Source organism: Gopherus evgoodei, chromosome 10 (genome assembly GCF_007399415.2).
Source record: "Gopherus evgoodei ecotype Sinaloan lineage chromosome 10, rGopEvg1_v1.p, whole genome shotgun sequence".
NCBI classification, from domain to species: domain Eukaryota; kingdom Metazoa; phylum Chordata; order Testudines; family Testudinidae; genus Gopherus; species Gopherus evgoodei.
Window position 1 is genome coordinate 16,131,033 of NC_044331.1, and position 72,089 is coordinate 16,203,121.

The 72,089-nt window shown below is 43.8% G+C and overlaps 1 protein-coding gene across 1 annotated transcript; it reads left to right on the top strand.

Moving 5' to 3' along the window:
- Nucleotides 1–19,187: 19,187 nt before the first annotated feature.
- MINAR1 (membrane integral NOTCH2 associated receptor 1) lies at nucleotides 19,188–39,745 on the top strand. The gene is made up of 4 exons (XM_030579022.1): nucleotides 19,188–20,144; nucleotides 27,450–29,798; nucleotides 31,385–31,639; nucleotides 36,964–39,745. Exons 2-4 carry the CDS (start codon nucleotides 27,501–27,503, stop codon nucleotides 37,159–37,161), a joined length of 2,751 nt encoding a protein of 916 aa, XP_030434882.1. The 5' UTR covers nucleotides 19,188–20,144; nucleotides 27,450–27,500; the 3' UTR covers nucleotides 37,162–39,745.
- The last annotated feature ends 32,344 nt before the right edge of the window (nucleotides 39,746–72,089 follow it).

The window sequence follows — 72,089 nt, forward strand, 5'->3', positions numbered from 1 at the left end:
TATCTTCTATTTCAATTCACATTTGACAAAAAAACCACTATAGCTCTCCTGGGACATTACTGTTAGTGTGGATTTGATCATTATGAATCCGCATCGTGCTGCTGGCCACTGGAGCCAAAACAAATAATATCCAGATGGACTGGCTGGGTGGGTGTCAGTGCCTTTTACCTCTTAGATACTGAGTAGGGTGACCAGATGTCCCATTTTTAAAGGGACAGTCCTGTTTTTGGGGGACTTTTTCTTATATAGGTGCCTATTACCTCTCACCCCCTGTTCCATTTTTTACTCAGTTGCTATCTGGTAACTCTAGTACTGAGTCCAATACGCCACTGTTCAGAAAAGCCTAGACTGAATGACATCTGGCCGGTGGTTTCATGCAAAAATAATGGTTGCATCTCAGCCCAGGTCCTTGTGGCTAGAGATCCTCCTTGCAAAAGCCTGTATCACAATCAGCACACAGTGGTATATGCCTAGAGCAAAGGGGTCCCCATGTTCATGCTACTCCTTGTGACCTCAAACTTTTCCCAGGACACCAGCAAACTGTAGCCAGCAAATTTATGGCACCTTTGGAAACTGGTGCCTTTCTGCCTCATGCCTTTAAAGCACTGCTCCAGCCTAGGCCCCTTTTTATGCACTCCCTGCTTCTGTGCTCCTTCCACTTCTCTCACTAGATCTCAGAGGTTCCTTTCCTCTGAGAACAGCTCAGAGAATATACCTTGGAGTTGGAGGTAATAATTAAACTATTATCTTCAACACAACCTGGTTTAGTCAGGTTAGAGGAGAGAAAATCAAAGTGAGCGGTATAAGCCCATATCCAGTCTAAGGCCTGGCTAAGAGCCTCACGCACAGGGTGGCATCTTGTAGTTATATTGATTTAAGCAAAAGTATAAGACTTACAATCTTACAGCATGAGTCTGTCTGTCTTTACCTGACAGTTTCTCTCCCTCTGTGGGAATCAATTACCTTCTTATTCTTAGAGGTGGTATCCAGAATCTGAGGCCTGCTGGTGGGTCACTGGAAGACAGGAAGTGCCAGAATGAACCATCTAGACCAGGGATGAGCAAACTTTTTGGGGCTGAGGGCCACATCTGGGCGGGGAAATTGTATGCAGGGCCAGGGCAGGAGATTGGGGTGCAGGACGAAGTGCGGGGTGTGGGAGGGGGTGCAGTGTGCAGGAAGGTGCTCAGGGCAATGGATTGGGGCAGAGGAGGGGTTCAGGGTCTATGAGGGGGCTCAGGGCAGGGGGTTGGGTGCAGGAGGGGTGCGGGGTGCAGCAGGGGCTCAGGGCAGGGGTGTAGGGTGCAGCAGGGAGCTCAGGGCAGGGGGTTGGGGTGTGGGAGATGTGCAAGGTGCAGGCAGGGGGCTTAGGGCAGGGAGTTGGGGGGGTAGGGTACAGGAGGGGCTCAGGCTCCAGCCCAGCACCACTTACCTCAAGTGGCTCCGGGGTGGCACTGGCCTGCACTGGGGCCAGGGCAGGCTCCCTGCATGCCTGCCCTGTCCCTGGCCCCGCGCCACTCCCGGAAGTGCTGAGGCCCCTGGGAGGGGGGCTTTGTGTGCAGTGCCCTTGCTGCGCCTCCAGGTATCTCCCCCGAAGCTCCCACTGGCCGCAGTTCCCCATTCCCAGCCAATGGGAGTTGTGGATGGCAGTGCCTGGAGGCAAGTGCAACACATGGAGCCCTCTGCCCCCTCGCCTGGGGGCTGCAGGGATGTGGTGGCAGCGGCTCCATGGGCTGGATCCAAAGCCTTGAGGGCCCGGATCCAGCTCGCAGGCCATAGTGTGCCCACCCCTGGTCTAACCTAGCATCCTGTCAGCAGCCTTGGCCAGTAGCGGATGTTTCAGAGGAAAGTACAAGAAACAATTATAGATGGAAAGTTCCACTTTAATTCCCTCAAAGTTAGAGGTTGGCTTAAGCCATGAAGCATTTGAAGGGTTTGGGAACCAGATTTACAAAGATATTTGGCACCTAAAGATGCAGATAGGCACCTAGTAGGATTGACAAAAGTGCCTATGTGAGTTAGGTGCACAACACCCATTGACTTTCACTATCAAACTCATGGCCTTGGCTATATATTGTGGCAATGAGTTCCACAGGCCAATTGTTCAATGGTGTGGGGAAGTCTGCACTGCAGATACCTGTGCTGTTGATAGAGAATTTAGATTTCCGAGATCAGGGCCGGCTTTAGGCCTATTCCACCAATTCCCCCGAATCGGGCCCCGTGCCTAAGAGGGCCCCGTGCCCAGTGAGAATCCCTTCCCTGGCTAGAGGCGCCTTTTTAATTTTTACTGACCTGGCGGCACTTTGGGTCTTCAGCGGCGGGTCCTTCACTCTCTCCAGGTCTTTGATGGCACTTCAGCGGCGGGTCCCTCGCTTCCTCTGAGTCTTGGGCGACACTTCAGCAGTGGGTCCTTCAGTGCTGCTGAAGACCTGGAGCGAGTGAAGGACCCATTGCCGAAGTGCCGCCAAAGACTCAGAGCACCGTCCGGTGAATACAAGCCTCACATGTTTTTTTATATGTGTTTTTTTCTTTAAGTCATCCCTGCCAGGGCCCCGTCAAAACTGTTTGAATTGGGACAGGACTTCCTAAAGTCAGCCCTGCCCTTAGGAACTCTAATGCTAGGGCGGGAAGCCCTACTCGTAGGAAGCCTAACCCTAGCTCCAAGTGCCCTACCCTTAGGAACCCTAACACTAGCTTCAAGTGCCCTACCCATAGGAACCCTAACCCTAGCTCCAAATGCTCTATCCCTAGGACCGGCATCCTAGGGTGGGAAGCCCTACCCTTAGGAACCCTAATGCTAGCTCCAAGTGCCCTACCCAAAAGAACCCTAAACCTAGGGCGAGAAGCACTATCAATAGGATCCCTAACCCCAGCTCCAAGTGACCTCCCCATAGAAACCCTAACCCTAGCTCCAAGGGCCCTACCCTTAGGAACTCTAACCCTATGGTGGGAAACCCTACTCATAGGAACCTTAACCCTAGCTCCATGTGCCCTACCCTTAGGAACCCAAACCCTAGGGCGGGAAGCCCTACCCATAGGAATCCTACACCTACCTCCAAGAGCCCTATCCTTAGCAACCCTAACCCTAGCTCCAAGTGCCCCACGCATCGGAACCCTAACCCTAGCTCTAAGTGCCCCACGCATCGGAACCCTAACCCTATATCCAAGTGCCGTACCCACAGGAACTCTAACCCTAGGGCGGGGTGCCCTACCCATACAAACACTAACCCAAGTTCCATGTGACCTACCCACAGGAACCCTAACCCTGGGGGGGGGGCGCATTACTCATAGGAACACTAACCCTAACTCCAAGTGCCCTACCCTTAGGAAACGTAACCACAGAGTGGGAAGCCCTACCCATCGGAACCCTAACTCTAGCTCCAAGTGCCCTACCCTTAGTCTCTCTGACTTCTTTCACAAGCTCTATATTCAGTTAAAACATTAAAAACAATCTCTCTCTAATACACCACTGCAATTTTAGGGGCAGACTGTGCCTGGCCCTTATTATGTGAAGGCAAGTAGGGAGCATTCCTCTCTAGTGCAGCCTGTACTGAGGTTAGGCAGAGTAGCAGCCCTTGTGCTCAAGGCAGCACAAGAAATGTTCTCTTCCTGCTCAGGCAGGCCCAAAAGGAAGGAAGGAGGTGGGACTGTAGTGCTGACTCTCCTAGCCAGCACCAGTGGAAGAGGATGGGGCTATGGCTCTTTCCCACACAGCCAGCCCCAGTGGAACAATAGCAATTTGAAGTGGTGACCATGGAGTATCACCTGTCAGGAGCAATAGTTTGTTCCATGTAGCTAATATAGCCATGATCCTGCAATCAGCTACATGCAAGTAGCCCCGTGCATATGCCCATATGGAAATCATTGCCCATATGGAGATCATTGCAGGATGGGGTGTAAATTTAGTCATACACTGGTGCATCTGATCCAACAGAAAGCAGTGGGATTTTGTCCTTGTTTGTACAGAATTTGATGACAGTGAGCTCATTAAGTATCATTTCTTTCCAGCCAAACGTGCCAGAACATTTTGTGTCAAAGGTGTCATCCAAAAGATGGTTCTACAAGGTCCCTATTGATAAAGCCATTATGGAAGAGCTATACACTTCAATGTGTTTTATCTTCAAAGGGCATATAAGTCTCCAGATATTAAAGGAAGAGTTGTAAGAACTTGAAATAACTCACCTGGGGAGCAAACCTCTCCAGTATAATTAAATTCAGCAGATGGAAGAAAGATCCATTGAAAACAGGGGTAGGTGGTGGAGGAAAGGGAAAGGAAAGCTTAGAGCCTTTCCAACAGTTAGTTTACTTATTATATGACATTGTACAATAATCTGTTTCTTACATACTACCCTGGTGATCTATATTTAGTAAACAAAACTTTATGATATAAAGCATATGGTTTCAGAACACTTATTATATTGTTTAATGCATCAGGCAGCAACTAGGTCAGGAGTATAACACAGCAGAAAAGAACATTAGAGAGAAAATGTAGGATGAAATTCTATAGCCTGTGTTATGCAGGAGGAAGTCAGACTAGATGATCATGATGATTGTCCCTTCTGGCCTTAAAGTCTTTGAGCGAAATCCTGACCCTAGTGAAGTCGGTGGGAGTTATGCCATTGACTTCAATGGAGCCAAGATCTCACTCTATGAATCTATGAAAATCCTTTTGAAATTGCTAACTCCTTCCAAACTCTGTGACATGGGATTTAGGATTTCCCATTCTGCATCAGATTTTTGGACAATCTGGTCTAGCATCCTGTCTTGGACAGTGGCCAGCACCAGATGCTCTGGTGTAAGCAGTTATGCAATAACTTGCCCAGTGGGTAGGTTCTTCCTAATTTCCATTATTTAGATATTGTCTTATGTCCTGAAGCATGAAGGTACATATCCTTTCAAAAAACCTTATTTGAAGTCAATGGAACTATGCCGATTACGTAAGCTGAGGATCTAGTCCTTGCCTTCCTCTCCCCCACTTTACTTTTGCAATGCAAGGGCAATCTACAAGGAGGAGGAGGAAAATTGGCCACAGGCAGATCCAGAGGTCACTTTTAAAGCACATTATTTGCATAGTGATAGTGCCTAGGAACCCCAGCCATGAACCATGACCCCATTGTGCTAGGTGCTGTACAAACAGAACAAAAAGATAGTCCATACCCCAAAGAGTCTACAGCATATGGGTCATGCCCCCAAGTCCTTTACACTACCCTAAATCACCTCTCAGTGGCTCACTATGCAGAAGGTTCTGCATAGGCAACATTCTGCTGAAGACCTGGATCAGGGCTTGGCATAACAGCCATGTGCCATATTTCATTTGACTCTCTTTTTTCTCTTGAAAGATATATGATGGAGCCATCTGGAATGTGGCTTTTAATCAAGGAAAGCCTGATATCTATTCTAGGGCATCTGGGTGATGATACATGAAGCTGATTCCCCTAGGGTTAGATGCAGGAAAGGATATAAAAATAAAATTGAGGAAGAAAAGAGACCTAAATGATGAAGATTGCGAACAGGGATGCTCCTGACAATCATTTATGAGAAGCCCAATTATATAGAGATGGGGGCAGGCTTTCTCCTGCAGCACTCTGCAAGTGAATGGTAGGGAGGGTGTCAGGAAACTGGTTATGGCTCCCCAATTCTGAGGGCCAGTTTGCATTGGTCCTAGTCTGACACAGAGCAGTCAAGGGGCTGCTCTGACTGATGACAACAACACATGGTCCCATGCCAGCTGAACAGCAGTGTGGTAAAGCAGATGTCTACCCTGTCTCTTCCTTCCCCCTATGCTGGGGGAGGGTAATTAGCACAGGCAGACACTACTTTGCAGGTTTTACAGCAGCTAAGTCACCTCATCCCCCAACTAGGGGAATGATCAACTAGTCAGTTATGGCCAGAACTGGACTCCTGTGCACTACCCAAGTAAGGGGGCAGACCGTAACTGAAAGTCTGGCCCAATACCTCTAGAAACAGTGTAACCTCCAAAGCACATCGCTGAAGGTATCTGGAGGGATGTGAACCAGTTTATATTTAAACAGGTTTTAAAGATAGTTCGGGGTGGCGGGGGGGAAAGGATCTGTTTCAAGGCAGAGTATCATTGTCCAGCCTGGGGTGTCAGTGGTGATCTTGTCCAGCCTGCAATATACAGAAAGATGATCAATAAGTGATACTGACACTTGTCCCTTCTATCATGCCTTTAAGCTGCAGATCTCAGGGGATATGACCAATTAGTTTTATTCACAAACACTGTCAATGAACTGAAGTGAGACGGAACGCTATTATATTGGAAGTATCATTGTTCACATCTTTAGCAATGGGGGAAACTGAGGCACAGAGGCCTGTGTCTGAGCGCTCACATAAGAGGCTTTTGACCAAGGTGGGACTAGAATCCAGCTCTCCTAACTCCTTGTGCTTTAGCAACAAGATGAGCCTTCCCGCCAATGACAGAGAGGGGAGGGGAGCCCACAGAGTCCAAAACAAGCAAGAAAGCAACCCTTGGAAAAAATCAAGTAAAGCTACAGGCAAATTTCAGTCATCTGCAAAATTCTTGCAGTGGTTGGAATTCATCCTCTCAGTCAAACTTCCTCCTCCAGGAAAGTATTTGCTTTTTCTGGGGCCTGGGAAATAAATATCTGCCCCTATATACCGCTGCCCATTTGCTCACATGGGGACTATCATATTCATCTGCTCCCTGTTCATTTGCAAAGGCATTTCCTCATCTTCTTAAAGGCAGGACTGAAACCATGTGGAAAGGAGGCTGGCCCTCACACCAGCAATTGCAGAATAGTCCCAAACTTTTCAATGCTGTCACGTGATGCTCTAATTTTGCAGACATAACTCTGAAAGAACACTGAGTAGTAGAGTCCATTAGCTGTCATAGGGTTCACTCACCAGTGGCACCTCTTGCTGGCTGTCATGGGGATTAGCTTGCTCAGCCAGCATGCCCCCTCCTGGTGGTGCCTCACTCATTCTTGTCACCATCTGCAGACCCACCTCAGGACAAGTACTGCAGCATCTTCTTCATGACACAGCCCTCTGACCATGTCATTGTCCATGTTTTTCCCCCTTCTGGGGTCCGTGGGGGGAAAGTATCTTCCAGTCCAACCATTTTCACAGTGGCAAGTGGGGCAGACCCAGGCCTACACACTACTCTGGGTCCCAGTCCAGGGACCCTATAGCTAGCACCTCCTGCTGCCTCTCCTTAACTTCTCCACTAGCGCTGCTAAAAGTTCCCTGGGCCACTTCCCAACAGCCCCAGCACATTCTTCACCCTTTTCTGAGGTCCCTGAGCTTGAAAGTCCCAGCAGCCAGCCTCATGCTTTCTCTAGCTCCCCTGGTCCCTGTTAGCAACTGCCCTGTCCAAGGTGCAACCTTCCTGCAGCCCACTAGGGACCCAGTCCTCTCCATTAGGCTCCTTGCTGTAACTGACTATATCTGGCCCTGCAGCTCCCTTTTATATGAGCCCACTGGGCCCTGATTGGCTGCTCCATGCATCCTCTCTACAATTGGCTGTTCCTGAGCAGCCTCCCTAGGCTGCTTTTAAATCCTTCCTTGCTGGTATGAGGTAAACATCCTATCACAGGGCCCATCAATGAAGTGGATATAGCAACTTGAATATTTGGGGCATTCTGTCGTAAATATATTTCATTTTTAACCATGAGGTTGCTTAACCAGTAGGACAAACTACCAAGGAACATAGTGGATCCACCAAGTCTTGATGTCTTCAGATCAAACCTGGATGCCTTTCTAGAATACATGCTTTAGTCACACACACATTATTGGTCTCAACAGTGGGGTAACTGGATGAAATTCTATGGCCTGAGTTATATATGGGATCAGATAGATTATCTAAAGGTCCCTTCTGGCCTTAAAATCTATGAATATTGATTAACATCTTAAGATAATTCTATAAAAAGTTCCTAATACATACTTAAAACAGAGCAGGAAAAGATCAAGATGTTTGTAAGGTTCTAGGAGACCACAGGGCCTTTTAAAACTATTTAGCTCCCTTACATGGTTGTAATGCAGCAACATGGGTTTGGGGGCATCAAGTGGCTCTCCCCCACTCTGCTGTAGCTGACAGAATGAGCCTCCGATTCCTTAGGAGTTAACAGGCTCTGAAGGGGCTGTAATCCAGTCCTCCTTAAATGGTTGATGACCATAAGGCCTGATCTTAGGTCCACTGACGTTAATGGAAAGACTTCTATAGATTTCAACAGACATTGGATCATACCCATAGGGCAGACAATTATGGGAGGGATGAAGGTGGTGGGGATGACGAACATTTTATCTGTGGCATGGAGGACTTTCCTGGAAGTAGTTGCTTCCTTCATATTTTAACTTTCAGTGGAGGGTTATTTTTATTTCTTTTAGAAGATCTTGATGTGTAGGATTTGGTGATGAGTCAGAAAGCCACTCGGAGACAGATTGAGACAAAAATTCACCTGAAATCAACTTCCACTTTACACAATTTAGAAATATTTTCTCTCTCCAGTCCCCGGTATGGAAGTAATACCCTCCAAGGAGCTAACAAGAAACAAATATGTCTGTGGCACTGATTCTCAAGATTTTATACAGCTTGTTGTTTAGCTGTGGTCAAATAAATCTTGCAAGTGGTTACCTGTCATTCTAGCCACTGATTTCACGCATCTATCTAAGAGGAACCAATGTCTAAACAGATAAATGCTCTGTCTGGGCAGCTTTTTAGGATTCAGCTGGACTCTCATTCCCTCACAAGGGCTGAATTGGAAAGACAGCCCCTAATTTGGTAGGTTCAATTTTTCACCTGTAATTAACTGCACCAGTATTTGTGTGCCCACCTGTTAACTGTGATATGATGCTGATGTAACCTGATTGCACCTGGCAATGAGGTGACTAAATCCAATCCTTCGTACTCACAGTTATCTGTGGGTGCAAAAATTATGCCCAGCGTGGGGCTCATTTATAAATGGACTGATCACCAATATTCAGAATTTGAGCTGTGATGTCAGACAGGTCATATTATAATGATTCTCTGCCCTGATTGGATCAGCGTGCAACCACTTTTGGTTCAAATCCTTGCATGTGTGAATTTTAATTTCTATTCCTACAAACACTCGCTCCAGCAGCATTGTGGTTTGTTTTCTGCAGACATTTGTGCCAATCAATCAGCTGTCCGTGGGAAGTAAATACAAAGGAGAGTCAACACGGCAGAAAGAAACTCATTCAATTTACACCGATGTTCTCAAAAATGTTTTTTGTTATTCACCTCACTCTAGAGTTATATCCTGCTTTGTTTAGAAATATATTGGAAAAAAATTTTACTCCTGACTAGAACTGGCACGAAGTATTGTACTTTCAAGAATCTGGCATATTCTTCAATCAGCACACCTGGCGGGGCGGATATCATTCAATATATTGATTTTTCAAGCAATGCTATGCCAATAAGCCTTTAGCTGAACAAGAACTTGTGCCCATTATCACTCACTCACTGATTGCTATTGCCAACTCTATTCTAAGATGCATCTTTCCAGGTGATGGTCTTATGCACGCTGGTCACAAAAGCCTAGTTAACAATATTGATACCCTACAGAGATTTCAGAGGAAGTGCAAATATGAAGTGCCTGATAAAAATAGCAAGCTGCAGGTGACATATTGCTAAGAGCTGCTTAACCATATAATCCCTTCAGCAAGTCTGAGTACTTGCCTTCAGAGATAGGCAAGGCTCCTGCCCTTACTAGGAAATGGAGGAATAGCAAAGAAAACCAGGGGAGCTGCCCAAGTATTGATGCTGAAGTGAAGCATTGTTTGGGGAGTGAAGGACCTCTGGTATAGTCAGACAATCCCCTTCTCTTGTTCAATAAAGTGTTAACTCACTGGACTTCTAGCACAGAGCCATGGTTTAGTTCCCAGCTTCCTGAATGTCCTACGAGTGTGCACAGAGACATTCCGAGGAGCCATTATGGCAAGCTGGCAAATGTCAAAACATCTTTTTACTTAGATTGTGATCTCTTTAGGGCAGGGATTGTCTCTTTGTTCTGCATCTGTACAGCGCCTAGCACACTGGGGTCCTGGCCCAGGCCTGGGGCACCTAAGTGCTACCACAACACAAACAATGAGCTGTGACACTCTGAGTAAGTTTCCCAGTCCTGAAGAAGAGCTCGGTGTAGCTCCAAAGCTTGTATCTCTCTCACCAATGGAAGTTGCTCCAATAAAAGATGTTACCTCACGCACCTTGTCTCTCTAATATCCTGGCACTGACAGGGCTACAACAACACTGTTTTAAGAACGATAGCATTTGAGACTCTTTCCTGGATGGTTCCTAGTTAGGATGATGTTTATGCAGATACAGTAGCTGAGTACAGTAATGCAAAACCTGTTCTCTTGTACAACATAGTAAAAGAGAATTCTCAAGAGGTGGCACAAGGTTTTACTGCTAATTTCATCAGGTCCTTGGGGGGCTCCTGGGAGAGCTCTGCAATTGGTTGGTTGGTCTTTTTAACTTGTGTAAATGTGCCTAGAGATTGCAAGAAATTGAAATAAATAAATAAAGGCTCTGCAAAGACTTACACAAGGCCTTATCTGTGACTCACCTCTTTGGAGTCAGTGGGACTGCTAGGCACTTCTGTAAGTCTTTGCAGGATTGGGGCCTAACTTACTGAGTGGTACCTGTGACACAAGGGTCCAGTGGTGGTTCACTGCTCTGTGTCAGCAACTCTCGTCAGGCCTGACAGAATCACTACACCTAACACACTGTTGTCACAATATATACTCAGAAGGTGGCATGTGATATATCACTGGAAAACTAGTAACACCTTGATCATTAATATTGCTGTGGGATGTATGTATGGGGTGTGGACAAAGAGTTATGGATGTGTGCTAGAATTACATTCTTAAAATGTGTTCGGCAAAGGATGCATAAGATGTCTGCCCTAGACAAAGGAACCTGAATTTGCTTGGTCTGACCTGCAGATGAAGACACATTGACATGCAAGGTAAACAAAGCCATCTGCAGAGCAAATGGAGAAAGATGGCCACTTAACAAATCTCGACGGGGGATGGAGACTGCACCTCCAGGAAGCCTTCTTGCCTCTTGAAGTAGGGTCAATGAACTCTGGGAAGATATAAGCAGAGGGAAAAAGCCATTTTGACAACCATCATTTGAGGGACTGAAGGGGTCAGAGCTCTGGAAATCACATAGCACTGGCTCCTTCGGCAAGGGGCTGTAGTCTCTGGGAACTGAGGATAAGTGAGAGGCCTGTTTAGGCAAAGATTGTAACTTGTTGAAATTAAGTTTGGGTCATAGAAGTGTATTTTTACTTTTGTTTCTTTGTAACCCTTTCTATCTTTATTCCTTACACTTGGCACCCCTTAGACCTCTGACCTTTTGTTTAATGAAGTTTTTACTTTTACTATAAACCAATCCAGCGCTTTGACTGAAATGAGTGTTTGTCAAATGCCAGTTAAACTAATGAGCTGCTGTTTACTATCTCTTCAAAGGAGCAGCGAACTTAGTAATTTCTGTGTGTCCCAGGAGAAGGCTGGGCAGTAAAGGACAGCCAATTTGGGGGAAGTTCGGGACTGGGGGATTGGTAGGCTCACCTTGCAAAGCGTAACCAAGGTGGGGCTATTGAGCTATGAGCATGCTACTGGTGTCAGGGCTCTGAACTCAGGCTGCAAAGCACAAAGACGCCCAGGTTTCCAGGGGAGGTGGTGATGCAACCCCTTACTGGTCTGGGTTGAACCCCCAAAGTGTCAGAGTACCACAGATTCATAAAGAGAGTATCTGACAATAGAACTGAAGCTGGCAGTATTAAGCCTTAGCTAACTGATGGTGTTAGAAACAGTGGGAAAGTTTTGCAAAATTGTATAGACAAAATGAGAAAAACAAGATTCCATAGGCTGAAAAAAGTGATCAGTAATGAGATGGAACCAGACCATGTAATGCAAAAAGCTAGAGAGGGGTTTTGTGGGTGGCTGCAAAGATGCTGAATAAGGCAGATTCTCGCTGGAATAGCCCATCCTCAACTGTCTTCACTATGGGCCCATTATGGCTCTCACTGAAGTTAATGGGCCTCATTTTTCCTGCTTAGTGGGAGTCACTTTCACCTGTGCCAAGTATGGGCACTACGATTGCAAAATGCCACCACTGAGGTGAGTGGGGGAAGCTCTGATCTATTCATGTTTTACCCACACTTTGCATATGCAGAAACAACTACACATACTACAACGCCGGGGAAAACCAGGCCTCATATGAGCAGGATCAGGTCCTTAACGTCTTTCCCATGAAAACCTTTGCACTTTCCTCTCCTGACCATGCCTGTCTGCGCATCAACTACAGCCCAGCATCGGGCCAAAATCTGGTAGAGATTTTTGTCCCATGAAAAGCAGCATGTACAAATTGAAAGGATATTTATGAAAAAATATGACTATTAATATTAACATAATGGCTCTTACACTTGAATAAGAAGTAACATTTAATTATATCAATGCCTTTATTACACTATCAGAATGTTCAAAGAAAATACAATTACCCCTTGGAAGTCTGCGTCTGTTTGTCTGTTAAGAATGGGAATCAGCTGTAAAGCAACATGCTGTCATTTAAAACTCATGAAATAAAGGGGTATGGATCCCAACCTCAAGGTGGACATCTCATCCATCGGGGGGGGAGGGGGGGGTTAGTTCAGTTGTTGCAAGCCGTTAAAGGAGAATAGCTATAAAAGAGGTGTCAGTAGCTGCTTATCTGAGCCTAGGGAGATGCTGAGGAAGATCGGAGAAAGGAGGGATTCCAGAAATGAGAGAGAGAAAAAAGAAAGTGTACAAAGTGATTGCAGGAAAGAGGCAAAGGGAAACTAGACCAAGGCAGAGATGCAAAACGAAGTGGAGAAAGGAAGGAGAAGATGATGAAAACAGAATTAGCTTTAAAACGCAAAACTCCCGTTGAACCCACCATTGGATATGGGCCTAGGGAAAGCACAGAAGCGGGAAGCAGGAGTTAGAGAGTTAAGGGAGGAAAGTAAGACTGATTATGAACCTTCAGACACACACAAAGTTATTGAAAGTGGTGTTTAGGGATGACACGTTAAATGCTATAGAACTTGGAATTGCAGCTGTGTCCCTCCCACCTTTCCCACTAACTCCTCCTCCTCCAGATCTCCGACACAGCAACAACAGTGCACTGTTTATTCCTGCCCTCTCTTGAACTTCCCTTTCCCCGTGTATCTGGGAGGACCATGCTGGCCTTGAGAACGTTACTCCTCCTCCCTGCCCCTCCGGCAGGAACTTTCATAATGATCATATTGCACTTATAAGTGCAAACCATTTTTAAAGTATTTAAAACCAATTTTTGCAGGTGCTGAGCTCTATGTACTTCTTGAAGGCCAGGATTAAGTGTGCCTTTTTGAGTACTACAGGCTAGAGACAAAGGGAAGGTGTTCAGAGTTTCCTCAAGCGTTAGCCTGTATTCAGAGTACAACCTCTGTCTCAGTTTCGTTCTCTCTGGGGAGAGCAAACTGACAGATGCTGGAGTGGTTGAGAGAAAAATATTGTCAGTTGCAAAGCATGTAATTTGGAAGGAAAAAGAACCATGTCAAAAAGCTGCAGCTCAGGGAACCTGCCAGGTGACATCCTAGGGCCAGAACTTCAGTTTCAGATAGTGATGATACAAAATACCACTTGACAAATTTAGAATTGCCTGCGTCTGCGACCACCATACACAACTGGATGCAAGATTACTGGATACAAGACATAACCTGAAACATCTCCCTCTACCCTATCCTGGGAAAGATACTGCAGATAAGGTTCTTTATATCCTTCCCATTAAAGCCTTGCACTCTCTAAATCTCTGCAAATTCAGGCAGAGATTTTACTGTTCGCTGTTTGATAACACAGCTAAAATTCTCAACAGAAAAGTAATGCAGGGTACTGAACAATCTGTAGCAAAAATAAACTCTCACAGGAGTCAAAGCAATGCTCTTAATGGGAACTGTAGGTCTTGCTAAGATGCTGTGATTAATCCTACCAGTATGTTCTCAGTGTCTTGCAAAAAAAGTTACAATCTATGCCACATGATAAATTGACAAGAGTCCTGTTAGGCTAAGGCTGAGAGTAGAAGTGATTAAAGCAAGCAGAAATTACAAACCAAAATGCATACTGCTGTATAACTGAAAGGCTTCTTTTGATTGGAGCCTTCTGCTGCCCCATGGACTAGCCCTGACATCTACCATTGTGATGTTGCCTCTGGTGCCATGTGGATCATGTACATGCTGCTGCATCTTGGCACTTTAGTCTAAAGGTGTTAAAACAATTTCAGATGCCACCTTTCCTCTTTTCAGCGATCTCATAGTTGGGTTTGTGAATTCTACAAGTGGTAGCCAAGAAAGCGAGATCGTTTAAATATATAACTATTTACTAACTCCCTCTTCCCCCACACACATTTATAAACATCTTCAGATGGATGAACTCTCGTTTTTCTAACTTGTTAAACAATTGTTTCAATACGTGAAATGTTTGCAAAAGACACTGGTTCTTCAACGTTCACCCCCTTCTATTTCCCGCAGCATGGAAATGCATAGCATTTGGTTCTACTGAGGTTCATTCAGTTCTCAGGCTTTCCCCATGAGCCAAAGGGATTGGCTTGGCTACATCCTTTATTAATCTCTTCCTTGATAATTTTCTACTGACAGGGCGCCTGTCTCAAATATCGCAATGGGTGAAGAGATTCTCATTCAAACTACCTCCCCCGGTCTCCTTGCACAATCAAGTGTAGGGCCAATTCTTCCAGGCTGCATGGCCAAATGTGTGTTCAGTTTTGCTCATGCCACACTTAGGTGTGCAACCCCTTTTCCTCCAACGCATGTTAGTCAGGGTAGTGCAAGCACATCGTGGTGGGGGTTGGGGTTTACACACCTACAGTAAATCTAGCCACGAACTCTTAGACTTCTACTTTTCTGAAAACGTGGGCCTTAATTTCCAGCACATGCCAACCTGGGGTACAGAGGTGAAAGCTTGAACACTAGGTATGTTTTACTGCATTCATTGATATTGCTGCAGAATGGGGGATCTTCCAACCATTAGAGCAGTGTTTCCTAAACTTGGGATGCTGCTTGTGTAGGGAAAGCCCCTGGCGGGCCGGGTCGGTTTGTTTACCTGCCGTGTCCGTAGGTCCAGCCGATTGTGGCTGCCACTGGCTGCGGTTCACTGCTCCAGGCCAATAGGAGTTGCGGGAAGCAGCACAGGCTGAGGGATGTACTGGCTGCCGCTTCCAGCAGCTCCCATTGGCCTGGAGCAGCGAACCGTGGCCAGTGGGAGCTGCAATTGGCCGGACCTGCAGACGCGGCAAGTAAACCGGCCTGGTCCACCAGGGGCTTTCCCTACACAAGCGGCTTCCCAAGTTTGGGAAACACTGCATTAGAGCTTTTCTGTGCACATTGCTCCTGGGCTAGGACAAACCTGACCATCTAGGCTGTCATAAACAGATAGCTAAGGGTTAATGTCTCTTTCACCTGGAAAGGAGTAACCTGAAACACCTGACCAGAGGACCAATCGGGAAACAGGACTTTTTCAAATCTGGGTGGAGGGAAGTTTGTGTGTGAGTCCTTTGTTCTAGTCTTGAATCTGTCCCTCTCGGCTATGGGAAGGATTTTTCTGTTTCCTGCTTTTCTAATCTTTTGTTTCCCAGTTGTAAGTACAAAAGATAAAATAGTGATTTATAGGGTTTTTATTTTGTATTTACATGTGTGTACTTGCTGGAATGTGTTAAATTGTATTCTTTTGAATAAGGCTATTTATTCATATTTCTTTTAAGCAATTGACCCTGTATTTGTTACCTTAATACAGAGAGACCATTTTTATGTATTTTTCTTTCTTTTTACATAAAGCTTTCTTTTTAAGACCTGTTGGAGTTTTTCTTTAGTGGGGAACTCCAGGGAATTGAGTCTGTGCTCACCAGGGAATTGGTGGGAGGAAGAAGTCAGGGGGAAATCTGTGTGTGTTAGATTTACTAGCCTGACTTTGCATTCCCTCTGGGTGAAGAGGGAAGTGCTTGTGTTTCCAGGACTGGAAATAGGAGAGGGTGAAGTCCCTCTGTTTAGATTCACGGAGGTTGCTTCTGTGTCTCTCTCCAGGAACCCAGGGAGGGAACACCTGGATGGGGGAAGGGAAATGGTTTATTCCCCTTTGTTGTGAGACTCAAGGAATTTGGGTCTTGGGGTACCCAGGAAAGGTTTTTGGGGGGACCAGAGTGCCCCAAAACACTCTAATTTTTTGGGTGGTGGCAGCTTTACCAGGTCCAAGCTAGTAACTAAGCTTGGAGGTTTTCATGCTAACCCCCATGATTTGGACGCTAAGGTCCAAATCTGGGAATAGGTTCTGACATAGGCCTTGAACTGGGAATAAAGGCATATTTTCTAGTCTCTCACTCAGTGCTTCCAAACACTCTCCTGTGTGAATGTAGTAACTGAAAGACCCTTAGAACCAGTGAATTGTTCACATTCTAATTACCTGGAGGCATGTCCTGTAGGTAGTGTAATAGGGCTAAAGTCACCTGACTGCAATTTACAAGCAAATGGTTGTTTATACACATAAAAGATGGCTTCATAAAATGGAGCCAAGGCTGCAGAAATTCCCTTTATAATGATTTTAATGGATGGTGATAACTAATATCTAATTAATACCCTTTTCTCTGACTGTGAAGACTTATTCTAGCTTTTATTTTCCCATAACACTGTTTGTTTCATTGTGCATAATCATCTTTGTAGATATTATATGTCCTATGTGCCTGATTCAAAGGCCAGAGGCAATGGAAAGACACCCCATTGACTTCAGCGGGCTTCGGATCAGAGCCCATAGCTTTCTTAGTATTTGGAAAGCTGAAAGATGAAAAAGATTAAATCGGAATATACTAAATTAGTAATTTTACACCAGATTGTCCAAAAACATCTGTAGAATCTCTCTCTCTCTCTCTCTCTCTCTCTGGACATCCCTTTTAATATACTGTGTGTGCATGTGTTGGGAGAGAGGAAGCTCAGGACTCAAGTTTCAAACTAAAAGGCAGTAAGGATGGAACACGTTTTAAAACATTGCCATAAAAAAAGGCTCATCCTTTAAATACTAGAATTTTACTCAACTCACATCCCTTCCAATAAAAACAGATGTGATTGTCTGGGTCCCATGACAAAGACGTAATGCTTTTCACTTCTGTAAAAAGTGTTTCATCCAAGGGTCTCATCAGTGCATTATGAACATGTGTAAGTATTGCCGTAGCTGTGACATCCATGAGCTCTTTGGGACAGGAGCAGTCCTTTTGTTCCGTGTTTGCACAGCATCTAGCACAATGGAGTCCTGGTTCATGACTGGGGCTCCTAAATGCTACTACAGTGCAAATAAATAATAATTGTGATGGGATCCTCCTGGGGTCAGCCTGGGATCATGGGACCACTGTGCCCCCTGAACTCTCTCCAGCCTGGGCTTTCTCTCACAATGCCTTGCTAGTGACTAGCCGCATCCCATTCAGGTGCTGTTATCAGTCAGCGCAACCACATGCGGAGACCTCACACCCAGCTAGATTGCATGAGTGCTCTCAGAGCCACTCATGAATCACACAGAGGAAGGCACCAAGCCAAATCCCCCCAGTTCCCAGCACTGTATCCCAGGAATATATCATCTTGCATTGATCAAGACGAGCAGTGGAAATTTATTAATTGATTCACCACTTCATCAATGGGAAGTGGAGCTACACCAGACTTTGTACCCTGAGCAGATTTGCCCCACACTTCATACAAACTCACTGGTAAAGATAAACAGTTAAACAAGTGTATTTACTATAAAAGATGGATTTTAAGTGATATTAAGTGATAGGCAAAAAGTCATAGAGTTAGTTACCAAAAGAAATAAAACATAACCACGTGTCTAAACTCTCAACCCTTTTAGACTGGGCAACAACTAGATTAAGCAGTTTCTCACCCCACTGGAGATTGCAGTCCTTAGGGCCAATCTCCTCTGTTGGAGTCTTGTCATCTTCTTAGTGTCTTAGCTGCTTGCAGGGTAGATGGGGGATGAAGATGGGCCAAACCTGGGCCCCCTGTGTTCAGTTTTATACCATCAATCCACTCCATGTGCTTGTAGAACACAAGTCCAGGCATGTCTGGGGGGCATTGCTGAGTCTCCAAGCAAAGTTGAGCAATCCCCCTAGTGTGGCCTCATTGAATTGTAGCTGCCTTGCTGGACAATGGTTGTTGATGGGTTGTTTCACACCCTACCTGGCTGTTGGCTGCTTTCCTTTGGGGAGCTAATATCTGGCTGATTCCCCAATTTACAGCATGTTTTGGCGACAACCATACAACACAATTCTCATAACTTCACATACATTAATGACATATATTTTTGGATAGAGAAATGACATTCAGCAGATCATAACCTTTCCCCGATACCTTACAAGGCATGCTTTAAAGGTAATATCACAATTATATATAGATGAGGAATGTGGGGAGTTACAGAGTGCTCCCTCAAGATACAGAATGTCACAATAATTATCCTTATTTTACAGATAGGGATACTATTTACAGAGGCTAAGTGATTTCTCCCAGATCACACAGTGGTGTCTCTGTTGGCTGTAGAACCCAGAGCTGCTGATTCCCAGAGCCATGCTCTAAGCACAATGTCTTTTGCACCATTATCATCACGGTTCTCTAGAGCAGAGTTTCCCAAATGGTGGGTCCCAAATCACTAGTGGGTCACAGGAAGGCTCTAGATGTGTCACCACATCCAGGGCCAGATTAACCCTTAAATAGGCACTGGCTAAGGTAAATGTACACTTCTCCGGGCCCAGTGCAGAGGGGAGGCCCCACATGTGGAAACTGGAGAGTGAGCTTGCCTCACACTCACCCCACAGGGGCAGTGCTAGGGTGCAGGGTGGGTCACAAAAAAGAAAAAAAAAAGACAAAATGCAACTGCAAACCAATTTGTGCAAAGTGGGAAAGACTGGGAAGGAATAGGAAAACAGATGTGCAAAAGACGCAGTTCTGTAGCATGTCACTGTTCTGTGGAGGGCTAGGGGTTTTTTTTTCGTTTGCACAGGTAAATGGAGTGCTGCTGGTGTCTGAGATTAAAATTAATGTCGGTTCTGGTGGTCAGTGGATTAAGAGACTCGTTATTATATGGTCCGTGGCACTTCTTCAAAGATCTTTGGATGCCAGCTGCAGAGATAGATCGCTCTGGGTGGTGCTGCACAGAGCACCGTGATTTACAGTGAGCTTCACTGGCCTAACATATTGGATCTGCCTTGGAAATCAATTCAGCCTGCCCTGCACATTGGTGGTGGAATCTTGTGGTCACGTGACAGACTCTCCATGCAACCCGGGTACCAATGAAGACTCTAGGGGCTGCCAGGAGGATTCAGAGGCAGTTTGCCTGGGGGATTCCAGGAAGGATGGGGGGGCTCTGGACGAGCTGACGATACACTCTGACATCCCTGCTGGCTGCAGATCCCTACGGGCTGGAAAGGGAGTTGGGTCTAGACAGACAAACAAGGATTTCTCCCCTCCCCTCCTTGCACCTTACACACACGATGTAAGTGACGAGGATCGTTCTGTGCGTGCGAGTCCGCGCTGCCCGCGGCCAAGCCCCCAAGGCAGGGGCTCATTCGGCGCTTTGGGGGCAGCAGCCTGGATGCTGCATCCCCTGTAGCTGCCCCTCCGCTTGGGCTTTGTTCCAACTCAGCCCGGCGCTTCCTTTGCAGCGGATTTCTGCCCCAGGACAGCCCCGCTTGCCCGGCTGAGCTCTGGGAGCTGGAGGAGGGAGCGGGCTGCGTCCTCCCTCTTTGCTCTGCCTGCGATGCTTCGGCTCCCGGGCCCTCCAAGCTGAGGAAGGTCCTGAGCCGCTGACGTCTTCCACACAAAGGCAGCGGCAGGAGCAGCAGCAGCGTCCGGAGCTGCCTGCAGTGGAGCGCTGTGCGGGGGGGGGGGGGGGAGGTGGTGCTTGGCCAGTGCAGCCGCCCCCCAGTGCCAACCTGCTGCCCCCTTTGCAATCTCAGCCTGGCACCATGGGACCCTGCGGTGGCTTCCAGCTGAAGCTGTTCCTCCTCCTCCCTGCTGGAAAGTCTCTGCTGCAGCAGACAAGCCTGACATGAAGCGGAAAACACACATACACACAAACAAAAGACAGGTGGCAACTTCAAGGTAAGCGATGCGCCGGCCGGCCGGGGCTGTTGCTTGGCAGAACAGGTACGAGTCTGGAGTCCTGGGCGCTGTGGGACGTGCTGCCAGGCGAGGGAAGAAGGTTTATTTGCAGGGGATTGAGTGGAGAGGGACTTAGCAGTAAAAAAAAAGGGGTCCAAAAGCTGAGCTCCCCCCCCCCCATGGCACCCCATTGCACAGCCAGGCTGATCCCTGCTATTTCCAGCTCATAGGAATGTAGCCAGCTCTCATTTCGTGGGGGCAGGGCCAGGGGAAGATGTTTTCAAGTGAGGGTGAGGGTTTCAGGGGGGGTAGTCCCCAGGGTCTACTTTGACCCCCTCCCCCTCCTGTTCCCCTGCTTGGGATCAATAGCACACGAAGCCCAAAGGCTAAGTAACAAGCCCTGCAGTCTCCCTGGAGCATTTCAGGCATCATTTCCCTTTGCAGCCTTGTAGGGGAAAGGGAGAGTTGGAATGTTGAAACTCAGCCCTTGACTTTGGGGACAGCGCCACTTCGACTCCCGCACAAATCAGTCTATTGAGAAATGGAGGGAATAACGTTCCACCACTTTGCCTTTTCCCAGGTGCCAGTGTACCTAGCCCCAGGGAGCTCAGCAGGATTGGAAATAATCGGGGCTTGGGGTGGGGGGAGATGAAGGGGGGACAACAACTAGTCCCCTGGCTAGAGAAGCAGAGATCACTGGATCTACAAACCAATTTGTGCAAAGTCGGCTCTGTTAGCTCTGTGCCTTGCAAAATGGAAAAGCAAAACCCAGGCTGGCCAGAGACAGGGTGAAATATTTTGGGGCTCATTTTTAACTCGATTCGCTATTTCGGTGTCTGTCACAGTTTGCAAGGATGCCTTGTTATGTGCAAATCACCAGGGGAAAAAAAAATTAACTTGGAGAAGTTCTAATATGTTATTGACAGGACAGAAATTCCATGTGTGTATGCTGCCAATGATTGCTGAATAATAACCACCAGGAGTGATGCAGTAATAAATCAAGTAATTCATTCCAGTTTTAGAATAATAACTTTTACTTTTCCATGTCACACTGAGGATCTGAATACAGGGTTACATAACTCAATCATGAGTTAATCATGAAAGTGTGAATCTGAGCATTATTGTGTAAGGAAAATCCTGTATCAAATGGCAAACATTGTTCAACTTGAGCTGTGACACAGCCATGAGAAAATGCTGGCTTTATTTGGAAGTTCAAATTTAATTTATGCACTGGTGGATTTCAGTAGGTGCTGAATTTTGTGGGAGTTGTTGACTCAGTGCCAAGTGTACAACATCCATAAAACAGCACATCCTGCTTTCTTTCAGCAGCCAGGTTTGTAAATGGAATAGTTTATAAGGCTTGTTTCATACACAAGAGCCAAGAAATGGCAACTTGTTTCCAAGCCCATCTAAAAAACCAAAACAATACCAACCCCAGCTTAGATTCGTAGAGAGGATACTCTGTGTATCACAGAGCACAAAGCATGCTTTATTTTATGCAGAATATGCAGAATTACAGAAAGTCCTTGACGAGAGCTAGTGAAAAATCCCCAGGCTCTATGGCCTTCACACTTAGATTCTTGAGGAGTGAATAAAAATCACTCTGCTGAGGCACGCTGCCAGCATAGAATTTCATACCTGCCCCGGAGGGTGGGAGTCACCACAGCCGCTGAAATCACAATGTGACAGTCTAAAGAGACCAATGTGTCAGAGGCTGCTTGTGAGCAGGACTTGGGCTTGTGAGGGGATGGAAAAAAGGAGCAACTACGAATAGCATGGACTGGGCTACAAAAGAGCCAAAGAGTGAGGCAATAAGGCATTGTTTCCAGAGTACCAGATCCTGAGAGCGGGTGGCGTAGGAGCCAAAAAAAGCAGCTTGAGATGCTTTGTGTGTGAGGTTTCTGAATGCTGTGACATGAAGATGGGTTTGTGAGCACAAGAGAGAAAAAAAAAAACTACAGTCCATTTCAACATTCTGTGTGAGGGGGATGTCAGTGTGGGTTATATCTGGCACCAGTCGGACAAACTGAAGATTTATGAGTTCAGATTAATAGTGAAACAGCATAGTGGGAGAGGGGTGGAGGGGCTGAATTAATGTTCTTCAGCACTGAAGTAACTAGCTCAATGTGTGTGAATGTATGTGAATATAGCTCTGTCTATCTCTCTTTCGATCTATCACCTCTGCAGTAGTATTATAGGGTGGCCCATTAGTCACTATAAAAAAGCAGAGAGGGCTGTTTTTCTATCAGCAAATCAAAGGCAGAGGGAAATGATGACTGTAGCAACTGAATCTGTGTATTAGCTGCACCTGCTGTGGATAGTGGGAAAGGGGCAGAGCGAATGTCAGAAACACAAATAAGAAGGAAGGAAAGAGCTGAAGAAGAATATGTGGATTGTCAGTCAGTGACCATAATTCAGGCTCAGCTAAGGATCCCTCCTATCTGATCATTATTCATGAAAGTACAGTGGTGGGACTCTGTGTCAAGTCACATGTGAGATTCATCTGCCACAGCAAAGCTCTCACGCAATGAACATGGGCTTTTACAGGCATAACAGAGGGCAGATTTGTTTACACATGTGGGTGCTGCTGAATGTAGTGGCAGAAGCAGCAGCGGTTCTGGTAAAACAATCTATTGGAGATTTTGAATTCCTAGTGTAGATAAGTCAGCAAAATCTGAGTCTGAGTACTTATTTGGGAGATGAGGAAGAAGAGAAATATATTCTGGTTCCTCCAAGGGGAAGGACAAAGAGCAATGTACACAGATTTCCCACAAGGGAGGAAGTCAGAGGAGAGATATCACGTGGAGGAGTTAAGTCCTACCACAACTAGAAAATAGGCAGAACATGCCCATTGCAGAACAGAAAGTAGTCTTGGGAATGAAAGATGGAAAGTTAATACTCCAGGACTGCTTCTTCAACAATGGGTTAATTTTTTCTCACATTAACATGGGAGAAATGTTCAGTGTTACTCCATGTAGGGTAAGAAAGGATTGATCTGTGGTAAGCTTGTAGCTCATTTGAACACATTGAGACTCAGCCCCCATCAACCAGTGGTGCCATATGATACTGTATGTATCTATGCGATGGTACAGTTGTGCTATTAGAGTTGAGAAAACCAACTCTTAGGAGAGAAAGCTCTCTAGGTCAAAGTGACCCTACCCATAATATAATCAAGTCATAAAAGATTAAATGTTAAGTAGCTCGTTTCGTCAGAGGCCATATGGCAAAAAACAAGCTACAAAAACCAGCTACCTCTCTGATCCACCATACACATAGATTCACCAGAGAGGCTTCAGCTGATCTATAAGCCTTGTGCACGAGTCTAAGATATCTTCTTATCCATATTTTGGATCCTTTACATTGTTGCATGTAAATGTACCTTATACAGTTATAGTATACACGCACACACATTATACAATTGTTTTCCACATCCTGCCTTGAGACAGAATGCATGAACAAACAACCAAGACAATGTGTGGACAAATGCTTGGTTACTTGGATTTGACATCTTACTGGGTGTCATTCCAGAAAACATCTGTCTCGGGGGCTATGGGCAGTTACTGGTGGGTTTTACTTTGACAGAGACCACACATTAGCTAACATGCTGTTAAAACGTGTGAACACCAAATAAAGATGTGGTTTATGCCCAGATTCTTTTGCCTGGTTTTATCTCAGACAATGTGAAAAATGGGCACAGAATATGCTATTTTACACAGGACTTGAAACACTATTTTCATTGTCAGAGTCTGCCAGCGCATGGTCTTTCTAGCGAGGATGACTGTACTGATAACATTCTTCTGGCACAAGCTCACAGATTCTGTACTCATTTTAATACCTCCGATGAAGTCTGTATATTATGAGGATCACTACACAAGATAAACAGTTTACCCAAATTAACACCAGATGTGCCATCGCAATGCAGCTCTGTTACACACACCAGAAGGCTATTCATATGACTGCATGGAGAACAGGCAAAAGAGAACGTATTCTAGCTCCTAGACAGTGCACATTTATGGAAAGCCTCAGTCAGATTTTGCAGCCTGTCTTTTACACCAGAATGTTATTACCTGAATGTCTAAAGCTAAGCTCCTTAATCTGTACCAACCCCCTAAAAAAACAGTATTCTGATTATCAGAGGTGTTGAACGGAGACCTCCCACTGAACTCAATGGAAGTATGAAAATCAGGCCAAACTTTGATTTTATTAATAATATAATACTTATAGCAGTTTTTGTCAGTAGATCCCAAAGCATTTTACAGATGAGGCCACCATCATTACTTCAGTTTTACAGATGTGGAAACTGAACCACAGAGGGGTAAAGTGACTTGCCCAACATCACCCAACAGCACAGCTGGAAATAGAACAGGTGTGTCCTGGGTCCCAGTCAGATATTCTATCCACTAGGACACACTGCCTCCGCTTATATGCAGAAGGATGGTTTGGGAGCCAAATTTTGGCTTTGGTCATCTGGACAGAGGAAACCAATACCTTGGTTCTATTCTAATAATAGTTAAGTGCCACTTTTGTGCTGTGTAGCCCACAACACAAAATATAGCCAATCGCTACACTGAATACCTTATTCCTCAAGACAGAGTACACAGAATGTATTCAGAACTAAAGGAGTGAATGGAATGAGACTGTCAAGCAACTTGCCATTGGTGACTCACTGTTTGAACGCATTGGGAAGCAAATGAGCCTGTAGCAGGGGCCTGTATGGAAAGAAGGCAGTGGCATAACAGGGGGGTATTCTGTGTATTTAAATGTGAAAATGTATTTCCACATGAGGGCTTGAGAGAAGCTGTGAAGACTTATTGAAGGCAAGTTTTTTCCTTTTCTGGCCTTTTGTATGTTGGTGGTGAAAATAGCACATTTCAAGTCTCTTGGCAGGACTGGCAAAGCAGTGTGGCCATATTTGACTATCCCCATGGCCTCTTAAAGAGGCAGCTTTCCACTAGGGATTACATTCCCTTCTCCCCCCCCAACTCCCCCCGAATTGTTACGTGTGAAGTAAACACTCCAAGTATGTTGTATTTTTGCTGGCAGTTAGAATTATTTGGGCCCAGCACTTCATGGAAATCTCATTTTCAAATGGTGACCCATCAGAGGACTACAAAGAAGTGTTGAGGAAGAGGTTGTGCCATGGCGCACACACTAATGAAGAGAAAAGGGATGTACCCATTCTCCTGTAGCCCAAAGGGTATGTCTACATCCCAAATGAATGTGTCTTTGTAGCTTTAATCTAGCTAGCATGGTAACAAAGTGCCAGTAGGGACCCGAGCATGGGCCAGCAACCCAAGTACATACTTAGTGTCCCTGGCAGGCTTGTGGGATAGATAGCTAGGCCATGGTGAAGCCCATACTGCCGCTTCCTCACTACCATTGTTACCCACATCTGCTAAATGAAAGCTAGTACAAGTATGCCTACACACACTTCATTTGTGGCGCAGAGCCGAAGTGTTACTTTCAGCGCTGCTCTCTTGCCACCTAGCTCTTAAAAGCAAAACATACAAACACTAGGAGCCCGGGAGAATCCCCAGGTCTATTGGTCTCAGAAAGTAGAGTTTGTGTTTGGTAGGACTGCTGGCATAAACTGCAGCTGCCCAATTTCTAGCATATGGGGCCAGCTGGAAGGTGCATCTTAAATCAGCAAGCAAGTCTGAATGTAGACTCGATTCATAAAGGCAGCCTACATTCTTCCTTTGGAAGATGTTGCTGTGGCATTTGCTACCAGTGCTGACATATGCTGGCTTCTGATGCTGACAGTGGATCACTCGTGTGTAATATCAGTTCGAGATGAAAGGCTGCAACGAACTGAAAAGGAATCCTATGTTCTAGAGCAGCACTCAAAAGTCAAGACATTTCTGACTGGGAAATGACTTTCTTATAGATGATTTAAAAGAAAAATACCACAAACCTGACTTCATAGCTTTACCATTTGGGTAGATACACAGCAGTTTATATGGCGGGGAGAATAGTTTTAAGGGCTAGTCTAGAGAGGAGAGAGAATGGGGAGATACTATAGTACTTTGGGGAAGGATTTTTGCCATTCCTGTAAAGAAGAAGAATACAAAGATTGTGACCAAACACAGAAATTGCCAGAGTGGATCAGACCCATCCATGGTCCACTAGTCCAGTATATCAGCACAAAATATTCAGATGAAGGTGAAAGAAACCAAAGAGTAGGCAGAGCTGTAATAATCTGCCCCCCATGAAGATCTCCTCCTAATCCCTAATAGTTAGAAATTGGCTTAAGACCTGAAAGCACAAGGCTTTATATCCCTTCCAGCATGCTTGTTAGTTTTATGTACTACAAGTCTGGTTATCCATATAAGTGTCCATTTCCACCATTCTCTTGCCATTTATGGATGGCAAATGGGGCTCCATTCCCCATGTTTCTCTGGTAGTATGTCATAGTAGAGGACATTCTCTGCCCTTGAAATAGCCCATTCTTCAAATCTAAGCTGATTGGCAATCAGCCATCTCTCATTTCCTGGATGGGTTTCAAGATCTAGTGGGAATATATTTTTAACCTATTTCTTCTCCTTTCTAACGTTATTTCACATTTTATTCCTGAAGCGAGCTTCTCCTAGGCTTACAAGTTATCTTAAGCTCATAGTCCTTGAGTCTCAAAGTTAGGAAAACCCATTTCTGCAAAGCACCAAAAGAGCTGATAAAAAAATACATAATTCAATGACAGGAATTATTTGCTCAAGTAAACTACTCAGCTAACTCCTCCCAACATAGCTTGTTTATCTGAGTCTTCCTGAGTGTCGCTGGCAATCAGACGTGGAAATATCAGTGCTTCACGTAATGTGAAGCTGCTTTTTGGTTTAAGAGTGAAGTACTGGAATTGTAGCCACATCTGGACCTTTCAAATCTTCTTACAGATTCATAAGCCATTTTGAGAAAGTCCATTAGCAAGTATGTTAGGATTTTATGTCAGCAGTTCTTTCATCTCTGTATAGCTTGTGTTGATATTTTAGGGATAGATTGTGCAACCCTTACTCATGTTGGTAACTGCTCACACATGAGCACACCCATTGATGTAAATGAGAGTCTTAGGGTGAAATCCTGGTGCCACTGACTTCAATGGCAAACCTCCCATTTACTTCTATGGGGCCAGGATTTCACCCTTTGTGTGTGCATGTGTGTGTAAGTGCTCACCAACATGAGGACAGGTTGCACAACCTAGCCCTAAATGTGTATGGCTGGTTAGTCAAATTCTGTGTGGGGTTGAAAGAATGTCCTGGATTCGATCTAAAGGTGATTTAAAATCTTTTTTGTTTGCTGTTGTGTGAACTGCAGAACTGGAGTACCGTTTTCAGGCTAAACAGGAAAACTTAGCACGCATCAAGCATGGAGACCAGCCAGGAATCCTCGCTCTTCCTGGTGAAGATTCTGGAAGAGTTGGATACCAAACAAAACACAGTTTCTTATCAGGATCTCTGCAAGTCACTGTGCGCAAGGTTTGATTTGTCCCAGCTGGCCAAGCTCAGAAGTGTGCTCTTTTATACGGCTTGCCTGGATCCTAATTTCCCAGCAACTTTGTTCAAAGACAAAATGAGATGCACTGTAAACAATCAGCAATCAAAGAAAATCATGGTTGCAGCAGATATAGTAACGATATTCAATCTCATACAAATGAACGGGGGAGTGGCCAAGGAAAAACTCCCTGTTGCACGACAAAAAATGAGGAAGAAAGAATCAGTTGAGTCCTGCAGATCTGACACAGAAATTTGCAACGTGGTGGACTGTGTGACTAATTGCGAGCTGAGAGACAGAGAGTTTAACAGGGGCTACTCAGTTCGAAGGTCTTCCAAATGCAGGAAGGTGGATTGTAAAGATTGTCAACAATTTGTACCTACTTCAGAACCTAACTTTTTGCTTGGCGTTAATAAGGAAATGAAAGGCCGAGCTGCCTCGCTTGATAGGCTGCAGGCACTAGCATCCTATTCCATTGTTAACTCTCCTCCCTGCGAAATGCAGAGCACATATTTCCCAATGAACATTGAGAACGAATCAATCTCTGACCCCGACTCATTGCCTATCAATGCAACTATAAAAGAGACGTTTATTTCGAATGATGAGCCGTTTGTGTTGCAGTCATGTGTACAGAAAAGGAACATATTCAAGGAAGATTTTCATAATCTTATCACAATATCTCCCAATTTAATGCCACCCAATAAAAAGCCAGAAGATGGACATAGAGAGCCTCAGAACAGGAAAGAAACCTCCAAACAGGGTTTCTTCAACCACAGTTTTGAAATGCCATACAGCAGCCAGTACTTGAACTCAGTTTATTCTCCTATACCAGACAAAAGACGAGTAAAACACGAAAGCTTAGATGATCTCCAAGCTTCTACGTACTTTGGCCCAACCACTGTACTTGGGTCCCAAGATACGAAAAGATGGGCAGGAAAACCGAGTAAACAAATTGCATGGCCAGCAAAAAGCTGGAGCCTAAACACAGAGGAGGTACCTGATTTTGAAAGATCCTTTTTCAGTAGGAAGCAAGCTGAAGAGAAGCAGCGATATCAGAGTCCAAACAGCCAGTCACCAAGTTTTCCTGCAGCAGACAGGCACCAAACCTATCTCAATTCCAAGGATCAAACACCGATTATGCAGGCTAACTATGCCATGAAACAAAATGGACACAAACCCAAGGAAATTCCCTCCATTGTAGACATGGAGAAACACGACCCAATCAAAAAGTTTAGGGATAAAAGCATTAACTGCACTTCTGTTCAGCTGCTAAGCATTGACAAAACCACCAGCGTTGGGACACAAACAGAGCAGCACGGGTTGGAACACAAAAAATGCAAGGAGTTGTGCGCTCCAAGTCAAACTAAGTATGGAGAGAGGCATTCTCTAAAGCAATCAGATGATGACTCTGAAATTGTGAGTGATGATATCAGTGACATTTTTCGGTTTCTGGATGATATGAGCATCTGTGGATCTACAGGAATTATGCAGTCCTCTTGTTACAACAGCACTGGGTCACTGTCTCAGGTACGTAAATCTGACTGTGAAAGCTCTCCTGAACACAATTTAACTAAAATAACCAATGGGAATTCTAGTAACAAGCTAGATAAAGTGGTCCAGTCAGATATCAACCATACAGATGATGAGCTAAAAACTAGTGTCTGCAAGTTAGTTCTCAGGATTGGTGAAATAGAAAAGAAACTAGAATCTCTGTCAGGTGTCAGAGAAGAAATCTCCCAAGTCCTGGGAAAACTAAATAAGTTGGATGAAAAAATTCAGCAGCCTGAGAAGGTCAATGTACAAATAGATCTTAATTCCCTGACGAGTGAGGTTCAATCAGATGAGAGTACCTCTCCCCGGGTATTTCAGTGTCATAATGCTTCTCATGGAGGCAAGTTGGAGAATAACCCGGACTGGTGCTGTTCTGATGCCAGTGGAAGTAACAGCGAAAGTCTTCGGGTAAAAGCCTTAAAAAAAAGTTTATTTACCAGGAGGTCTTCACGGTCACTGACTGAGGAAAACAGCGCCACTGAATCCAAAATAGCAAGTATTTCCAACTCTCCCCGAGACTGGAGAGCTATCACATATACCAACCAGGTTGGCATGACAGAAGAGGAGAAGAAAGACAGAAGTGGAGTTGAAAATAAGGACTGGCACAGGAAATCCAAAGAGGTAACTTCTATTTAAACTTATATAATAAGCTTTAAAAAAAAAACACTCTAGCTATGACTGTCTTTGGTGCTATCTGAAGCTTCAGGGCTTGGTAATATTCTGCCTGCTGTATTATGCTAGTCTTCATAGTTATCATAACTGAATTATTTCTTGCCTATACTTTCCAGGCAATAACACAGCATGAAATGGTCAAGCTGTTCCTGAAAGCAACCCGCTCTTTAGAAAGGGACAGATTTGAATGACAGTTTCAGGAGAGAATGTCATTCATATCATGATCACTGGCGGTATACGGACACGGAATAATTAAATAAGTGAAAAGAGCATAAGGAAAATTGTGACTGTCTGAAATACTCAATTTTTTTAAAGGGATATAGTAAAAAGTCCATTTTGGTATCTTCAATCAAAAATTATATAGTTAAAAGAACCAGAAAAAGATACAACTTGCTCTGACTCTCCTAAGAAAAAATCCTAGTTTGCGTACATTAAAATACAAACTCTTATTACGCTTCCTTTTTCTTCTGACTTTCACAGTCATTTACCTCTCTCATAACATGTATGTTAAATCTCCATTGTCTAGACTGCAACGTTGCTGTGGTTCTCTTTCAATTACCCAGGAGGACTTGGTTCCTCCCTCCCTACAACTAACCACTCCCACCTTTGGAAAGTCTGTCACTGCTGCAGCAGCCCCTCTGATTGCTGCTCAGTTTAAATATTGGCTCCTATACTGAGCAATTTGTATTTCACTGAGATTAGGGCCCAATAGACAGGGCTGCTAGGTATTGCAACATTCCTTCAGAAGTCGGGAACATATTGCAGGGTGTGCTGTGGCCTGTGAAGGAGGAGTTCTTGGAGAGAATGCGGGGTCAGAGACTTCCTGGAGAGAAGGGAGAACCAGGGGTTTAGTGGATGTGTGTGAAATGAGAGAGAAGAAGCCAAAGATTTATTGGAAGGTTATAGAAACACAGTGGGGAGGAACCCTCAGTAATTTGAAGCATCCAAACTTTCATAGGTTTATCAGAGCCAGTGTGACCCTCTGGATCTTTAGAAATTCCCTGATCACTAATTAGAATGTGATCAAATGAACATCTCTAACACTGGAGCAGCATTGTGGAAAGTCTTGTATAAAGCTAACTGTTTGTGTATAGAAAGTATGGTTCCCCTTCCATTCAGTGTCAGTGCAGGGAGCAGAGTTCCCTCGGTAAATGTGTGACTTCAAAACAGCCTTTAGTCCAAAGGCTTTCCAAACCAGCTTGTTTTCTCTATAGCAAAAGCATCCCAGAGAGATTTAGCTAACCTGTAACAGTACTAGGACCAAATTTTCAGCGGCTACCTCTAACTTTATGTCCACAATAGTGCAAATGCAGGTTTGTGCTTGTAAAAATCACAGTCTATTGGTGAGAGCAAGGATGTAGATTGGATTAAGGTCAGCTGAAAGCTTGGCTCTGGTTTGTGAGTTTATCATCATGGCTTAGGCAGTCTCAAACTGTAGATGTGAAAAGAATCTTTCCCCCCTCTCATATTTAAACTCCACCCCCACTCCCACAAGTCCTCTTTCTTCTCTGAAACTCTTTTGAACCTCGTTGCAGGCAGACAGGCAGTATGAAATCCCACAGCCACATAGACTCTCTAAACAACCAAAAGATGCTTTCTTGATTGAACAAGTCTTTAGTCCTCATCCCTACCCTGCATCACTCAAGTCACATATGAAAAGCAACCCGCTCTACACAGACATGAGGTTGACAGAATTGGCTGAAGTTAAACGTGCCCAGCCATCATGGACCATAGAAGAATATACCAGGAACTCAGGAGATAAAGGCAAGCTTGCAGCTTTGGATCTACAAGTGAGTCCCATTTGTTTCATTTTAGTGACATGATTGTGAAGGATGTTTACCAGAATGTTTATTTAATGGGGGATTTGGACAGCTCAGGAAGTTGAGCTTTCAACTTTTAGATTGCTGGCTCAAGATCCATCCCAGACCAGTGGTGAAGAACAGCTGTTAATGTTCTATCACTGTTCTATGACCTTTGAAATAGTTGATGGTCTCAGTCCATTTCCTAGCGGACAGTGGTCTATAAAATCACCACCACCACTGTTGGAACTTCGTTAGACGTCTCACAAGAGGGGTTAAGGAATGAATGGACATAGGGAATGAACTGAGCATTTATCCCCCAAATGGTGGTTATTCTAGTTCAGTTTTGATGTGCGTTAGTAAGGTTGGGTGAGGCAGAGAAGCTGGGGCTGCTGCTGCTTCTACTGTATGTGTTCAGTGCATATTACTCATTCTCTGTGTACATGTAGGGCTGTCAGCCTTGCCCTCTTCACAAGCATGAAAATCACTAAAAATAATTACAGAACACATTTTTAAACTCTTTTTAAATTGAACACTGTTGTTATGGCTTCTGGAGTGAATACGAAAACAATAGTCTCATGAAGAACTGCTTCCTAGCTCTTGCTAGAGAACTACCAGCATGAACTCTGGATGTGTGTACATGCAACAAACAGAGCAAGGTGAATTATTGAAGGCTATGGGTCCGAAACCCAAACATGGATCCAAACATTCTCAGATCCTGGGGTGTTTGAAATCCGAACCTGCATGGCACATGGTCCCTACCTTCATAGCAGACTGACTATAGAACTGAGTATTCCCAAACTTTGGGATAGTCTAAACCTGGATCCAAATTTTGATCCCACCTCCAGTGAAAAAGGACTGGAATGTAGTTAGCAAGAAAATGTTTGACCATTAATTTCACAGAGAAATGTATAAAATGCCATTCAAACCATGCTAAGGCAGTCACACAGACTAACATTCAGGGCCGCGCTTCCATTTAGGCGGCCTAGGCAATCACCTAGGGCGCCAGGATTATTGGTGCACGGTTTTTTGCCGGAGGGGCGGCAGACAGCGCGGTGGAGCTGCCGCAATCGTGCCTGCGGACGGTCGGCTGCTCCCCTGGCTCCGGTGGACTTCCCGCAGGCACCACTGTGGCAGCTCCACCGGAGCCGCAAACCAGTGGACCCTCCACAGGCACGACTGCGGCAGCTCCACCGGAGCCACAGGACCAGGGCGCAGGTGGCAAAATTGCCGTACGCCTAGGGCGCTAAAACCCCTAGTGCCGGTCCTGCTAACATTTGGTGACAAAACACAAGACAGACTGTTACATGAGAAATCAACTTGGATTTCATGAGTGTAGAATGTGGGATAAGCATGTTTTAGACCAAAATGTGGATTGTTTCCCCATATGAAGCACTGCAGGACTAAGAGGGCCATCAGCGTCACTTCATGTACCTTACACAATCTGATATCAAGAGTTAGACAGCTCCAATTCTCCGCTGTGTCTGAGTTGTGCTGTAGTGGAGAATGATGGCTATGGGGAGCTGGTTGTGTTTTCCTGATCCTTGGCTGCTTGGCCCTTGTGGAATTTAAAGCATCAGGGGGCCACTGAATTTCCACCACTGGCATAAAGGTGGCATACAGACTTTACACTAGTAGAGGATCAGGCACCACACTCCCACTCCAGAATATCCCTGACATGAACCCTCCTCCCACCGTTCTGGGGGAGGAAAGGACAGTGTCAGCTGCCACAGGACCTGACTCTGCCATCAGAGAGTTTCCCCTATGCAAAGAGGGTTCTCCATCAGCTGTCTCTGGCCATTTTAAGGCTACTTAAGTGATCTTAGCAGACCAGGGAAACCAGCCAGTATATTTTGACGGTCATGTGTACTTTGTATTTCCATGACGCAATAGCAACAACTTGCTCCTCCACCTCCAAAGAACTGTCAGATTACTACGTCTGCTCTGCAAAGCCCATGTCTAGACCCTATAATGAAGCTTACTGACAAACTTAACCTGGAAACAGACACACACTGATGTGTGTTTTCTTCCCAGCGACTGACTTTATTAGAACTGAATGTAAATACATTATACTTTAATGAACATTCTTATGGCTGGCAATGAAATGGGAAAAGAGCTGATTAACAGTAATGGGCTTTTTTTTTTTTTTTTTAAAAACACTAATGCTTCTTCCTCCTGAGGTCAGTACCAGGTCAATATCAAGGTTGGTAGGTCGAAAACTAGTTGCCTTGAAAGTATAGCTCAGTTTTGTTTTAATTTTACATGCCTTTCAGAGCTTTATAAACCCGTCAGTCCTCTTCCCTCTATAAAATGAAGGCTTCAGCATTCTCTAGGTGAATATTCTCAGCTAGGTGACCCACTCACAAGACTGTTTTCAAACTACAATGGGGAACATATGTACATCTCACATGACATATATGTTAGGTGTCCATGAGATCCCACTGCTCTGCAATTCTTATGAGGAACCAGGTTACAAGAATCCTACTTTCTGAAGCTTTCAAAGAACAAGTCACATTTATTTTTCAATATCCTCTATGTTCAGAAGAATGGAATAGACAAAGCAGAGAAACAGTACGTATGTGCAAACTCAAACTACGCCAATAGTCTGATTTGTGGCTGAGTGGCATTGGGAGCTAGATCTCCATTAAACAATGTTAACTGTTACTTGATTCTAATTGTCTAAGTGTTGCTATAATAGCTGTAAAATCACTTTTTCCACAGACCAAATAACTCAGTGCATAAAGTAAATGGGAGGAGCAAGTTTCCAGACACTAGCTACAATATCTGAATTAGCCAATGAAGGGCTTGATCCAAAGTCCATTGAAGACCATAGGAGTCTTTCAGTTAAGTTCAATGAGCTTTGTAGCAGAGCTATAATGGAGTACAAAACCTGATACAGCTATAACACGACGATCTCACTAGAAATTTGTAAAGCATTATTTATTTGTTTATTAATCAAGAAAAGAAGCCTTTTTCAAAACTTAAAACTTTTGCAAAAATCTTTCATTTTTTAAAAAATGTTCAATTTTTCAGCAAAATAGTTTTTAATTTCAAATATTGAAATTTGTTTTGTTTTCTATTTCCAGCCCTTTTTTCCTTTATTCCTTTTTGCGGTCGAGTGTTATAGAAGGAATGATGTCTAGGGCTTTGTCCACTTTTTCCTTTTGCCGCTTTGTAACTTTTCAAAACTTCCTCAACTTTGGAAAGAGTTACAGTGTGGCAAAAAGAAAAGTGACAAAGTAGGTGCCCCCCACTCACACCACCAAGAAACCTGGACATGACGCATTTTATTGCACTCATTAGCAAAAAGGAGAGGAAGGGGAAAAAAGAACATTCAGATTTGTTCATTTACATATATATGAAAAAATTATATATCTTAATAAACACCAAACATTGTTCCATGTTGAACCTTGCAAAATGGAAACCCCTCTGGAATTTTGCAATTTTTCATAAAATTGTTTTCTGTTTTTCAGCCAGCTCTAGCTCACATCTTTTCATTTAATCATATTGCATTTAGAAGAAACTGTGAGTATGTTTACACTGTAATTGAAAACCTGCAGCCCAAGCTTGGAAGTCTCCATTGCAACAAAACAGCCCTGAAGCCCAAGCCCCCCGAGCCCAAATCTGCTGGCATGGGCTCGCTACGGTTGTCTAACTGCAGTGTAGACATACCCTGAAAGGTTCAATAGCAAAGTCTATTAGTTTTTAAATGTACTATTAGAATAGTGTGAAGCATAATGGAAATCAAACCATTAAAACATGAGCAATCAACACTGTATATTACTGCCAGTGAAACATTCAGATTGTGCCCTAAGGATCAAATACTGGGGCACAAAAAGGCATCCATGCATGTTGATGGTGAAATTCTGACTATGAGGGTATGATACATGGAAGTAGAATGTATGCTTCATGGCCACTTTCCTTCCCTCACCACCAAACATGTGGAAACTCATAGTGAGCACCAGTATAGTTGTGTGTTTACATAATTTTGGAGGATGTAGCTGGGCAGAAAAGGTAGAAGCTGGGAAGTAGCCACTTTGCCCTGCATGATCACATGAAAAACCCATGGTACTTGTTTCAAATTTCTCCTGATAGTTGCAGTGTTATATATTCAGATCTTGCCAGGGGGAAGCAGTCTGCATCTGTGAACTAGAGGGCTAATGGCAGCATGGCCCCTAAGCCAAATGTACAGTCATGATTGGGGGATGCCTGAAAAATCGCATGAAAGAGGCTCACCTTTTGTGGAGATGCTCTGAGTTCTCCAAACGCAGAGTTTCTCAAATGGGTCGCCGCTTCTGTAGAGAAAGCCCCTGGCGGGCTGGGCTGGTGTGTTTACCTGCCCCGTCCACAGGTCTGTCTGATTGCTGCTCCCATTGGCGGAGCTCCAAGTCAATGGGAGCTGCTGGAAGCAGCGGCCAGTACATCTCTCAGCCCGCGCCACTTCCAGGAGCTCCCATTGGCCGGGAGCAGCGATCGGCAGCCAGTTGGAGCCGCGATCGGCCGGACCTGTGGATGGGACAGGTAAACACACCAGCTTGGCCCACCAGGGGCTTTCCCTACAGAAACGGAGACCCTGTTTGAGAAACCCTATCCTAGTGGTCTGACTGGGCTTGGCCATGGTTCCGAAGGTTCACATGATTGGTAGCCCAACACTAGACATTACTGTAAGCTGGGGTTTCTGTGGTAATTTTTGCTTTGTTTGGTACATCCTGTGGGTTTCTACCTGTAAATTGGATCATTGAGCTTTAAAGATGAAGAGAAAAATGTGAGATCTTAACATAAATCCGCACAAAAACTCCTACCTTACTTGCACCATTATGTACAATGCACTATTCATAGCTAGAGAATAGCCATGCAAGAAATTGTATGAGAAAGATGAGGAGACCTCTCTTGTCATGCAGGTCCTAGCAATGAGATTATGGTTATCTTTGTAAAACTGAATTTATAAGCCTGTTAAGAAAAGTTTTCCCATCAAATGGGTTTTAATAATCTCACAAATGATAATAGACTAACGACCACCTCCCTTATTCAATGGATTGAACAGATTTTACTTACACCCAACAAAGTTTCCTGGAACCCAGTAATACACAAGAGACTTTGGAGCCATGGGATGTTGTTCTGACTTGGCAATATGTTGTCATCTGTTTCAGTGAGTTCATGAAGTTGGCAGAAGGAAAGTTTGTGACATTGAGACAGCAGCATTAACCTGACTTTATCTCTACAGTAGACACATAACCAACTTTGGAAAGCTTCAGTCCTGCCTGAATTATTTTGACAGAGCCAAAGAATTAATTTTTTTTCCTTTTGACTTTTAGACTCAAGAATCTTTAAATCCAAACAACTTAGAATACTGGATGGAAGACATTTATACTCCAGGCTATGATTCCTTATTAAAACGCAAAGAAGCTGAGTTCAGAAGAGCAAAAGTCTGCAAGATAGCTGCTCTGATTGCGGCTGCAGCTTGTACAGTTATCCTAGTCATTGTAGTTCCCATTTGTACTATGAAATCATGAATCTGTGGACAGCTCCTTGAATTCCAACTGTGTATGTACATTCCAGATATCTCATTCTGTATTTTAAACACCTTGTGGCAAAATTGTAACAATTTGCTGGGGAAGAATGTGCTGAGATATCTGGTGAATAGTGTAAAAGACAAATATACGTTTTTGAAGAGTATTCTTTTAAATAACAAAACACCTGGCAGAGTTATAGTAACTCATTTCAAATTTTAATAGTGAGGTTTTTTCCCCCCCCTAAAGAATAAATATACCATTTTACAAGATTGGAAACTGATGAGGATCCGGGCAAAAGAGGAAAGTTGTCTCAGCCATGTGGCATTTAATGAAGATATGGATATTTGGCAGTTGCACTGTATAGAGGGGAATGTTCTATATGCATTTCATTAGGGAGCCAAGAGCAATATTAAAGCTCTCTACAATGTGAAAAACTATGAATGTATTTTATTTGTTTTTTAGTATTCATGTATTCCTTGATCATTTGCTTGAAAACAGATTGTGTGATCATGAAAGCAGCTCATTCCTTTGTTCAGATTCAGCGAGGGCTTTTTATTACCTGATCTTGCCCTGAGACCCGTTTTATTATCACTGAGTACTTAGGTGAAGTGCCATGTGCTGCAGACCAAAAAGATTATGTTTTAAAGCAATCAACAGGGGTTTCAGTGGCTTACATTGGAATAACATTTGTGAAGAGTTGGCAAATGCTCCCTGGCGAAAGGGTAGTTTTTACCTCCACAGACAATGCAAATATCTTGATTTCACTTCTTCCAGCCAACTGAACTGGCAAATCCAAGTGACACCTATTGCTCTGTTGCGGTTCTTGTGAATGTAATCTGAACAGTTCTAATTTTGTCACAAGTCTTTGTGCCTTTTAGAATGTAGATTAATAGAATTGTTTAATTTTGATATTTTTAATCCATAACATAAATCACAGCATAGTAGGTAACCAATGTGGATTATTTTCAACACGCCTTCTTTATAGTTTTGAGTGCTTACCAAATAGCAGACGACTGAGCACTTATATTAAGGGCACAGTTTTTCAGCACTAGTGGAAACTTGCTATTAATGCAATACACTCTACATAGGGGTTACTTAGCTTCAGTATTGATAATGAACTTAAAGAATAACATTGTCACTCTATTGTACAGCAAGTGGTCTACTTAGTCAGCATGTCATGCCAGAAACATTGATTTAATATTTTAGCCTGAATCTGGGCTACAGGTAAAGGGAAGACTCAAATTGTGATCTAAGTAGCCTATTTAACCCATGCCTAAAGAAAACAAATAGCTGTACAATATTTCTCTTGAGTCAGATAGGAATAAATAAGAAATTTTAAAAGCTCTTTTCAGGAAATAACATGATCTTGCCTTTCCTATTTTTAAAAAAAGAAACTTTTCTTAATGAACACCCATAAATAGGTTACTTCGATTTATTTAGAAGCAGTTCCCAACCTGGTTATGCAGATGTTGGAAACTCACGTTGCTCATGGCCAGTGGGTATTTCAGGTGTGCCACTCCCTCACTTTTCACCTTTGGTGGTTGAAAAAAAGTGAATGAAAAGGTGAGTGGCAAGGGAAGATACATGACCATTTTAAATTTGCATCAGTTCCTCCCCCTCATTGGAGAACTATTCATGCACTATGCTTTATTTATGGATAATAGACACCAGTTACCATAGATCTTTCAGCAAAAAAACCCAACTAACTTCTTAATATGATTGGATGTCACATCCATGTATATCTTATAAAGATCAGCCCCTAATCTTAATCTTGGATCTGCACAACCCTGAATTTTGCAGGAGTGCAGATCATGATCCAAATGTTCTGGTTTGGGCTCTTTTCCAATATCAAGCTTTCTCCTTGGACTAAGATGTTGCAGGGATGGAGACAGTGTGGTAACAGAAGGCTGCATTTTTCATTGGGTGGTATCTAAACTTTAGAGATTCACATTATAAAAAGTGATAATTTAGAAACCACAGCATTTGTAACAGTATTACCAGCACTGTTACAAATTTGGCTAAGAGCTATTGTCTTAAATAGTTAACATAATGCTGTGAGCCCTGACATGTTTTACCCAGCATCCGAGTCTGTAAGTACAGCAATTCATGGCAGCTGGATCCATACAGTCCTACACAGAGACTATACATTAGGTGAAACTTTGACCATACTGACCTGCAAGAATATTGTGGTCAATCTTGTGAACCAGTTACCACACTAGTATATACTGTATACTATATGATAGACTTTTGTATTAAAAATAATTAAAGATATAGGTACATTGTAATCCTTGGTGTAACTGAATAAAGTGTACTAGACAGTGTTACTCAATTAAAAGAACAATGAACATATTGAGCTGTTTTTCGTATTTATGCCTTATAAATAGAATTGTTATATACATTATGAAATGAAGCTGCAAATAATATAAAAAATTACATTCTGGGGGATAATCCTGCTCCTCTTACTCAGGCAAAAGAGTCCCATTGAAGTCAGCTGGATTACTCATGTGAGTAAGGAGAGCGAGCAGGATCTGTCCGCAATAAAGTTTATAGGGTTTTCTTTTTCAAAAATGGGGCATTTGCTTTATGTAACATGTAACAAATGATTTTCTTTTATAAAATTATTGTACAACGTTGCCTTTTGGTTCATTTAAATATAACACAAAATAAATGTGAACATTACAAGTGTCCTTCTAAGTCTTAATGAAATATAGAAATATTTGAGCATAATGTCTCTGGGGAAAAAAGGAAAAGTGACATCAAGATGCTCCCATGGTGTGAAAGTCTAAGCTCTGGATAACTAAACATTCCATATAATTTTTGGCAGGCTTTTTAATGGATTTCTCGCTTATGAAATAAGAAGATGGCAAAAGATGATGAAAAATTAATTTAAAATAATAGCTCCTTTGCATAGAATTCCCAGGGTTTATGGGAGATTATTAGCTCTCTGACTCTAATAATATTTCATTTGATATGACATAACTCAGTCATGAAATAACCTATCATCAATTATTTTAACAAGGTCATAATTAATATTTTGGTATCTACTCCTCAGGTACATTTTTGCAGATACTGCCTGTCGTAAGTATTAATGCATACCTGTAGCATATTAATACTCACATATCAGTAACTGAAGAAGAATTCTGTGTAAGCTAAAAAGCTTATTGCTCTCACCAACAGAAGTTGTTCCAATGAAAGATTTTACCTCACCCACCTTGTCCCGCTAATGTCCTGGGACCAACATAGCTAGGACGACACTGCATACACATATCAGCAGGCAGTTTGTTTAGGATCTCTATAGAGTTTTAAATGCTGCAGGGCTTTTTAATTAAACCTGGATGTTTAAGATTACCTGGTTTTAAAGAGATAAAAGACAGTGCTGCACCACATTGATCATTTTCTAGCATCAGAGACTGTTGAGCGGAACGTCAAAAGATACCTGACAAAGTTGAAATTAAAACATACCATAAGATCTTGGCCACCTCCTCTTTAAGGAAATACCTCCTTTGAAGGCTTATTTCCAAATTAGCTAAGCCTGGTAGCAGCAGAGTCTTCAGAAAAAACTCCTGAGAGATCCATTAAAAAACAGTCTTACGAATCTGGTGCAGGATGGAGGTTACTGGTGTGGTGGAATGTATTCAATTTCTTTCCCATCTTTGCATCTCATTCAGGGCCTAATCCTGCAGATGCTGAGGACCCTCAACTCCCAGGAAAGTCACAGTGTGGAGAGTGTACATTACAGTGAAAGTGGTGCTTAGCATCCTGGAGAATCAGGCCTGAAATCCATCACTTCAACACTAGAAGAAATAAATTGTATCATTTCACCTATTGTAATGGGACAAATCCTGCTCCTTCCTTCCCATGATTACACGCAGCCTGAAGGGCAGCAGAACTGGCATGGGGGGAGAGAATGGGAGAGCAGGATGTGACGAGTTCCATGTTGTCTCTGTGCAACCCCTGTAGGCCATGGAGCTGTAGAGCACAGGGCTGTATTCACTATTTCTAAAAAATGAGATTGATTTGAAAAATCATCATACTTTTATAAAATAACTTCAGAGTCATTTTATTGGTGTTTTTTTAGCCATTAAGGTGAACCCAGATTATGTTTCCAGGTTTTTCTCTGTAACCACAATGGCTAAAAACTTACTTTTTTTAAAAAAAATTAAGGTTGAGCTTCTTATACAATCACATGAATCCAGGGACTGGAGCTTTAAGAAAACCTCAAATATCACAAGCATCATGATAAAAACAATCACAAAAGTTGGCCACACTGCACATTTGTACACAGTGGAAGGATGTTTGAAGGGAGCTACCCTGATTTAAATCCCCATTCAAAGGACGTTATGCTATGGAGCCTACTGCAGCTATCAGATTTTAGTAGTGTGGGAGAAGATGTCACCTGCAATAGTGCATCTGTGCCAAAGACACAATCCTATGGATTTTGCACTTCTTTGAATGTATTGTTCATAGAAATCAATTGTTCTGCATGAACACACACTTCATTTCAGATATAAAGGGATATTCAGAAAAAGTATAACTCATAAAAGAGTCACAAGCAAAGTACTGGATCATAGGCCAGATCCTGCCCTTTCATGTGCTCCTGTGACTGCTTCCCATTGAATTCACACATCTGAGGACAAAATTTAGCCCCCAGCCTGCTGAATTGTCTACCACATGTTCCTGTACAAAGTAAAGGTCAGTTTCATCAATGTACACTTTAAAGAAAGACAAGCATCTCTGGGAGTTTTTCTGAAGGGGCACTTGCTTTCAGCTAATTTTCTCTTTGTTGTCTTTGCAGGATTGAATGTTAAATCTTACAGTATTGCTGGAGTGTTAACTGTAAAACCAGCATGATTGCTTTGATTCATTATCGGAAATCTGGACTCCTAGCTCACGGTAGGCTGTCATGTAAATATTCCATAGCCACACCTTTACTCTGCCTAGTACCTGGAGCCAAACACTCGAGAGAGAGAAGCGAACAGTCTCCATGCAAGTCCCAGTCATGCTCTTCCAACAGGTAAGTCCCCCGTTTAAAATCCCCCTCCCCGGAATCAGAGATCGCCATTTTTCAGCATAAGCCATGACTGTGAGAGCCAGAAGCATGGGCCAAATGATCCCAAAGCAATCTTGGCTTATGCTTTTTTACAGGTAGAGGTGGAATGTGGTCTAGTGGCTAGTGCGCTGCATGGTGACTCTGGAGATCTAGGTTCTATTCCCACCTCTACCTTCAGGCTGCTGAGTGACCTTGGGCAAATCACTTAAAATCTTTCTGTGCCTCATATTGATATTTCTAAAGCACTTTGAGATCTACTGATGAAAAGCTCTGTATAAGCAGGGGCGGCAGCTTATATGGGCTCGAGGTACTCAAGCACCAGGAATATTCAAGGCTGGGGGCTGTGCTCCACCAATAGTTGGAGCTGGGTTTCTCCCTTGCCCCCGCCTCGAAGCTTTCCTGCCTGAAAGAAAACAGCCAGTGACTCTCTCCCTTGTTTGTGCTGCTTCTGCCTAAAGCTATAGAGATCTGTGGCAGGCAGCCTCTTGGAGCATCGGGGGAGGGGAAGAGGGCGAGAGGAAGGGGAAGAAGGCACACACGTGCTTGGGAGCTCTCTCCCATGCCCCCCACCCCGGCACCCAGGGACAGCAGCAGGGGTGGGGAGGCCACACATGATGGCAACCCCCCGCCCCGGTACCCACTATAGGGGAGGTGAGTGGGCTTTCTGGACCTGAGAGAGTCCCTAGGAGCATGTGCAGTGACTGTGGTGGAGAGTGAGTGAGCTGGGGGGGGGGTGTCCCTCCCCTGGAGCTTGCTGCTGCCAGTAAGGAGCAGGGAGAGACCTCTCTGGCCCTAGCCCTGGGGCAGCCTGTCTGCATCCCAAGTTCCTTATCCCCAGCCCTGCCCCACCCCAGAGCCTGCGCCCCCAGCACCTCAACCCTGAGCACCCTGCTGTGCTGTGAACCCCTCATCCCCAGCCCCATCCCAGAGCCCTCACTTGAGGGGAAAAACGTGCAACTTAAATTTGGTGGTCAGTTTGGAGTATCGTGTTGAGCACAATTCTTGATTATTTTACACCCTTTAAAGTATACAGGTGTTACAAAGTGGGAATGTTCTTAATGTTTTCTCTGAATACTGTGTGGGTGCCTCAGTCTCCCCTATGCATTTCTCAAGGATCTAGATGGTGGGATAAGGATGTGTGATTGTTGTAGCGTCCTAGAGTGCCAGTGTGCTGCCGTCTGCAAAGAGAATGGCCGAAACCCTGTCTCCGGGCAACTGATGGCCTGGGTCGCTCTCCTGCAAGGTGCCAGCTGAAGGTGTTGGAGAACAAAGAGATCAGGTGGCCTCTTAATGCCTGAAAAAGAGACAATGGCCAGAGGACAGAGTGTCAGTGCCTGTGTGGACTTCCGGGAAGCGCATGGCGTGGAAGGGGATGCAGGGATGCTTTGGAACTACTCCATACAAAGCCAGTCAGGACTCTGGGGGAGCCTCCTCTCTCTGAGCATACTGTCTCCAGGGCAAGAAGCTTACACCTTCCTGGGTCTGACCTCGGAGCATTCAGCATGCCCTTCCACACTGTGCGCGTTCCGCAGCGAGTCTGCCCAGGCAGGTCCTGGGGCAACCAGAGGTCCCTGCACCCCAACTCTGCAGTCAGATGTGACTCTCAGCCAGGCGGTAAAAAAGAAGGTTTATTAGACGACGGGATCACAGTCTAAAACAAAGCTTGTAGGCACAGAAAACAGGACCCCTCAGTCAGGTCCATCTTGGAGGGTGGGGAGCCTAGACCCAAGTTCTGGGCCTCTCCCCATTTCCCCAGCCAGCTCCAAACTGACACTCCCTCCTCTAGTCTTTGTGTATCTTCTGGATTTCCTCTGATCTCTTTGTCCCCAGCACCTTCAGTTGGCACCTTACAGGGAAAACTGAGGCACCCATACAGTATTCAGAGAAAACATTAAGAACATTCCCACTTTGTCACAACAGGTGCAACAAAATATAATACCGTATATTGAAGCAGGCAAATGCTGCTTCTGACTTTCCACTTTTAATTGACCCTTGTAATCTTGTGTTGCTGATGCGTTGTAACTTCATTTTATATCGGCTTACAGGGTGAGAGCGGGGGGGGGGGGGGTGGACCGGGCACCACCATTTTGTGCACCACCAAAAATTATACAAACCTGCCACCTATGTGTATAAGAGCTAGCCATTATTTTTATTGACACTGCTTAATTACTGGAACAGGTATCCAAATCCCTTAGCTTTGAAAATTTCACCCTGCATGCAGCTTTTTGTTAGACCTTGTGTGGCTTTACTGCAGCTTCTATTAAATCGGTCCAGACCTGTTTGGAAAGTGAAAGTTGGTTGGTTCATTTGCCGCAGGCCTTCAGATTTTTGTAACAATCATGCCCCAAGATCCATGCACAAAGGGGACCCAGAGCTTCATAGATCTTCCCATGCTGTGGGTTAGGGAGCCATCTCTGCAACAACGGATGTCCTTTCCACTCAGATCCACTGAAGGACTCTTTATGGGTCCAGGTATCCAAGTAGCAGAGGCATAAGATGGGGTTAAATGCACATGGTTCCCCAATGGGTTCATAGAGGTTGCCCTACACACATGCTACTGCATTGGGCTGCGTTTCATTTCCATTCTCTCGCTTAACTGTGGGAAACCTCTTAAGTTAGAGGACAGAGGGCCGTGGGGACATCACCACTTCCTGGGAGTGGAGAGAGGCAGCTGGGGAGAAGTATGGAGGCAAAGGACTTTGTGCAGAAGGGCCTGGCCTCCAGTTGTACACCACAGGAGATGCAGGTTTGTGGGCAGGCCCCAGAGCCTGTTCTGGAGGCGTTGCTCTGGTCTGTAGATATTTGGTCAAGGGTGAAATCCTGCCAGTCCCCAAAATGAATACAGTTTTCCCAGAGTGAAAATGTGTCATATGGAAGGTGAAGGGAGAATTCTGTTTTGGGACAAGCTGTAAGGGTATGTCTACACAGTGAAGAAAAATCTGCATGGCACTGCCAGCTGATTCGGGCTTGTGGGGCTCAGGCTGCGTGGTTGTTTCATTGGTGTGTAGACTTCTAGGCTGGAGCCCAGACTCTAGGACCATGCCACCCCACATGGTCCTAGAGCCTAGGCTCCAGCCCAAGCCTGGCAGTCCACACAGCACTGAAACAGCCTTGCAGCCCAAGCATGAGTCGGCTGGCGCAGGCCAACCACAGGCATCTAATTATTGTATGTAGATATATCCTAAATGTTCAGCCCTTGGCCATGGGTCAAAATTCTGCACAGGCACAAAGCCTATATGTCAGTCATGCAATATCACCAATGCCAAGCATTCAAAAATCATGAGTCAGACCCCAGAAATCAAGAGACTGCCTGAGAAATCATGAGATTTATAAACAAATTGGGGTTTCTTTCTGTTTGCTGTCTAGTGTTGGAGTATTTAGGGCTCACATTTTCAGGCTTTTTGCTACAACTAGGAGGGCTAGAAAGTTACCTATTTAAAAAACAAAAGTTGAGATTCTCAGGTAATGTTGTGATTCCAACAGCTGGGCCTTTAACAGCAAACAGCACTAGATGTCTGATAAAACGGGGAGAGTTGGTAACAGTTCTCAAGCCTCAGATTTTGAGCAGGTAAGTGGTGCATAGGGCCCTCTTATGCCTCTCTGGACAGGGCAGGATCTTCTCCCACTTCATTATAAACAGCAGACATTAGCTTAGTCTTTTCCCTTTGTTTTACTGTGAGTGAAGAAATGGAAAAATGTCCATCATGAGACAGGCAAACTCACAAATAGTACCCAAGAAATGCCAAGGAACCTGCATAGATCTGCAAAAAATCAGGGGAGAAGGGGTTGCCAGTCTTTGCGGACAAGGTTTGCTGCAAACTCTGCTTTAGTGGCAACTAAATCTCTGCTTATGTTGCAAATCTTTTGATCTGGCTTTCTACAGTGCCGACACATTTACTGCAATAAAACAAATCTTTGTTCTGGTGAGTGTTTTTTAACCTACGCGAAGAGGGAGGAAAAGAACCAAGCAAGTAATCTGAGTTATAGCTCTTCTTTCATTGACCTCATAATGAATTATTGCTGTTGAACTTTAATCAGCCTTTCCTATAACTCATTTTTTGAGATTGCTACCTTTTAAGAGACTTGTAAAATTGCATCATTAAAAATTATTAGTACACTGAAAATGTGTCTGCATGCATTAATTCAGTTTGGGGCCACAGTCTTGCTATTGCAAAGTGAGGTTTATACTATGGCAAATGAGTGTTCAGGAAAACAGAGCCTGGTGTTCTCACCCCCTTTCTGTACATTTAATTCCTTGAAATGGCAATTCATTAAAGAACATAATAGATGCCTATTAAAAAAGAACCTATACTATAGATATATATACACGGAGAGAAAGATAGCTATATCTCCTCTAAAATACTGATACTATGAGCTGGTTCATAGAGGGATTTCAGTTTCTTTGTACGTTATTTCACCTACAATTTCAAAGGCAGATGGTCCTTCTGTACGCAATAGGTTAAAACTGCAGTTCTTGAACTGTGGCCCATGGAGCAATTATTGGTGGACAATAGAGTGCTGGCATAGGCACAGATATTACCACGTGAGTTACACAGGATGTGACATGAAGTTTTGAAGCTGCTGAATATGAAGAATTTTATCAGTGCTCAAATGAGTTGAAATTACCTGCAGTTAGCTCTATAGTTTAGTTTGTGCTCAGCAAAAAAATTAAGCTAGCTCATTTTATAGGTTTAATTAATATTTGTAATCATTTTTAGAAATCAGAAAGGCCCACAGATTTGGCATTTCAAGTAATGAATGGGTCTAGGGTTGGAAACTCATAATACGTTAAGCACGTTTGCTTTTCTGCAGTTTGAAGAGATCAGAAGCTTCTGGGGAATATTTTTCCAAGAGCAGAGATGGGAATTCTGGAGACATCTTGTGATGTTTTCCGTCTTCTGAAAGGCTTTGTTTGATAGCCAGAAGTAACTCAGTGGTCGCATTTTCTTGTACAATATTCCAAGGGGTTTATAAGATATCTGATCACTTGAGACTCAAAGAAAGGGGATGAAGTGTCAAACAACTGAAATGTATCCGCTGCCTGACAGGTGAGTGTGCACCTGTTAAACTATATTAGGCTACACACTAACTGTACAGTACAGTCAAATAGGCTCAACACCATAATCACCACCTTGCTCGCTCGATACCACAACTCAACAACACAATAAGTCACGGCAGTCTCCATAGAAGCTCATACGTGGAAAAAGAGTAGTTTAAAGAGAAACCCTATACACTAAAACATCTACCTCATGTGTCTTCCCAGGAGCAGGAACCATGTCAGTGACAATGACATTTTTTTCTGCCTTTACTGGAAAGCACTAGTGGATAAAAATAAGTCACCCATAGATGGGAAAAGTAGAAGTGAAGGAGAGATAATATTGTGTTAAGGTACTAAAAGCTCTACCATAGACTAAGGGTCTGGACAAATCACAATCTCTATGGGCCTCGGTTCCCTGCCAGTTATTCCACCATTTGTCTGTTTAGACTATAAACTCTTTAGGGCAATGACTGCCTTGTCCTAAGTGTTTGTACAGGGCCTAACACACTAGAGCCCAGATCTCCACTGGGGCCTCTTGATACTACCATAAGACAAACAATGATTAATTACAACAACAGTGGGCCTAATTCATCTCTGGCATAACTCCATTGGTGCTGGTAACGTTACAGAGCCAAATTCATCCCAGGTATATGTCAAAAGTGTTTCAATAGCACTAAGCATAATGAAGGGGACAGACAATATTTTAGCAGAGGATAAAAGAAAAGAAAGCACTGCATTTCGTCCTCAGTATCTTAGCTGCTTAGATCCCAGGATGATGAATGTGGTATAAATACCAAGATAGACAATTAGTGAACATCTGCTATGGGCCACAGGAGCAGAGAATAGCAGGAACAAGAAATTCTTGGATCAGTTGTCAAGGAACTGGAAAACCCAAGATACTGTACTCTTGGATTGGGGGGGGGGCGGGGGAGGTTTACTACCCAGACAGCTGTTGAGTAACAAATACCAGGGCCACCTTGTGGGGGTGGGGGAATTCAAGTGGGGCAATTTGCAGGGGCCCCCACAAGAATATAGTATTCTATAATATTGCAACTTTTTTTTATGGAAGGGCCCCCCGAAATTGCTTTGCCCCAGGCCCCCTGAATCTTCTGGGCAGCCCTGACAAATATGGCTAATCATGGCAATAATGTACAGTCCTAATTCATTACGAAGTCACTCCCATATGTTTAGACTTGTACTTACAGTAGGAAGTGAGAGTGATACATCCTTATGTGTGAAGCAATGGAGTGGAGTACCTAGCTGCTCATCAACAAATAGCTGGCACAGAGTCAGCCATGTCTTCTGTAAAAAGATAATCTTTACTAGATTATAGATTTTACCTGAGTACTTCAGAATACATGGCAACTTTTCGGGTAACCTTAGTGAAAAATGTTTCAGCAATTGCCATGTTTAAAAAAAAAAACAGTCAAGAGATGCTGATTCAGACCATGATTTATGTCCATAACTTTTGCTGATCTTGAAAAAGAAATTTACAAATATAAACTCAATCTGTTGTACTGAATACACTTAATGTGGCTCCCTCCTGCTGATCTAGAGGTGGAAAGAGGTTTTTAAAAAAACAGCAATAGTTGCTTAATGCAGTCTGGTAATGAAAGAAAGGGTGATGATGTTTTCATTGATATAGCTATATGGCATTTTCCTCAATCACAAGCAATAATTTTCTAATTGTTTTTAGAAATCAGAAAGGCCCACAGATCTGGCATTTCAAGTAATGAATGGGTCTAGGATTGGAAGCTCATAATAGCTCCAGAAAAGTACTGAGAGCTCAAAATGGAGCTAATGTTGTTCTGGAAAGGAATTGTCCCAGCTACTCACTGTTTAGGGATGCTGCATAGATAGCTACTGATAATTTCAATGTAGTTTTCTCCCATTTATGTGATTCTCTGCTCCCGGAGTATGGTTATGTGCGCTGCCTAATCATTCTTTGGTCATTTGTCAGTAACTATGCCATATGCAGATTTCTGTCATATGAGGGTCACACAATCGTTCTTAACCAATCAGAGTGCAGGGATTTGCATAATTACAGTACTATTATTCCTCAATTACATTCCTCTGAATATGCAAATCTCTCCGCACTGGCTATTATAATCCCTCTGCTCTGATTTGCTCTGATGCGAAGAATTTTTCAAGCTATTTGCTAGCAACAGAGAGAGATTCTTGACACAGCATCTTATTCCCTGGTGTGGTGGCAGAACAACTTAAAAAGTTATGTGAGCTAGAAGAACAACAAAAAGCAAGGGGAAAAAGAGCCATGAAACTTATGAAAGGGAAAGTTTTGTTTAGACACAAATGCCTCTTGCCTCATAATTCCTTCTTTAGAAATAGGTTTGATATCACTGAAGTCAATGAGAGCCGGACAGCACTCAGAGCATCACTTCTGCCCATCCTTCCCCCCTTGCAGAACAGTGGGATTTAGCTGTACAGTACAGATCATATTTCTGTCTCCGTTATTGTTTCCCCTGGGAAATCACAGCTTTGAAACATGATATAAAACAAAAAATAATAGGCCCAATCTTCAGTTGGCATAAACGGTAAAGTTTCATTGATTTCAGTGGAGCAGATTTAGATCTGGCCCCTTGTAGTTATCCAAGGGAGAAGCCTATATAGAGGAATAGAGACCATAACCATATGTGTAGTTAACACCACCTCAGCCCTCAGTCTCTGGGTTTATTCAACCCAGGCTACAGTGAATGACTGTGACTTAAGTTGGTCTCTGTATTGTAGAACATGTGTTTGTGTGTATATCTAAGGCATGAGATGTTACCGTAACCCCAAAACCTATAATTAACCTTGTTTCATTCAATTAGCAACGTTTTTCTACACTGAAAAATATCACTAAAATAGTAACATTAGAGCCTGTTTAACTTCCTCTGCCTAATTTGCAAAGCATAGGTAAAATTCTCGTCTGACTGAAGATAGTGGGAAAAACTTCCATTGACTGCAGTGCGGCCAGGATTTCTCCCAGCGTTTCCTGCTTGGCAGAGAAGAACAATGGTATGGAGGTATTATTAGCGATTATCTTTGAAAAGACATGGAAGATGGGAGAGATTCCAGAAGACTGGAAAAGGGCAAATATAGTGACCATCTATAAAAAGGGAAATAAGGACAACCCGGGGAATTACAGACCAGTCAGCTTAAGTTCTGTACCCAGAAAGATAATGGAGAAAATAATTAAGCAATCAGTTTGCAAACATCTAGAAGATAATAAGGTGATAAGTAACAATCAGCATGGATTTGTCAAGAACAAATTGTGTCAGACCAATCTGATAGCTTTCTTTGACAGGGTAACAAGCCTTGTGGATGTAGGGGGGGAAGTGGTAGATGTGGTATATCTTGACTTTAGTAAAGCTTTTGATATTGTCTCGCATGACCTTTTCATAAACAACCTAGAGAAATGCAACCTAGATGGAGCTAGTATAAGGTGGGTGAAAAACTGGTTGGAAAACCATTCCCAGAGAGTAGTTATCAGTGGTTCACAGTGATGCTGGAAAGGCATAACAAGTGGCATCCCACAGGGATCAGTTCTGGGTCTGGTTCTGTTAAATATCTTCATCAATGACTTAAATAATGGCATAGAGAGTACACTTATAAAGTCTGTGGACAATACCAAGATGGGAGGGATTGAAAGTGCCTTGGAGGATAGGATTATAATTCAAAATGATCTGAACAAACTGGAGAAATGGTTTGAAATTAAAGGAAGAAATTCAATAAGGACAAACGCAAAGTACTCCACTTAGGAAGGAACAATCAGTTGCACTCACATAAAATGGGAAATGACTGCCTAGGAAGGAGTACTGCAGAAAGGGATCTAGGGATTATAGTGGATCACAAGCTAAATATGAGTCAACAATGTAACACTGTTGCAAAAAAATAAAAAAGTGATCATCATTTTGGGATGTTTTAGCAGGAGTGTTGTAAGCAAGACATGAGAAGTAATTATTCTGCTCTACTCCATGCTGATTAGGGCTCAGCTGGAATATTGTGTCCAGTTCTGGGTGCCACATCTCAGGAAAGATGTGAACAAATTGGAGAAAGTGCAGAGAAGAGCAGCAAAAATAATTAAAGCTCTAGAAAACATGACCTATGAGGGAAGATGAAAAATTTTGGGTTTAGTCTGGAAAAGAGAAGACTGAAAAGGACATGATAACAGTTTTCAAGCACATGAAAAAGTTGTTACAAGGAGGAGGGAGAAGAATTGTTCTTCTTAACCTTTGAGGATAGGACAAGGAGCAATGGGTGTAAATTGCAGCAAGGGAGGTTTAGATTGGACGTTAGGAAAAACTTTGTAACTGTCAGGGTGGTTAAACACTGGAATAAATTGCCTAGATAGGTTGTGGAATCTCCATCATTGGAGATTTTGAAGAGCAGGTTAGACAAACACCTGTCAGGGATGGTCTAGATCAGTGTTTCCCAAACTTGGGACGCCACTTGTGTAGGGAAAGTCCCTGGCAGGTTTGGCTGATCGCGGCTCCCACTGGCTGTGGTTTGCAGCTCCAGGCCAATGGGGCTGCTGGAAGTGGCACAGGCCGAGAGATGTACTGGCCACCGCTTCCAGCAGCTCCCATTGGCCTGGAGCAGCGAACCGCAGCTAGTGGGAGCCACGATCAGCCGGACTTGCCTACCCGGCAGGTAAACAAACTGGCCCGGCCCACCAGAGGGTTTCCCTACCAGGGCCGATGCAACCATTCAGGCAAACTAGGTGGGCGCCTAAAAGTCCCCTCAAGCGAGGAGGTGGAGTGGAGGTGAGCTGTGTGGGGGGCCATGCGGAGGGCTGCCCGCAGTAATGGGGGGGTGCACAAGGGAACAGCTCCCCGCCGCAGCTCACCTCCACTCTGCCTCCTCCGCTGAGCACACAGCCCAGCTCTAAGTCTCCTCCAATCAGCACCACACGCCCGAGCGGGGAGGAGAATAGAGCGGCACCGGCATGCTCAGAGCAGGAGGCAGAGCCGAGGTGAGATGGATGGGGAAAAACCCAGGCAGGGTTAGCTTCCATGGGGGGAGTCTCCCCAGGCAGGGTTAGCTGCCGTGGCGGGGTCAGTCTTCCCAGGCCGGGTTAGCTGCCACGGGAGGATGAGGGAGAGTCTCCTGGGTGGGGTTAGCTGCTGTGGGGGGACATGGGGAGTCTCCCCGGGAGGGATTAGTTGCTGTGGGGGGACGGGGTGGAGAAGGGTTAGCTGTTGTGGTGGGGGGGGTAGCTGCTGTGGGGCTGAGTTAGCTGCCGTGGGGGGGGGGTAGGGTTAGCTGGGTGGGGAATGCAAGGTGGAAGTTTCGCCTAGGGCGCAAAACTTCCTTGCACCGGCTCTGTTCCCTACACAAGCAGCGTGCAAGGTTTGGGAAACATTGGTCTAGAGAATAGTCTGCCATGAGTGTAGGTGACTGGACTAGATGACCTCTGGAGGTCCCTTCCAGTCCTATGGTTCTTTACATGTGTGGCATAGAATCATAGAGACTGGCACCAGACCCACACTCTTAGAAGACAATGGAATGATTGCTATTGACTTCAGTGGCAGTTGGAGAAGACCCTCAGACAGTAGCTTTCTCTTAGTGATTTTTTTGGCCAAATTCTACCCACACTTAACTCTCAGTGTAAAAACAGTGCTGCTCAAAGGTGATATTACAAACAGGTTTGGAGACTTCCCTGTTCAACGGTGATATCACAAGCGTTTTCCCCAAAATTCTTAGTTTCATCAGTGAATTAATGTATCAATTGGATTTTTCACTAGTATAATTGAGAGCAGAAGTTGGCCCTGTACAGCTCTCTCTTTTATTATGTGAAATGTAGGGAACTTATTAATAACAATTAAGTTAAAATAGAGTGTGAACATATCAACTATGTCATTTGAAAACCGATGAAGTTATCCTATTCTTGTTTCCTCGTGACAGCAATCATTTTCACTAAATACAAATTTTATTGCACTACACAATTGCTCTATCCTTGTTTCCTCATAGATTTACAAATATATGTCATCTCAGGAACTGATTGTTGATAGAGGGAAGCAGTTACTGTGAATTTGATTATGACACTGGAAAAAGGTCAATGCACTAAGTCAAAATGCCTATGGAGTAGGAAGTCTTGGGAGACCCTGAAAAGAATGATTATAGCTTCAGTTGGAAACGTGTTTTGACACTCTTTATGAGATGTTATGTATGCGATGGATAAATATCAGCCTGTGTATAAAGACTACAAGGAAACGCAGATATACAGTAGCCATGATTTATAAGTAACATACAAGTACTTGAAATGTAAATATAGAATAAGGGTAAGATTGCTGCGGCTGATCCTAGGTTCCCCCAAATAATAAAGCAATTTTATTTGAGACCATCCATCTCTCTCTCTTGTTCAAACATCCATTGTCTATTTAAAGTTTTTCATTTGCCTGTAGGCCTTTCCTTTGAGTGATTTTCTTCGTTCAGCAAAATCACTTGACTGTCTTTTGAAAACAGACTTCATTTTGGTATGTTTTTGTATGTTCTGGTACAACACCAGTTTCTCCAATTTTCTGTGTTAATAGAAAATGTCTCTCAAAGCTTCAGATCAGCTGTTTCCATTACTAGATAAACCTACTGGCCATTCAAGAGGGAAAAATACAAATAAAGATACATTTGTGTCAGGTCAGACTAAGGAAAACTTCCCTAGTGTGGGATATTTCTGAGATTTGTTTTTCTTTTTTAAAATGATTCCTGTCAGGCTCCTTTTCTAGAGGATAAATATGGACTGATATGTAAAATCATTCACTGGGGTATCCTCCTCTGTCATAAACAGATTGTTAAGGGTTAATGTCTCTTGTACCTGTAAAGGGTTACAAGTAGGGAACTGGACACCTGACCAGAAGACCAATCAGAAGACAAGATACTTTTAAATTTGGGTGGAGGGAAGTTTTTGTGTGTGTTCTTTGTCCATTGTGTGTTCTTCTCTTGGAGGGTCTGAGAGAGACCAGACATTACTACAGGCTCTCTAAGTTTCTTTTCCAAATAGTAAGTAAAAACAGGCGGTTTAGGCTTTTTGATTGTTTTACTCTATTTGCAATTGTGGATCTGTCTGGTTAACTTTTAGATGTGTAGTTGCTGGGAATATTTTGATTTGTATTGGTACTGGGGGGAAAGTCTCTTTCTGGTGTCTGTAAGCTATAGAACCCTGTAATATTTACATCTTGAAGTTACAGAGATAATTTTTTACTTTTTCCTTTCTTTTATTAAAAGATTTCTTTTTTTAGAGAACCTGATTGATTTTTTTCCCTTGTTTCCCTTGTGTTATTCCAGGAGATTGGGATAACTCACCAGGATGGGTGGTGGGGGGAGATGGGAGGGGGAGAGATAGAATCTCTCTTTGTTTTCCTTGAATCTGTTTGCCTCTTTGTGGAAGGGAAGGGAGATGCTTCTCTGTGTGGTGATTTAAGAGGTTGGATCAGTATCTCTCAGGATAGCCCAGGGAGGGAAATTCTGGGAGGGGGAAAGGTGGGGGAATGGTTTATTTCTCCTTGTTTTAAGAACCCAAGGGATCTGGGTTCTTGGGGTCCCCAGGGAAGGCTGGGGAGGTCAGAGTGCCCCAAAACACTATATTTTTGGGTGGTGGCAGCACTATCAGATATAAGCTGGTAATTAAGCTTAGAGGATTCAGGTGCTAGTATCTCATTTTCTGAACTCTACGGTTCAGATCTGAGAAGGAATGCTATGACATCCTCCCATGTCTTTGACTCTCTGACATGACTAATACTCACTTTAATAGTCTATCATTAGCAATGCAGGTGTTCCTGCTGTAAAGCAAGAATAGTTTACGGACTATCAAATAACTAGAGAAAGCAAAGAAGCAAGTGGAGAAGAATCATTTTGCTTTATGCAAGCAGGATCCATGTTTGGCATTTTAGAACACGGAGTAAAAGGAGAGAAATGCAACACATAATTTTACCGTAAATATTGTCCTTTAGGAGAATCCTACTAAAGGAAGTGAAATTTGCTGCTCGAGAGGTGCCCAAATGACCATACTGGAAACTGAAGTGCTATGTTTAGTCACAAAGCAGGTAAAGTCCAGACAGCAGCAATGCAAACTTCTTTATACTAACCTACCCCCCTAATACAGAAGAACTCACCCACAAAGCTTTAGGGTTAAGAGGGTTAGTCCAGCCTTCCTCAGTACTTGACCTCCCTGAATGACCAATCACTCATTCTGGTTTACACTGTACAGAACTTCAAGCCATTGCACAAATAAAAATGAAAGAACAGCTGTAGGGACAAAACCTTTTTCAAAACCACATAATGGACGTATTCTGGTCAAAAAAAGGAAAATAGGCTAGTCAAGCAAACATGCCTTTTGCCTCTTTCCATGACTATTGCTCTTTCTCATGGCCCAGGCCCTAACGGAGCAAAGCACTTAAACATGTGCTTACCTGTAAGCACAAGCAGTCCTGTTGATGTCAAAGAGATTGCTCCTATGCTTAAAGTTAAGTATGTGGTTATTCATTTTGCTGGACCGAGATCCACATGAACACAGTAACAAGAGTTAGCAGCACGTATGCAAGTAGACAGCAGAGCTGGAGTATCCCAACCGTGCATGATAGGACTTCGCTACCCTGAAAGAATGTGTAAAAGCAAATAAAATGGCTGCATGATTGCCGTTTCCATTCTGTTAATTCAGCTGAACTGATGCTTCATTAATACTGCAATACGGATTTCATTTTAAACAAAACCCTACTGGGCATATGATGTCATTTTACTTGTAAAACGAATCCTTACCAAAAGCAATGCAATTCATTTCATGAGACATGCCACGAAATACATTGTGTTAACAGCATACCAAAAGAGGCAGATTTGCACTGCCCTCACTTTTCTTAATGATCAGGAAAAGGCATTTTAATAAACAGGTTCTTATGTTGGGATCTCATGTTGACCTGATGCTTAGTTGCATTGTTTAATTATATAGCAAAATCCCAAGTACCCTCTTGAACACCACATATTAAACTGTGGTGCTTTCCTTCTTGCATCAATGACACTTTCAAAATACAGTTGAGCATTAAAGTCTTTGTTTCTTAATATCATGGGGAGGGAGCAGTGCAGGAGGAGTGGATTTTGCACATTAGCAATGCCATGTCCCTGCAGCAGGAATGCAGCAGAAGCAATAGCACAACCCACATTCCACAGTACCTGGTTGCAGCAATCATAAAGCAGTCACTGACTGAACAGCATAGGGAAAGCTTGGCAAAGGAGAAGGGAACGAGCAGCATTGCTTACGACCCGTGAGGAAAGATTACATTCCCCTACTGTAACATGCACAGCGTATGTTACTTGTAGTAATATCACAGTAGATGCTGAATTGGCAGTAACTGCTGTTTTGCTAGAAGTACATTAGGATTTTAAGATAGAAAAGGAGCTATCACAGTTCAGGGCAACTGCACGTGGATTGACCCTCAGTAGATCAGTAAGGGCTCCCACACTCTGGCTTCCAACTCTCGCCTTTCTTGGGTGGAGATGTATGGCTCTCTCCCTTCTGACCGAGGCATTCCCAGGATGGACAGTTCCCTGCCTATGCCGTCATTCCTTGCACAGACGGTTGTCCTAGGACAGTGGTTCTTAACCAGGGGTATGTGTACCCCTGGGGATACCAGAGATCTTTCAGGAAGTACATCAACTCATCTAAATATTTGCCTAGTTTTACAACAGGCTACATAGAAAGCATTAGGGAAGTCAGTACAAACTAAAATTTCATACAGACGGTGACTTTTTTATAGTGCTATATATACACTAAAGTGTTAGTACAATATTCATATTCCAATTGATTTATTTTATAATTATATGGTAAAATGAGGAAGTAAGCAATTTTTCAGCAGTAGTGTGTGGGGACACTTTTGTATTTTTCCGTCTGAATTTGTAAGCAAGTAGTTTTTAAGTGAAGTGAAACTTAAGGGTGCACAAGACAAATTCAGACTCCTGAAAGTCTGGAAAGGTTGACAGCCACTGTCCAAGGACGCCTGCTTACTTTCCTTTTCAGAGACAGAACAGTAATTGCTACAGATAAAAGTTCCCACGTGGTTCTTTCTCAGCAAGTTTACTTTATTCTTACGGTACAAAGCATCACAGAGAAAACACGTTAAAAACAATAAAACCTGCATGACTCTCATAAGCTTACCAGAGTTCATCCCAGCTCTCACATGGGCTCCGGCAAGTGCACTCTTTTAATACCCAACCCTATGGCTTCCTTGTGGGTACAAGTTCTTCAGAGGTTCAGTTCCCTTTTTATACAGTTCAGGGGTCTTTGAACTGGAGTTTCCAGATGTAGGTAATTAGTATACAAAGGGTCTCTCTCCTCAGGGCATATCTTCAAAGGGGAAGAATTTACATTCCCCTCACTTCAAGGTATTTCTGAAGGAAATCCACTTCGCACGTATTCACACTGCCTCCTTGCTGTTGGATGCAGTATTGCAGTCTTTTTCCCCACTCCTGGCATACTCTATAAGCCATCTCCCTGTCTCTAACAGTCTTCTATATCTTGTCCCTCTGGTAAAGCTTAAGTTACTCTTGTCCCCTTCTTGGGGTTTATGCCACTTTGCTGATGACCGGAGGGGAAACCTAGGTCTGTCTACTACTCTGGGTTCCAACCCAGGGACCCTATAAACAGCAACCACGTACTGCTCAATTCAATTAATTGCTGCTGCTTTCTTGGGCCTCCTTCAGCCTACTCCTTTATCTTCACTCTTAGCTCAGGGCCAAAGTTCTCAGGTCCCTCTCTCCCTGCAAACCCAGCTATGCAAGTGTAGCCAACGAGAAGGCCTGGCTAATCCTCTGGCTCGTGTGGCCAGAGGGGAGCAGCCTTCCCTGCTCCTCTGGTCCCAGCCAGGGTCTGCCCTGCTACGGACTTGAAGCTCCTTTTATCGGAGCCTGCTGGGTTCTGACTGGCTGTTGTTAGCGCTTCAGGGGCCAGGTCTCTGTATTTTCCAAGATGGCTGCTCTGGACAGGCCTCTTTAGGCAGGTCTGGAGGATCTAGCTTCAGGGTTCCATTCCTCCTGCATTGCTGGAGGGGCTTAGTAGAATCACGGGGCCTGCCATAAGGAGCTTCATAGGCCAGGTGCACCTTGTCAGAAGTACTTAGCACAGAAACTGTCTTATCTTGTTGCTTTGAAACTAAGGGTGTCATAAAAAGTACTTTTCTAAAGAAAAGCACTTACCAATGTACATATATCAGAAGTAGAGGTCCCAGAGGCTGGCTTGATTGCACAGGAATGCACTGAAAGTTAAGTCAGCAGTCCAGAGTTTCATGAGGCAACTTCTTCAGGGAGCAAATTTTTCTGGTGTGACTCCTAATTTTTGTGAGTGATATCTCTAGTGTGTTCTTCGGAACAGCGCTTGAAAGAGGCTTCTGAAATGAAGCCTACTGCCTATAACCACATTGCTGAACCTGTTAAGCATTGCATTCTGCACAAGCACCTACACACCGATTTTCATTATGGAGTCAAACACTTCTGAGGTACCCACACCTACATATAAAAGATCTACAGAAAGATCCTAGAATGTACTTTTGAATGACTTAATCTAATAAATCCACCAAAAAAATCCCAAAGGTTGGGATGGAGCCACAATTCCACTTTTGGAAACCCTCTTCCAAACTTTTGGTGGTACTCCATTTGGAGCCCCTGGATCCAACCCACCCTTGTTTTTTGTTTCTAGGGTCCTTATTTCCAGCTCCAGTTAGTGCATGAGCCAAAATCTCTTGAGATTAATTTCTCATGGTATTTAGATGACTATGGTTGGACCTGATAAGCCTTCAAATATGTAAAGTGCTGTTTAGTTACTCCCCTAGACTCTGTAACTGTTCTCTATGTCCGCTGAGAAGTAATCAGATTAATCTGCAGCAAGGGAGATTTCAGTTAGATATAGGAAACATTTTCTAACTTGGAGGATAGGTAAGTACCAGAATAGGCTTCCAAGGAAGGCTGTAGAATCCCCACCATTGAAGGGGTGAACACTTGTTAGGGATAGTCTAGGTCAGGGGTCGGCAACTTTTGGCACATGGCTCGCCAGGGTAAGCACCTTGGCAGACTGGGCTGGTTTGTTTACCTGCCACCTCTGCAGGTTTGGCAAATCATGGCTCCCACTGGCTGCAGTTCACTGCTCCAGGCCAATGGGGGCTGCAGGAAGCGGTGCAAGCCGAGGGATGTGCTGGCCGTTGCTTCCCACAGCCCCCATTGGCCTGGAGCGGCAAACCACGGCCAGTGGGAGCCGTGATTGGCTGAACCTGCGGACATGGCAGGTAAACAAACTGGCCTGGCCTCCTAGGGTGCTTACTCTGGTGAGCCGTGTGCCAGAGGTTGGCAATCCCTGGTCTAGGTATACATAGTCCTGCATCAATGTGTGTGTGCAGGGAATGGACTAGATGACCTCTTGAGGTCCCTTTCAGCCCTATCTTTCTATGATATCAGCCCACAGATGGTAGAGATATTGAGACCCTAAACACACACACACACACACACACACACACACACACACACACACACACACACACACACACACCCTATCAATAAATTGTGGTGTTTAATAAGTTTTGGAGTTATTTTCCCCACCGAGATAGTTTTGGTAAGAGGTGGTCACAAATGAAAATCTAGATACACACTATTGCCCTTCCTCCCAAGCAGACAACAGAGCACATGCTGACGGTATAAGATGACAATGTTGTCCAAAATGTTCAGGAGAAAGGATTGTGACAGCAGCTGTAGAGAGCTGACACTAGCTAAGATAAGCTTCTGATGCTCCCTCCACTGACACCCAGACCTGACATGTCCCACCATGGCAAGAGCTATCCAATGCTCTCAAGAGAATCCATTTATTGCTGAAGTGCCTGATTACAGGAGATGTTGCTAGGATTTTCCCTGCCCTCTCCCCTGGACTCTGTATCTGGGCTAGTATGAGTGTTTCGGAAAAGGCCCCAGAGCTTGCTAACACTCTCTTAGCCCACTTCTCTCTTGTAATGGGGAGAAGGTGTAGAACTTCTTCAGACCTATCTTCAAAAGCTACTACTGCAGCATCCCCCTAAAAGTATCCTCCTAAAATCTGCACCTTCATCCCAAACTTAAGCTGCTAGTGGTGGGAGAAATCTCAAACTGACAGTAAAACAAAGAACATCCCATTTCTGGGTACAATCACAGGTTTTAAAAAATAAATTGCCCTTGGGTACAAATAGTTAATTTGATTGTGAAATTTTGCTCAGAGCCAATCTGCTACAGTCTCAGGAAACACTTCCATCACCACCAGGCGATACTTAGCCACTATTGCCCTCAGAACCAGCCTTATTTTTATATTGCTCATAATTAGAGCAAAGTAATAAATAGCTTATTGGAAGCTATGTTCTTCCAGTGAACTTGCAAACCGTATGAAAATGCAGAGGATGAGATCAGCCATGCACTTTGTAAGGCTTTAAGGGCCACCTACTCTTATTTTGAATAGCACTTCATTCAACAAATATTCACACTGAAGTCAATGGAACTACTTGTGGCATGAAGTGGTACCCACATGAATCACATTAGAATATTAAAATCCAGCCCTCAGTTTCTGTTATGTATATGCAGAACTGCAGCAATTAAAAATATTTCTCATGCCGATAGGGCTGGTTTGTACATTGCAACTTCATGTCAATTAGTGTCATTGCAACTTCATGTCAACTTCATGGAATTAGTAACACTGTGTTCCACTGCTTTCTCTGTAGTTCTTTGTTTGATCTGTTCATCATTCAAGTCCTCAAATGAAAATCAGCTGCATTCAACAAACTGGTCATTCTTAATGGTTTATCCTTAGTCATGTACTGGGTGGGGGCAGGAATTTTTTTGATAGCTCAATGGCCCTGGTTCATTGTTGCTTGGGGCAGATTGAGAGGAAGGAGCTGTATGGGCACATCTCTTACCATCCTCCAGCCTTCTCTTCAATATCCCCTGTTTAAATTTTCTCTTCTAATAGTAGGACTAAAAACAGATTCTTTTTTATTTCCATAGTTATACTTAGCAGACCTGAAACACCACTGGAGTCCATATCAGCATGGCCTGATTAGAGAAGAAAATGACAATGAGGTAATGTAGTAAAATCAATTGCGTTAAAGAGATTCTGCACTGTTGACTGGTTCCATTTGCTTTTCTAATTCATGCCATTTGTATCATCAGTCGATTCTGTGGGCCAAATGCATCCTCTAGTGTAACCCTATTAAAAATCAATGGAGTTACACAGGGGATTAATTGGGTCCAGCCGAGAGCTGGTGTAAGCAAGCCCAACTTCAGTAAATCAATACTAGTAATTTGAAGACAGTGGAGTCACACTTATTTGCACTGATCTTAGATTTGGCCCAATCACTCTAAAACTTATTACTGGATAGGCGTAGTCTCAGTAGTTAATAATAGCCATTAACAAAAGGCTGTTGCATAGGAAAAGTCATTTTCATCACCTAAGTGATAAGTGGAAAACTCCGGAGCCCTTTACTGTTTCAGGAACATAAAATGGTTGCACTACAAGACACTTGTTGGGATGGAAAAACAGATCTTTGGGGATCATGACTTAGGAAGAATTCATTGTTTCCCATCCTCAGAGGCTAAGACATCAGAATATTAATGTTCTCTATAGCTTATGAAATAGAGAAGAAACCTATAAATATTTGGCAGCTTGACTGACTGGCTTCCTAGAAATCTTTTCCTGTAGGTTACTGTTCCCAGTTCAACATCCCAGAGCATCCCTTCTTGGCTGGTTTCAACTGCGTCCTGCATCAGTTTCTCCTCTTACCACAGGTTTGTCCCATCTCCCCAAACCCAAGAGGGCAGACACCTAGCTTCAAGTCCAGTTTCATGCCTTTCACTCATGCCATCACTTTATTTTGTGAAAATAAAAAGTTAAAGCTCTGCTGCCTCATATAGACTTTTACATGGTCTTCACTTGAGAATCCCCCTTCACTCAGGGCTTACGGTTTAGTTCAGGGATTGTCAACCTTTGGCATGCGGCCCGCCAGGGTAAGCCCCCTGGTGGGCTGGGCCAGTTTGTTTAAATGCAAGACTATGGATCTGCAGCCTAAATTTCTTAGCTATTAAAACACTTGTTTTTTAGGATTACGTATAGGCCTATTATTGGTTACAAGAATTGATTTCAAGAAGCTATCAGAATGATTTCCATAGTTTTTCTGGTGAAAATTTTTACAAAAAGCTATTTTTTAGTTTTATTTATATTTAATAAAATATGAAGAATTGTTGATACCATAAAAATGTTTCATTTTTCCCCCTGAAAAATGTGCTAAAAACAAATCAATGTTTATCATAAACCACTGATATTTTTCATTCACCAAAATGGAGTTTTCAGTAAACAAAACATATTGATAGCATATTGGTGACATTTTTGATGGGTTAAAAATCATTTTTTAAAACTGTGAAAAAAATTGCAGAAAAATGAAAAACATTTCAAACATTTTGAAATGAAAGCTTCAAAAATGTTATTTTTTAAAAATGAAAATAGGTTTTCATTTTTCAGCCAGCTTGTCTATCTGCATCTGCTTGTTTGAGACTCATTTGTGCTAGGAGGGGGGCCCCTAATACCTTTCTATGAATTTCATAAATAAATCACTGAAGAAAACAGATCTGTGTTGCAAGGACCCATCTTATGATAGAAATTGCTGACTACGCTTTTGTGTGCTGAGCAGGTAAAAGTGTCCCAGCACAAATAAGTGGGAACAAGAAGGTTGGTACAAATCTAACTATCCTTATTCTTAAATAAGGGGATTTGTGGAGCATGGTGGGAAGCCCTGAGATGTTGTTTCTCTTTGAGCTAACCCCACCTTTCTCATTCTCTAGCCATACAGCATGAACACATTAGGATGCCTTAGTCTGGCTGGGTTAGATCTATTCAATATGTATTACTGAGTTATATTTCCAAATGAAATAAAATAAAAACCACCACAAAATGGGTGATTTAGCTTACTTTCTTAGATATTGTAGGAAAGATAACATTTCAAACTTGTCTTTATAATGTTGACTAATCACATACTTGAATTTTCTAGTTTGAGCCATTAATAAAAGCTTATGAACTTCTAACTCAGATGATTGCAATCACGAAATGTCTTTTTTAAAACACAAAAGTTGCTTGCTTTTGTAGTGCTAGAAGAGAAAACTTCAACTAATTCCCTCCACTGATAATTTTAATCTTCGCTTTGCTTGCGGCTTGGGGCTCGATTCAAAGGGATGCTACATAGATATTTTCCGTTTGTAGAATTTTAATGAACAAATTGCATGTCTAGTTATTGTCTAGCTGAAGGAAGTCCTGGAAACTGAATTTAACAATGTAATCTCTGCCTCCATCCAGGTCCTCTGCTAAAGCCTAAGTTAAAGGCGAGGGACCATTGCTGAGGGCAATGGAGCATTCTAATCAGGGAGTGAGTCATGGTGCATATGCAACACCTAACCATGGTCATTATTGCAGCATGTGGATCACTGCAACTGCTATGATTGGCCAAGATGCAATGGATCAGTGCAGTTCATAGACCAACACCCTTGCTTGCCCATACACTCTTTCCCCCACCCCTCAAACTCCCCAGTCTTCTGAGGTCTGCCACTATAAAGCTTAGTTCCCTGAAGGTTCCCCCATCAAGTGGAAATAGGATATGTCTGCTGAATTTTGAACTGGAATTAGCCATAAAGTACTGGATTCAAGCCATAAACACCTCCTGTGCTGTCGCGTATACCTGGTACATTATCACTAACATGCTAACATCCCCAGTTAGATCGCAAGTGATTCAGTGAAGAAACTCTGACTTCTGTTATACTTTGTACAGCTCCATGTACCACAGACACACAGGAATTAGAGAAGGAAAAGATCAAGGAAGAAATAATGTATAGGGCAAACAGCACCGCTGCTGCTGCTGCAATCTAGCATGGCTCCATTCCCTGATTGCAACTCTGTGTGATAGTCTGAGACATCAACATTACGAAGGCACATATGAAATGTCATGGCTTTCATACAGTGTATAAAATTAACTGGTTTGTAATTTTTAAGTACCATAGATTGGAACATACTGACACACTGTGCTGTGTCCTGTCGGATGTCTGACAACTTTAACCTTCCTGATGGGAACTTTAACCCTTTATGGTGAAGTGCCTAGCATACCCTTGAGTGTTGTAAAATTAAAGACAGAAGATGATTTTTCAGGAATATTTTCCTCATATTCAGCCTCAATTTTCCATTTTTCCTATTTATATCCCCTTCCTCCTTGCTGTACACCTTGCTCTAAATAGTCAGTGCGAGTCTTGTCAATCACTTTAATGAGGCCAGGACTGCACCCCAAGTGTCTCAAATGGTGCAGGACTGGGACATTTATCAGGGCTGAGAGTTAAAAATGAAAAACAACTTTTTGGGTTTGGACACATTTTTAGTCTCTAGGGAATATTTGTCTGCAAATCCCAAACTAGCAAATACATCTCTACTCCGATATAACGCTGTCCTTGGGAGCCAAAAAAAATCTTACCCTGTTATAGGTGAAACCGCGTTATATCGAACTTGCTTTGATCCGCGGGAGTGCACAGCCCCGCCCCGCCCCACCCTGGAGCACCGCTTTACCGTGTTATATCCGAATTCATGTTATATCGGGTTGTATTATATCGGGGTAGAGGTGTAGTGTCTAAATAATCTGTAGCTTTAGCTCAAGAGGCAGTAAGAGTGGAATAGGTGGGTTATTTCAAGGCAGGATTAAGGAGCATTGTTACAGTTGTATAGAGTTTATATTTCTTCACCTCTTCCCTGTGAAGCAAGCAGTGGGTGGAGTGGGGAAAGGCTTTTTGGGAGTAACATTCAGACTCCAGATATGAATATAATTTGAATCTGATGAACAGGCCCTTGCTTAGCGTGCCTAGCCCTTTTCAGTTTGGAAAGCTTTTCAAGTGCAGAGATTATGCTCTGCATGAAACTTCCAGTGCAGAGCCGGCATTTTATTATTTTGTTACTTCACATTGTCATGGTGTATTACAACTGGACTCCAGATGTACCATACTATAAGGCAGTGCTTAAAAAATCCCTGGGGAAATGCACAGCTTCCCCAAGCTTTTAAAATCTAATAAGGAGGATTAGGATCATGATGTATTAATTTTATAATTTTGTCACTGATACATACACAGACAGGTTAGGCTTTTTGAATGTGATGATTCTTGATATTAAACCAGTAGAAACAACTCATCACCCCTCTCCACCAAGCAATTTAAACAAGAAATGAATCATTCACAAAAGCATGTGCAGTATTACTTTAATAAATGAAACCCATAATCATCCTCTATTTCGCTTAATGTGATCAACTGCCAGTGGTCTGTTTGCAGAATGGGGTGGGATTGAGGATGCTGGTGGAATTGAATGTTGATAGTGAAGAACTGAACATGCTGGAAGATTTTAGACAGAATACCCAGAAGGAAAAAGATATATGAGAAGAGGAAGAAAACATGGTCTGTCTATCTAAGGCAGTGATACTCAGTCCTCAGTGGTTCAGGAGCCAAATTAGCCATCAGCATTACCCAGAAGAGCCACAGTAGCATGAATTCATTGTTTCATTTAATATATTTCTCACAGCAAAATGACTGACCCAGTATTGTACACTTGGTTAATAACGTAGTAAAAGCATTCTGATTGGTTAATAATTAAATCACAGTGTTTTAATATCATGTGCTGCAAAGAGCCACAGGAGACCCATTAAAGAGCCATGTGCAGCCCCCAAGCCTCAGTCTGAGTATCACTGGGCTAAGGCAAAGAAACATGTCCCTCTTTATACATGTATGTCTCATGCATCGGAACCCATATTTAATGAGCACAAAACAGCAGATGAACACATTCTCTGTTAAGGAGTGCCATATGGGCTTAGACCTTTTAGCCAAGGATTTGAATTCCTCTTTTACTTCTATGAAACTTTCCATGAAAAGTCTATTGAGTTTTGCAGAAGTAGACAAAAATGAAACGGGACCAATACTCACCAAAGCTAGACCTTTGTAGGGCATGCTGTTCTCCCTATGAGGGCTCGGTCTCCTAGACTGACATCTCAACCTGTCTCCTTTCTTGACTCTTTCTCCCGGACCCTCTTCCACAGACATCTTCTCTCCTCTCTCATTTAATAGAATTGCTCTCCTCCTGCCCCCTTCTCCTGCATAATCTCTGGAGCCAGATCCTCAGCTGGTGTAAATCAGCATAGATTCAGTGATGCCAATGGAGCAACGACAATTCACACCAGTGAGGACTGAGTCCTTGGTTTCTCAACAACACTGCTCTTTGGGGCCAATTCAGAGCACTCACCACAGAGCCTAAAGATTTTTGCCTTATTTGGTCCTCAGAGCTATGAGAGTTATCCTGGTAAAATGGTTTAAGAGAACAGTATGACTGTTCTACATTTGTTATAAGTTCATTGTTCTTAATTCTGACTGTTCACATGAAGAGCGAGTTATAAAAAGAAAGAACATGTGGATTCCTCAACTATGAAAATGCTTAAATGCTGTCTCTGGGAAGTGCACCTGCATGATTACATTACAAGGCTGGGAAACTATTTGAGAAACTCCAGAAATTTGAAGGAAAGCAGGAAGGAATTAGGATTTTTTTTAAAAAAAGAAACCGTTACTAGCATAAAATGAAAGCAATGTTGTAGTCACAACAAGTAACATTTTCAGAAGTGCCTGAGTCCCATCTTCCAAAGAGATTCGGGATAAGCTTGCTTGAAAATCAGTGGGATTTAGGCACTTTTGAAATTTTTTAATCTAATATGTAAATAATGGATCTGTTTGGGGGGAAGGTGTGGGAAGGACAGGTTAGCTCCAAAGAGCGTCTACAGCACATAAAAAGCTTTGAGTGCGCTGAATGGTTTTCATACTTGTGCATGCAGCATCCAGGATGTGGCTCAAAAATACCCACACTTATCACACAGGAGCAGAGGTGGAAGTAAGCCGGTACAGTCCAGTATGCCGTGCTGGACTGGACCAACTTCCCCAGACCGGCAATTTAAAGGGCTTGCAGCTCCTGGCAGTGGCTGGAGATCCAGGCCCTTTACATTGCCACCAGAGCCCCTGGGTGGCTGAGGTGGCTCAGGCGGTGATTTAAAGGGGCCTGGGGGCTCTGGCAGTGGGGCTCAGGTGGTAATTTAAAGGGCCTGGGGCTCTGGCCGCTGTGGGGAGCCCTAGGCCCTTTACATTGCCACTGTAGCCCTGTTGCCAGAACCCCAGGGTAGCAGCGGTGGCGGCCCAGGGCTCCGGCAGTTATTTAAAGGGCCGGGGCTCTGACCACCACCACCGCAGCATGGCCCTGGGCCCTTTAAATCACCATCGGAACCCCGGGTGCTCCCAGCTGTCACCTCTACCCCGGGGCTCAGGGCTGTGGTGGAGAATTAAAGGCCCAGGGCTTTGCTGCGGTAGTGGGGGCTGGAACCCCAGGTCCTTTAAATCACTGCCAGAGCCCCGTCGTCTCTACTCCAGGACTCCGGCAGTGGGACTCAGATGGCAATTTAAAGGGCCAGGGCAGTAGTGGTGGTCAGTGCCGCAGGCCCTTTAAATCACTGCCTGAGCCGTACTGCAAGAGCCCTGGGGTAGCGGTAGCAGCTGTGGCGGTGATTTAAAGGGCCCAGGGGCTCCTGGTCACTGCTACTGCAACAGAGCCCCGGGCCCTTTAAATCTCTACCAGAGCCCTGAGCCCAGGGTCGTGGCAGCAGCTGGGAGCCCCTGGGGCTCCATCTGCAATTTAAAGGGCCCAGGGCTCCATTGTGGTACTGGCGGCTGGAGCCCCAGGCCCTTTAAATCACCTCTTAGTCTCGGGGCTCCCAGATGCCTCTGCAGCTGGTAGCTCCAGGGGTGATTTAAAGGGCCTGGGGCTCCCAGCTGCTGCTACTGCAGACGGAGCCCTGGGCCCTTTAAATCTTGATGTAAAGGGCCTAGGGATTTTAAGGCCCTGTCATTTCTGGTTGAGGCCACGCCCTCAGCTCAGGACTCTGGCGTACTAGTAAGTCCTTTAAGTTACTTTCACCCCTGCACAGGAGAGATGATTTCCAGCCCAGGTCAGGCACATGTACATTCAGCAAGAGATAAACCTTTTAACCATTATCTCTTCATAGGGAAAATAAGGAGTTAGCTAGCTTTAGGGATAATACTTGAGCCCTGCTGACTTTTAGAGAAAGCTTTCAGCCACCCACCAACCCAATGCCCAGAAATTCCCCCATCCTCATTTACATTCTGCATGTTCTCAGTCAAGAAGATAAATATGGTCTATAAGTCCAAGTTCTTCATGGCTCCAGGTGCCTATTTAACGAAGGACCTGCACTAACTCTAATCTAAGCCCTTTATGACAAGCTTCAGATGATCACCACCAGCCAGGTTAGTCCACCAAAAGAGATGGCAGAAATAGTTTGGGTTACTCCCACCAAGACACACACTCTAATGGTTGCTATGTTTCCCATAGGACTTCAATGACTTGGTAATCTCTGCTATATCACAGCAGAACCAGTCGATCCCCAGTCACTATTTCATTTACCACTACAGGTGAGATTTCTATACTGTAAATTTCATTGAATGTCTGGCCATTGTCTACAGCCAGGCAACTCAAACCAACAAACAAAAACAAACTATCAGGCACATATGGAGAGTAACAAAATGAATACCTGAAATATTAAGGATTTCCTCTCTTCCCGACTGCCCATTTGTTCCTTTGAATATATCAAGGCAACTTATTACAATAAAAAAGTTACTGCTCTTCTGATGAATACTAGGGATACATCCTAGAAACATAGCTAACTGTGAGGAAGTGCTACTAAAATGATCCAAACCTGCCATTTCCCAAAGTCAACCACACCATCAGGATGGCTACAGGCTTCCTAAATAATACAAAAACTTGGAAACAGCTCAGCCTGTACCACGAGATTACTATTGATGTCAGTTTTGACAAAGATGAGAGCTCAACTACCTTAGAAGATCTGTTATGAGGGATTCAAAGAGATTTGGATTCCCTTGTGTGGTTTAGAAGCAAGAGTAGAGAAAGCTACATCGGAGAACACAGAACAGATTTATTTAAACTCCGTTCTGGTCCCACTGAAGCGAGAGGCAAAACTCGCAGTGACTTCACTTGGAGAAGATGGGGCTTAGAACCAGCATGATTCATTCTGAGCAGTATTGACTTTTCCTATGCATATATTGATAGTGAGGACTGTAAGGAGAGGAAAGAAAAGTATGTGGTACAATCTAAGCCGGGGTATAGGCGCCGACTCCATGGGTGCTCTGGGGCTGGCAGCTGTCCACACCATCCCCTGCCCCAACTCACCTCTGCCTCTGCTCCACCTCCTCTTTGAGTGCTCTGCCGAGTCCTGTTTCTCCACCCTCCCACTGTCATAAACAGATAGCTAAGGGTTAATGTCTCTTTCACCTGAAGCACCTGACCAGAGGACCAATCAGGAAACCGGATTTTTTCAACTTTGGGTGGAGGGAATTTTGTGTCCGAGGTCTTTGTTTTCTGGCTGCCTGCTTTCTCTGAGCTTTGGAGAAGTAGTTCTGCTTTCTAATCTTCTGTTTCTAAGTGTAAGGACAAAGAGATCAGATAGTAAGTTATATGGTTTCTTTTCTTTGGTATTTGCATGAATATAAGTGCTGGAGTGCTTTGATTTGTATTCTTTTTGAATAAGGCTGTTTATTCAATATTCTTTTAAGCAATTGACCCTGTATTCGTCATCTTAATACAGGGAGACCATTTGTATTTTTTCTTTCTTTTTTATATAAAGCTTTCTTTTAAGACCTGTTGGAGTTTTTCTTTACTTCAGGGAAATTGAGTCTGTACTCACCAGGGAATTGGTGGGAGGAAGAAATCAGGGAAGATCGGTGTGTGTTGAATTGGCTAGCCTGATTCTGCATTCCCTCTGGGGGAATAGGAAAGTCCTTTTTGTTTCCAGGACCGGGAACGGAGAGGGGGAGTCACTCTGTTTGGATTCACAGAGCTTGTGTCTGTGTATCTCTCCAGGAGCACCTGGAGGGGGGAAGGGAAAAAGGATTATTTCCCTTTGTTGTGAGACTCAAGGGATTTGGGTCTTGGGGTCCCCAGGGAAGGTTTTTCAGGGGGACCAGAGTGCCCCAAAACACTCTAATTTTTTGGGTGGTGGCAGCAAGTACCAGGTCCAAGCTGGTAACTAAGCTTGGAGGTTTTCATGCTAACCCCCATATTTTGGACGCTAAGGTCCAAATCTGGGACTAAAGTTATAACATGAGTGGCAGCGGGTGGGAGATAGACAGAATCCAGAAGCCAGTAGGAATACTCTGGGGCTGGCAGCTGTCCACACCATCCCCTGCCCCAACTCACCTCTGCCTCTGCTCCACCTCCTCTTTGAGTGCTCTGCCGAGTCCTGTTTCTCCACCCTCCCACACAGTGCTTGCGCCGTGAAACAGCTGTTTCACCCAGCAAGTGGTGGGAGGGAGGGGGAGGAGGAGGAGGAGAAATTCAGCGCACTCAGGGAAGAGGTGGAGCCAGGGTGAGGATTTGGGGAAGGGTCCAATAGGGCAGGGAGGGGGCAGAGTCGGGGTGGAGCCAGGGGCAGGGCCAAGCACCCACCAGTGCCAAGGAAAGTTAGCGCCTGTGGCCAGGGGTTCGCAAACTTCATTGCACTGCGACCCCTTTCTGACAACAAAAATTACTACATGACCACAGGAGTGGGGACCGAAGCCTCAACCCATCTGAGTCCCACTGCCTGGGCCGGTGGGGAGGGGGAAAATCCAAAGCTCGAGCCCCTCTGTTCAAAGTTGGGGGGGTGGGGTCCAAAGCCCAAGGGCTTCAGCCCCAGGTGTAGGGACCTGTAACCTGAGCCCCGCCACGCAGGCTTCAGCCCTTGAGCTTCAGCCGCTGGCAGTGGGGCTTCTGCTTTGGCTTCAGCCCTGCAAATCTAACGCCAGCCCTGGTGACTCCATTAAAATGGGGTTGTGACCCTCTTTGAGATCCTGACTCACAATTCGAGAACCACTGATCTAAGTGCTTCAGGACATTAACCCAGTGAGCCAGCTCATCTCCAGAAAGCAGGTCTCACATGCCTGGGTTTGGAGTTCATTATAAATGTAGGCCTGGGATTCTTTCCACTGACTTCATTAGACTTTGGTTCACGCCCTTAGTTGTTGTTTTGAGTGAACTTGAGATGCTTTTGCGTGACTGACTCATGAGCTCAGCAATTTCAATCGAGTTACTTTGAATGATGATTTGCTCAAACCCAGAAACGCAAATGAATTCAGACTCCGCACAGAACATGTCCTGGGAACGCTGGTTGTGGATCAAAACCAAGGGAAAGTTTTCATGAGCACTGAAGAACTGAAATCCTTTAGGATTGCACAGAGCAGCACTTTTCAGGAGAGATGGGGGATTAGCCCCAGAGTCCTGACCAGATTTCAATTTGCATAAGTACATTTTTCTACCTAACATTTTTCTGCAGTTCAATGGATATAATATTCACTTCCTGCCTTGATGTATTGTATGAAGTCACTAAGAGCTATGGAAACAGTTGCTGTATTGGGGGAATCATTTCAGTGGGAGCGGAAGTGAATTCTAATTTATGATATGCAGGTCTTGAGCCGATGGTCTTATGTATACCAATGAACACTTGCAGGCTTAAACCAAGAGTTTTTACAGCACCCTGAGATCCTTCAGGGTAACATTTTATTGAAGTCTTCAAACAGTTTACACTTACAGGGACTGATTCTGCAGCCTTTATTCAGGCCAGCAGTGCCATTGACTTAAGGTGAGCCCATGCATGTGAATAAGAGCGGGGGGGAGGGGGAATCAGGCCCCATGGACAGTATCCTTCCATTTGAAGGTTGCAAGCTAGTAAAATTTAAATATCACTA

Coding starts and splice junctions, on each gene's coding strand:
- MINAR1 (XM_030579022.1), top strand. CDS start 27,501: ATGGAGACCAGCCAGGAATCCTCGCTCTTCCTGGTGAAGATTCTGGAA. Junction 29,799..31,384: donor GGCACAGGAAATCCAAAGAG/GTAACTTCTATT, acceptor ACCTCGTTGCAG/GCAGACAGGCAGTATGAAAT. Junction 31,640..36,963: donor TTGCAGCTTTGGATCTACAA/GTGAGTCCCATT, acceptor TTTGACTTTTAG/ACTCAAGAATCTTTAAATCC.